Below are 72,089 nucleotides of genomic sequence, written 5' to 3'. Positions count from 1 at the left end.
AAGTGCACCCCCCACCTCGGGATCATTCTTGAGTCCAAAATCTAATCGTTTCTTCTGCTGGTGGTTTCCCACTTCCCTTAATAAACACAAACACTAGGAACTGTTTCCAGATTCCTTCAAACTCATTTATTTTAGTTATGCCTTTTCTCCACTTAATATTACATGTCAATTTATCATTAATGGCTATGTCCCATACTTCTTTATACCATTCTCCAATAGAATATTCCCCTTGGATCTTCCAGTTCCTAGCTACCATCAATCGTGCTGCAACCAACAAACTCGATATCAACTCTATAGTTCCTTTTCCACACTTTATATCTTCAAATAGTGACAGCAATGCTATTTTTGGTGTTTGTTCTATTTTCATTCCCACTATTTCTTCAATTTCTGAAAACACCATCTTCCATAATCTTTGTACATATTTGCATTGCCACCACATATGTAAATACGTTCCTTTTTCCCCACAACCTCTCCAACAATTCGCTGAATGTTGATCATTTATCTTATTCAATCTAACCGGGGTTAGGTACCACCTCCATAAAATTTTGAAATAATTCTCCTTTATTCTTACTGATAAACTTCTCAACACTCTTTGTTTCCATAGTCCCTCCCAGCTCTGTCGCCCTATTTGTATCTTCAAATCTGATTCCCAAACCATTTTCTCTGTATTCTCTCTAAACTCCTTCTCTAACAATATTTTATATATTTCACTCATTAATCCTTTTGAGACTATACTACTTCCTTTTCCTTTCTCCTTACTTACTACTAATTCTTCAAACCTCGTCATCTTTCTACACTTTCTATTATCTTTAATCCACTTTTTATTCCATTGTTCTAATTGGCCGTATTCTAGCCATGATAACTTCTTCTCCTTTAACAAATTTTCCATATCCTCTCTTGTTTTAATATCTCTTAGCCAATCCTTTAATTTAATTTTGTTTTTTTCTTTTAATATTTTACACAACCTACCCTTTAGATCCTCTGGGAAATTCTTTAACATTATTATCGGTGCTAAGGGAGAGTTGCTCGGAAGCAGCTTCCCTTTAAATTTACTCCAGATTTCCCACTGAGTCCTCAGGAGTGGATTGTCTATACTTCCAACCCACTTTCTTCCTCCATCTTTAAAAAAAACATTCTCCAAATTCATCTCTACCTTACTTATGTTTTTTTCTTCCATCCAATATAAATCTCCTACTCCCATAATTGCTTCTACAACATGTCTTAATCTATTTGCTACGTAGTATAATTTTATGTTTGGGAGACCCATTCCCCCCTTTTTTTGGCTTAGGTACCAATTATTTTTATTCACTCTTGCTCTCTTTTCTCCATTACAATATTTATTGATAATATTTTGCCAACTTTTTATCTCGGTTTCTGATATTTTTATAGGTAACATCCTAAATACAAAATTAATTTTAGCTAATATCTTCATTTTTATCAAAGCTATTCTACCAAACCAAGATAAATTTAATCTTTTATATTTCTCCAATTTCTCTAATACCTCCTTCTTTAACCTTGTTAAATTTTCCCTTTCTAAATTCTCTAAATTTTTTGTAATTTTAATTCCCAAATATTTAATCTCGTCCTTAACTTTCACTTCCATTCCCTTAATTACCAAATCCTTTTCTTCCTTCTTAGTATAGTTAAACAGCATCATCTCTGATTTAGACCAATTTATTTTTAACCCTGTAATTTCCTCAAATTCCCTCAGCTGATATTTAATTCTTTCTAATTTTCTTAATGGGTTCTTAATGGTCAATAAAGTATCATCCGCAAACATGTTTAACTTTATTTCCCTTACCTCTCCAATTCCTTCTAGCTCTTCATCCTCCCTTAGTGCCTTCGCCAAAACTTCCATAACCATTACAAACAGGACCGGCGAGAGCGGACATCCTTGTCTTGTTCCTCTGGCTAGTCGTATCTTTTCAGTAAGACCGTCATTCACCACCACTACCGCCGTATTTTTGGAATATAGCTGCTCTATTACATTCTTAAATTTAATTCCAAATCCCAATTTGTCTATAATACTCTTTAGTGCTTGCCAGCTCACACAATCAAAAGCTTTAAAAATATCCAATGCCATAATACCTGCCTTAATATTTGCTTTTTTAATCACATTCATTACATTCAAAACTCTACCCACTAAATTGTGCATATGCCTTCCTACCACAAAACCACATTGATCTGCTCCTATATATTCTGCCAAAAATTTATTTAGCCGTTTGGCCATAATAGATGTAAAAATTTTGGCATCCTGATTTATTAAAGAAATAGGTCTATACGAGTCGGGATTAGTCAAATCTTTATCTGGTTTTGGGATCAGAATTATCACTGAATGTTCCCATGATTCAGGTATCTTCTCTCCTGATAATATCCTATTATAAAGTTCCATTAATTTTGGAACCAAATAATCTTTGAATACCTTATAATATTCTGGACCCAGACCATCTGCTCCCGGTGATTTACCAGTTTTTAATTTATCAATAACCTCTTCAACTTCTCTTTGAGTTATTGCTGACTCCATTAACTCCTTATATTCTAATTTTATTCCCTCCTTTATAAACCTTCCAATATACTCCTCCACCTTTTCTTGTTGAATTTCTTTACCCTTATACAATTCCTGATAAAATTCCTGGAAAATTTTTATTTTGGCTTTCATTGCATGACAATAATTCCCTCGACTATCTTTCAACGTTTCTATCCCATTCCTCCCTTTTTCTTTTTGTGTGAGCTTGGCAAGCAACCTCGAATTCTTATTACTGTTGTCAAAATATTCCCTCTTCATATACATTAAATTCTTTTGTACCTCCTCTATGTTTAAGTTTTCTAATTGTTTCTTCTTAGCTTGTATTTCCACTAATTTATATTTATCTTTAACCCGCCAATATCTTTCCTCCAAATTTTTAATTTCTATCTCTAACTTTTCCTGTTCCGCACATTGTTGTCTTTTTAATGTACAAGTTTCTCTAATACAAATTCCTCTTACTACGGCCTTCATGGTGTCCCAAATGACTGACCCAGCTGTTCCTCCTTTTTCGTTTATTTCCCATGACTCCGACAATTCTTTCTGAATTTTCTCTACTACTTTATTATATTTCAATATCTTTGTATTCAGCTTCCATCTATATGCCTCTTTATAATTTTTCTTAACTGTAAATTCTAAACTTAGCAAGGCATGATCAGTTACTTTTATTACCCCCATTTCCATCTTACAAATCTTCGTTGCAAGATCTTTTGAAACAAATATATAATCTATCCTGGAGTATGTATGATGAACTGGGGAAAAATATGAGAATCCAGGCCTATTCCCATTAAGTAAACGCCATGAATCTAGGTAATCATTTTCTTTTACTAATTTATTCAATATAGTCATATTATTCCTCGTTTCAGCCTTAGTGGGATTTGACCTGTCCCATTTATTATCCATAACCATGTTAAAATCCCCCGCTAATATAACATACCCCTCCTTGAATTCTTCTATTTCTTTAAACAGCTTTATAAAAAACTCTCTATGCCTCTCATTTGGGGCATAAACATTGATCAAGGTATAAACCTTTCCCTCAATTTTACCTTTTAACATAAGGTATCTGCCTTTATCATCTTTTTTCACTTCTTCTAATATAAACCCACTTTTTTTTGAAATCAGAGTAGCCACTCCATTTTTTTTTGATGTCCCTAATGACTTCTCATAATAGGCTACCCACCTTAATTTTATCATATTCGAATTCTCGGAGCCCTGGTGTGTTTCTTGGACCATTACAATATCTGATCCCTCTTTATTAAACAATTGTTCTATTCTCTTCCTTTTCACGACTGCCCCCAAACCTTTAACATTGAGTGTTGATACCTTTATCTTTTTATCCATACTCAGCCTTTTGAAATCTCTTCCGATCCCTCGTGCTCTGTAATTCAAATTTACTTACATAAAAACACAACCTCCATACATAATACCCCCACCCTCCTACCCCATAAACAAATACAACAACAATTATAACAATAAACCCTGACCTCCCCATCCACCCCCTCCCACCCCCCCTAATATCCCCCCCACCCCCTCTCCCCCCCCTACTTTCCCCCTCCCCGTATCCCCGCGAGTCTATTACTCCGGCCTCCCAATTAGGGGAGAGGGGGGAGGCGGTGCCCCGCCATGGCGACCCAATCTCTGTATTTAACTAATTATAATATCAATTATCTCATAACAAACATTTCTCTTTACCCCCTCTCAGATGCTCCTGCTACTGCTCCATTCTCTTCCCCAGCTCCAACACTTCCATTCTTCATTAACCCCAATCTCTTCAGCAGCTCCCTTCCTTGCTCCAAAGAGGTTACTCTATGATCACTCCCAGCATAGGAAAACCTTAAAAAAACCGGGTAACCCCAAGCATATTTCACTCCATTTTTTATTAATGTTTCAGTTATTTGCTTGATGCTGCGCCTCCATTGGAGTGTTTGCTGACAAAGATCGTTGAAAACTTGCACTGCTTTGCCTTTATATTTGATCATGGCCATGGCCCTCAGCTTCTTCATTACTAACTCCTTCTTATAATAACTGCCAAATTTCACAAGCACATCTCTAGATGATCCCTTATAATTTGCCCCTCCCATCCTGTGAATTCTTTCCACATCACTGTCATTTATATCTGCGCCGGGCAGCATATCGTTGAGCCACTTCACAACTATTTTCCTCAAATCTTCTCCTGGTTGTTCAGCAAACTGCTTGATGCGTATATTACAACGTCGAAGCTCATCCTGAAGCTGAATCAGCTGTGAGTCTTGAACTTTTGACTTTGCCTCAGCACATTTTTCAAATACATCCTGTTTTTTTGCAAGAGCTTTAACTTCAACTCCAACCTCCTTTATTTCTTTCTCATTCTCTGCCAGCCTGTTTGCTAACATCCCCATCCGTGCTTCTGCCTTGTTTTCATTATCAGCGATCTGCTTACTGAGTGCAGCCTTAGTTTCCAGAATCAGCTTTTTAAGTTCATCCATTGTTACAGAAGAAGCTGGCGCCTTGCCAGAACCTTCCGCCATTTTCACCGACTCCTCAGAGCCTGACGCCGAATCGCTTCCCGAAGATTGTAACTCTTTTCTGGCAGGCACTTTCTCCAAACGAGCCAAATTATGATTAGAGGGATGTGCTCTTTGCCAAGCAGCCTTCCCCGGGGTTTTTTTCTTTCTAATATACGGCATGGATTATGTTTACGTTCCGTCAAAGTCCCGTTTCGCTTCCCCCCTTCTTATCCAAACAAGTTCTATTTTCAATACTTTTTTCTTTTTTTAAGAAGGGTGGATTTACTACCAAAAGTTCTCTCTCAGATTAGGGGTATATAAATCAGCATCCATCAGACTGGAAACAGGAGAGCACCAACATTCCAAACATTCCAAACTTCAACTTGTTTGCTTGCTCCCCCCGCAGCTACTTATTTCAATGGGTCTGCTCTAGGTAGGACTTCTGTTGAATTTTACCCTTTCTTTTGAAGCGGTTTCCTTTGACGATGTTTTGGGACTGTAGGAGAGCCCATGCTTTGCATGCAAAGGGTCCTATGTTCACTCCCTGACATCTCCAGGTGAAGGGGTTGGGTAGCAGGTGATGGGATGACCCTGGGGATGTGCTGCCAGTCCGCATAAGCAATACTGGGCCAGGCGAACAAATTGTCTGATGCAGCATGAAGCCATTTCCTGTGTTTCTATGGTGGTGTTGCCTTTTTTCTAGAGAGAGAAGAAACAAAAGAAGCAAGTTTGGAAAACTCAGAGGAGATCATATTATTAGCAAAAAGGTAAATTTTTGATCATTCTGTGATTGTCATCTTGCTGGCAGGCATCAATCCATCAACCTCCAGGTTGTGTTGTATAAATGGAGATCTAAAACATTTTTATAACTAAAGTTTACATCAGCCTCTCATGGATGTACCAAATGAGTCTGCATTACTGGGTTTAGTTTGATACCTGGGCCTGATTTGCACAGAACGCTAAACTACAGTTTAGCGTTATGTGCACAAACTTTTGGCTCCTGTATTCCCCTCTCACTCTCCAGCACATCCACAAAGAGGAGTTAGGAAATGTTTGCTTCCATTTTTAAATAACTGCAGTTGGTTATTATATCTGAATCCAAAGAAAACATGGTTTATGTTAACTATGGTTTCTCCAAACAAGCCAGGATGATTAACCATGATTCAAAGTTGACTTCTTCGGACAGAGCGTAGTTATAACTAACCAGTTTGTCCGAGTTTGAATATAACGACACACTTTTGATCTCCTCGTGGGTGCGCTAGAGGAGGAGAGTAGGGATTTAAGCCTTATCTGGGCTATAGGGTTGTTGCACTCTGACTAAAGGAAGAGGAGCAATCGCAGGACAAACGTTTCCTCTTCAAACAATGTGGCACATGATCAGCCTGTGCCAGGTCCTTCTGCATTAATGCTGTTCTCAGTTCCGATTGCAGTGCCCATTTGTGTGCGTTAAGCGGACAGAACAGTGCAATGGTGGGCAGACTTGAGTACACGCCATAAACTGCACTGGACTGCAGAAACTCATCAACGTAAACATGGCCTCCTTTGCAGTCCTGTGTTGCGGCAGACACTGATGCTTCTGAAACACCCCTGTCCCGTTTAGGTTACCCACAGATTTACACCACAGTTTCCGACTGTCTTCGGCCTACTCGCACTATTTGCCCGATAGCGGCGTTCCGGAAGTAACAACTTGCCACTCCAGAAGTGCCGTCACAGTGGATTACATCTTCTATTCCGCAGCAGAGGACAACAGAGCTGAGGAGCCAGGTGATGAAATCTATAGCAAATATCTGCCCGGTTTGCAACGTTCTCACTCCCACGTAATGCATGTGGCTGCTTGTAGCTTCCAGATTTTTTAAAAAAAAACTAGCTGTACCCGGCGTAACATATGCCATTGTAGCTTATCTTAAAGTTTATTAATTAAATATCATCACGGGGGCACAGGCTGCTTGGAGGCCACCGATACAGCGTCGTCTGGCAGACCTGGGGGGCAGGGAGGTCAGGGGGAGGGGGAGCAGCTGTCCCCCTCTCCCCGGGGTTCCTGTCAGCCTTGGGCGGCCCGCCCAGCTCGCATGACATTAGGCCGAGGCCTGGGCTCGCAGCAGGCGAGCAGCCTCCCACCCGGCCACCAAGGGCCCCGGCCATACCTCATTCATGCTCTGGACCGTGGTGCTGCCCCCTTCGTGGGTGGGGGGAGCGAAGAGGCAGAAAGGGGGATAGGATTACCTTGGAAAGCCCGGAGGACTCGGGCAATGGACTTAGCAACCTGTATCAACTGACATTACACGTTGTTACTGTTGCTTAGCAACCTGTATCAGCTGAAGCCTGTATGGAAACATACCTAAGCGTTTTAAATAGAGAGATTCTATGCCCTTAGGGTACAAAAAGAAAAGAAGGGATTTGATTTGGACACCAGCCCTTCCTTGATTTTCTAATAGTGACCAAGCAAACAGTTCTGTCCATGGTTTAGCATCTTAGCTGCCATGCTAACTCTTAACAGGGCTGCATTCCCTATCACCCAGCTAACAAATGATCGGCAGTAACTCCATGCATTTGCCGCCTGCACCGAGAAATGTCCTTTGCATCCTTGTCTGTTACACCGACTCCTCTCCCTGCACTATTCCATTCTAGGGTTGGCCAACAAATCTAACTCAGATCACCCTAGCCTGTTCGTATATTCATTTCACATCAGCTTGATCTGTGAGATGAGCAGGTGGCACTTTTCACTGCACCGAGGTCACACCCATTAACTTCTCCAGGTCCAGCTGCTGTTACAGGCACGGGAGCCAGGACCTGTCCTTTTCTTTTAAGTTTGCGAATGAACCGTGTTTGCCCTGTTTTTGTGTGGAACAAAGTACTGCAAAGCCTAACTGCACAGTGTGTGACATCCGTATTTGCTGGTAACATTCCAAACAGAAGATGGCCCAGTTGAGCACAAGATTTCAAACTAGCCATAGCAGTTCCAGCCAAAGGGCGCCAGGGGGCGCCAGGGAGTTACCGTGTGCCTTCAGGCTGATCTTCTTGCCATGCTTGCTTGCCTGTACTCCCAATGCTCTATGCTTGGGGCATTGTAGAACTTGCCATGTAGCATATTGAGCTGGTGACCATTTAAACTGGAGTGATCAGGAGGGCTGGTGGGAGCATGTCAGCGAAGGGACTGTGCTGTAGACAGGGATGGCTTTGCCTCGTATCCTAGCTCAGTAGTGAAACTCACATGGTGGCCTTAGGCAAGCAACCTTCTCTCTGCTTCAGGGAAGGATCTCTCTCTCTCTCTCTCTCTCTCTCTCTCACTCACTCACTCACACACACACACACACACACACACACACACACACACACACCAACACCAACCAAGGAAGCTAGAGTGGCCTGTTCCATGAACTCACATGGTGGCCTTAGCCAGCCACACTCTCTGCCTCAGTGTTGGTCCTCCCTATTTGCAATGGCTTGGGGGGCGGAAATAATAACTCTTCCCTTGCGGCAGGGCTGGGGAACCTGGGTCCCTCCAGTTGGTGATGAGATACATTTATATCCCAGCTTTTCTCCTCGGAACCCAAGGCAGCTTATGTGGTCCTCATCCTCCTCTCCATCTTATCCTCACAACAACCCTGTGAGGTAGGTTAGGCTGAGAGTCAGTGTCTGGCCCAAAGCCAGACCCTGAAAGCTTCATGACCCGAGTGGACCCGGATCTCCCCAGTCCCACTCTAGCACTCTAACCACTTTGCCACACCGACTGTCATAACGAGGGACTACAACTCTCATCATGCCACTGTTGAATGGGAATGATGGGACTTGCAACCCAGAAGGCAGCAGATTGGGGAAGGTTGAGAGAGGGCATGGGAAGCATTTTGAACCCTTGAAAGTACTTGGGTGAAGCGGAAAGGTCTTCCCCAGAGCGCAGTGCCTGAACGGAGCAGTCAAGGGGAATTGATGGGCTGCTCACTCATTTCAGAACACTGCTGCGATACGCCCAGTTCCTGGTGCCATCACTGTTGTGATGCAATTGCAATTGGCTATGTAGAGCAATGTGTCTGTTCACTGATTCCTGTGGATTCTCAGCACAAGCACAAACCTGAACACCTTCCCTTTTCCTTACAGGAGGTGGCCCCGTTTTTAACGGGGGGCTGAATCTTCTCGGTAGATTGGCGCTGGTGACAGAGCAAGATTTGTGGGCGGTCAAGGGGCTTCCCAACGAAACCAGCTCCTCTGACCATCTCCCTCTCCTAGCAAAGTTCAGGCTGGAAGAGTAACATCCAAAAAATTACGACTGGTCGCCTGCCCCGCCCCCTGCCGCCCCCATGGTCTTCATTCTACAACAGCAAAGAAATACCGTGGATTTTTATTTAAACAAAACCTTTTGTAAATTGTCAGAGCCACTCAGATATAGAAAAAGCAATCTGTAGTTTTACATTGGAATCCTTTTTTTAATAATGGAAAGTATTTGTGCTGTATTTTTTTAAGAAATGTATCTGGTTTTCACAGAGATGGTACAAAGTGCTTTTTAAAAAATAAATAGTGATCACATTTATGGTGGCTTTTTAGCATAATACAGTTTCTCAATCCTGTGTAGAGAGAATATTTTTGGCAAGGATTGTATTGGGCTCAGAATGGCTTGCTTGCTTTCCCTCGCCCTCACTCCCCCTCCCCCTCCCCATGCAAGTGAATGGTGTAATTTCTCCATTCATTTGCATTGGGTGAGTAAACCTCTCCCCCTCTCTGAAAAATGGCTGGGGTGTGTGGGTGAAATCCATCTCCCACCTAGGACCCTGTTGTCTTGAGGGTTTGGCTTTGCCTTCCTTTAGCCAATTTTCGGCAGGTTTACCTGAATGGGTCTAAATGGCTGTAATAATAAAAAAGTGAGATTCCCCACTTACAAAAGGGGAAAAAATCAGCAGGGAGAGACTTTTTCCCTATGGACTTACATAGGGAGGGAAAAAGCCCCCCCGACACACACACACAAATTTGGCTGAAGGGAAGTGAAACACATGTGCCAAAAACCCTTGTGGCAACAAGGTCCTTGGGAGATGGATTTGTGTCATCGCCCCCCCCCCCCTTTGCAGGCAGTTATCAACAAGGAGGACTATTTTCCCCTATAAAAGAATGGAAGAATTGCTCCGTTCACTTCCAGAGGAGAGAAAGATGGCATGATGGCGGCCTCAGCTTGGACTTGCGGGCACAGTGGCCCTCTCAGGCACTGCTTTGAAGACCCCTGAGCCATGTGGATCTACTCCTGTATTCTTCCAAGTGGATGGGTTGCAACATATCTTTACTTCATATCTTCTTCTCAGTGGGTAAAGCTAAGAGAAGACCTTTATTTCCCAGGAACAATTCTCTTGGCTTCAGGGCTGTGGAGGGATTTGAGCTTAGGTTTCTGACACATCTGAACCTATCATCGGCCCTGGTCCTGTTCTGATAAGAATTTCCATTCCAGTTTGCTTTCATTGTGTTCCCCCAAATGTCTGGCTACTTGAGCTAACCTTGTTGTTGAGCAGCCTTGTATGTAAGTGAGTCGCCATCAGTGATCAGGAATAGCATGCAGGTGAGTTTATGGAATTCCATGTAGGTGAGTGCAGTGGGCTGGAAAGATGGATTTCTCCGTCCCTCCTTCATGCCCTGTATAAAAACCAAGTGGGCTGCTCTAGGATGGAATCCCTGTAATCCATGCCTCCCTCCTCTGCCGTCCTCAACAGCTAGAAAATATTTTTTAAAAACCTACCAAGAAAGAAAAGAAAAAAAGGAAACCCCAACAGTGGTGTCATAGGCAAAGGGGTGGAACAAAGGAAGTTGCTTTTTTAAAAAATCTGACGCATTTCAGACCTTTGGGTCCTTCCTCAGGGTGATTAGACAAAATGCAAGATATCACTTCTATTTCATGACCCTCAGTCTCCTACGCAGGCATGCAATAGAAGTGACATCTGGCATTTTGTCTAACCACCCCAAGGAAGGACCGAAGGGTGTGAAACACATTGGATTTTATAATAAACAACATCCTTCATTCAACCCATTTGCCTTTGGCGTTTTAGTAACTTCTGTGGGCTTATTTACAAGGCACGCATAAGATTCTGTGACTGTTTCTTTCACACACATCCATGGAGCTAACATGAGCTGCGGGAATCAATTTTGCTAAGGAAAATGTCCAGGGCAAAAAGAGTCAAATACTTCATTCTTTCCTCACCACCGCCCAAACAAATTCACAGAGAGGGAGAACTGCATTCAAGTAAAAGAAAAAATGATGAGAATTATTGTCACAGATCTCTTGTGGAACGTATAGTTTGCCGTGGAGGAAAGTTCTACACCTTAGAGGCAGAAACTGAAACGGTGGAGCTTCGGGCTCCATCACACCTTTTTTTCCTCTGGTTTGCCTCTGCAATTTCTAGCTCCATTTCATTAGCGCACCAAGCTAATGGCCCCTTTCACATGGGTTTGTGATATCGCGCTATACCAATGAAACCTCCCTTTCGCTTGTTTGCTCATCCACTCCACCCCACCCTGCCCCCTTCTGCCTCCAGTTCATGGGTTGTAACATTGTGATGGGTGTGGGCTCCTCCCTGCCTTGCTCTGGCTTTGTTGTTTAGCGATTTAATGTTTCATCGGCTGGGCTTCATTTCTGCGGGCAATGAGAGTGGGGTTGGAGCAGTAAAAGTCTGTTCAACCAACTCAGCAGAAATCCATTGGTTCGACACAGTGCTGGAGGAAGAGAACCGCCCTGCCCTCTCCTTTCATCAGCAAGCTCTCCTTTTAAAGCACACGACCCCAACAACAGAAATAGCAAGAGGACAGCACTACCCAAGGACTGAAGAGTGCTTTAATTCTGTTTGGGGAAAATAACCCAGACTTTCCCTGCTCTAGGAAAACACAAAAAAGTGAGGGGAAGAGGTGGGGTGTCTGTAGGACAGGCATGTCATCTGAGTGCCGTGCTGCAAAACTGCAAACCAGGCATGACGAGAGTACGATAAAACTCACTCTGGCGTGATGGAGCCCTTCCCCTAGCAAAGAGCTGCCATGGTCCCGAAGGGCAAACCTAATGATTGTTTGTTTTGCAAATAGGTCTGAGTCCACTTCTACTGTTTCACCGCCAACTTATAACTTTTGTTAGCCATTTTATGGCCCATTGATAGCCTAGAAAAAGGGGTGAGGAAACCAAATGAAATATCTGTTTACAATACTTGCTCTGCCTGGCCTGGTGGCCTGGATGTGATTTTTGTTTGCCACAGGCGCGGGGCTGTGTCTTAGCCTGGCCTGATGCAGTCATTGAAGACACAGAGCTTCTGCCAGGGGGGTGAGGGGCACGGTCAAGTCCTTTAGTAAGAAGACGAACCCTGCAGTGTTCTCTAGTGACTCTGGCTCTTGGAAGGCATCGTTCAGTGCTAATGTTCTACAAGAGTCCTGCAGGCTTTGCTGACATTCAAAGATTTTCTTTTGGAAAGAGAGCTAATTAACTGTATTTGAGCACAAATGGAGAAGGAGACACCTGAAATAACCTTTGTACTTGCAGGTTGCTACTACAAAAAAAGGGAGAGCCAGACTGATTTTCCCCATAGGTTTGACTAAACAGATGGAAACACAGTTTGTTAGTTTAATCATCCAATAATTATATTTCAGCTCTCCGCAGCGCAGCTAAAAACAATCCTCCTGCTAATGGCTTGATATGAAACACATGATACATGCCAGACACTTGGGACTGTGTTGCTTACCGACAAAGGGCCTGCAGTTTTCCTGCGCAAACCCCATATGAGATGGACTAACGCTCTCCTTTGCCGTCCGTTTGTTTCAGTGTGAATTGTGGCCCAAACCCTCTCCTCATGCTGAACTTTAGAAGCCTGGCTTCCTATTTGAACTTTTGCATTTGCACCTCTGATTTCTAAAGTGATCATAGGAGCAGTCCATGCGGAAAGGCCTGCAGCACGGGCCAAGCGCATGCTTTGCCTGTGGAAAGAGGTGCCAGCTTCAAACCATTCCATCTCCAGGTAGGGCTCAAAGAGAGTCGTGTCTGAACCCAGTCAATGTAGACCAGGGGAGGGCAACCAAAAGGGAGTAAGGGGCCAGATGACTGCCCATCTCATCCTCTATGGGCTAAATGATATCAGGGGTCGTGGCCATACACACCGACGTCATTCAGTTCTGGGTGGGCACAACAGGAGGAGGATCCTCAAGACATACCCACCGCGAAACAGCTCTGCTGAGCATAGGCCTTCTAGCACTGGAACCCTGCTTCACGCCCTCTCCAATTGGCTAGAGGGAGCAGGGCACGTAAAGCCACCAAACTGAGCTGGCAGCCAGAAAAGCAGTCCTCCAGGTGCCAGCTTATTGAAGGCGTTTTGCCTGATGGCGCCTTTCCCCAATGCCTCTTGGCAGATGCCCAACCATGCCCAGACCCTGGGCGCCAGCCCTCTTACTGTGAAGGTGGGCTTGAAAATGCCTAGTGAAATCTCAGGAGAGGGGCTGACAGGAGTAGCAGTGTTCAGTAGATAGGGCTCGAATGTTCTGTGTAGCAGAAACAGAAGACGTTCTGCAAAATAAGCATATTTACATAATCTACGCAGTTTGCAGAATTCTGTTTTGATTGGTGCAGAATTTAGGTTACTTGGGCCTGGCACAGTAAAGGATTTTTTAATTTGTAAACAAAGCGTTGCTTGTAACAAGAAGCAACACGATCTTTACTTCCTTTCTCAGGAAAGCAGGACTTTAAAGGACAGAAGCATCCTGGAGTTGGGATGGGTGGGACGTACAATTTGCTGTTTTCAAGTTTAAGGTAACAGCTCTTACACACACTTACTGGGAGTTAGCCCCACTGAACTCAATGGGTCTGACTTCTGAGTAGACACATATAGGACTGAACTGTTTGAAACTTAGTCTGACACCTCCTGTTGATCCACTTTATCCAAAGTCCATGATGACTTTGGCATGAGGTGATGGGGGATTTTGTATATGACATCATTCCTCACAGCCATAGAAGAAGCACAAAATGTGGAATTAGATGCAGACATCCCCTAAGAATCTTTGCTTTGGAGCTTGTTTGTTTTCAAAATGAGTTTCCAGCACTTGCGATTGAGAAGAGATATTTCACAGCATGTGGGAACAAGACCATCGGAAATCTCAGAAGTAAAAAAGGTTCTGGAGAAGTGTGGTCTGTATAGTTCTTTGCCTTTTCCCTTGACTCAGTTATGCAAAGCAGCACAAAACCGCAACATTATGAAAAAAAGAAAGAAAAGTGATGTATGCACTGCTTTTGCAGGTCACAGAACCTGGAAGTTGAGTGTGTGCTTGGTAAAGAATATGGGTTACCTTGTTGCAGAATTTGGATTTTCATTCTTTTGCTCATGGAGAAACAGTCCTGTTGTTTGCAAAAAGGAGGAGGAGGAGGATTTTAGCATCTTTGAAAAATGGCTAGTGTCTATCCCAAGCCTATAAATTGAATTGGCTGAAAATCTGCTTAGCGTGACTTGTCTGCAAAAGGAAAATGAATTCCTATTGCACTGTTCTTGACCTGAGCTTGAAAGACAGTGGTGCCTTTTCAAATCAAATACTTCAGAAGGACAATTGGAATAGCTTCCTCTGCTTAATGCCTAGTTATTTGAGTCCTGGCAGAAGTGGACTGACAAATATAAGCAGAGAATACTATAAAGGAAAAGCATAGTTGTAGGCTCTGCACGTGCTGCACACGAACTAGTTGGATTAGGACCATTTAGCTTTCCACGGTTTAAACAAGGGCGGTTTTAGAAGAAAAAGAAAGCACACAAGTAGCTATTTTTTAAAAAAAAAAAGACTTCGAAGTCATTTTATTAAAGTTCCATGCTGCACTGAACATACAAATGAGAAAAGCAAAAATAAAAAAAGCAAAACACCATGCACGTTTCTTATCCAGAACAAAACAACATTTGACCAAGCGATGGCAATTGAAACCTAGTCATTAAGATCACAGTTTTTAAGATTTAAAAAATTGTAGGTAAACGTTGCAATCGAATAGGATTCACCTGTACGTACGGAGAACGACATAATGCCTGGCTATAAAAGAACGCGGGCCCATTTTAGAAAAGCTGTAGACTACGGAAGGGATTTAGAACGAAGGGCAAAATCCCGAGTTACATTTTTTCTGCACCACTCCAGCTAATCTCAAGACGATAAGGGCAAGCGAAGTTCATGATGGATTGTGCCCCAAATACTTCAAATATATTAAAGACATATGTTATATTATAATACTTTAGAAAAAGAATAGGGAAGTCAAATGCAGAGGTTTTGTGGCACAGAGCCCATTTGCCCATTTTGTAAAAAAATAACAATACAGTACAATCAATGCTGAGTAGTTGTTTTGAAATCAGTTATTTAGGTGTTTTCAGCAAAGAGGTGGCCTTACTGGGAACACAACCAGGCAGCCACAAGGGATGATCCTTCCCCTCTCTTCTGCTCTGCAGGAAGCGTACCGGAGCCTTTCCTTCCTCCTACCCGCCCTTAACATGGTACACACTGCACTAAGCACGCTGCACCACACCTGGCCATTATCATGAAAAGGAGGTCCTGCCATCATCACATAGATCTGGTGCAGATGTAATGCCGCCGATCACTTAACCATAGTTAAGAAGTTAGGAGAAGACTGCATGCTCCCCCACCCCACCCCAATTTGGTCGTCAGATCAGCTGTCCCACTTCCTTTCCATTCTCAGTGCTAACCTTGGTTTCACATTTCATGTACACTGACACGAACCATGGTTCACTTGTAAATCTGGAATTGAAACTATGGTCTGAAGTCAGTTGGATAGGGTGGCCATGTGGAAAGGAGGACAGGGCTCCTGTATCTTTAACAGTTGTGTTAAAAAGGGACTTTCAGCAGGCGTCATTTGTATGCATGCAGCACCTGGTGAAATCCCCTCTTTATCACAATAGTTAAGGCTGCAGGAGCCCTGCCCTCTTTTGTATCTGGTCAAGAGGGCAGGGCTCCTGCAGCTTTAAATGTTGTGATGAAGAGGGGATTTCACCAAGTGCTGTATGCAGACAAATGACACCTGTGGAAATTCCCTTTTCTATACAACTGTTAAAGATACAGGACCCCTGTCCTCCTTTCCATTTGGGAAGGGAGGACATGATTTTGAGAGAGCCTACAATTGGGAGACCACGATATTGCATTAGCCATAGGTGGCATCAAGACACATGTAACACAAAGCTGTGTCTTTTGCTGGAAAGGTGGAGGTGGAAATTGAGGGGTTCGACTGTGCCACAATCCGGCCTGCTCTTACGGTGTAATCCAAGAGTGGGGAACTTCCAGGGTGCTGGGGGTCAATTCCAACTCCCTCAACCTCCTGGGGGGTGCATCAAATTTCAGCGACAGCAGCATGCCACTGAATTTCAGCAACAAACCACAACGGTGGCCTAAAAAGGTCAACATTTGCTTTAAACCAAGTTTTTAAAGCAAACCCTTATGGTTTGCTGCCAAAACACTTATTATTTTGCTGTTGCTGTAACAGGAGTGGGGGGGCGGTGACTTAAGGCCAGAGGAATACATGTTCCCCTCAGGCCGTATGTTGCTTGTTCCTGTAATCCAATGCGCACTTGTATGTGGTTCCACAACCGTGCAATCTGAAACATGTCTGCTCAGGAGTCAGCCCCGTTGAGTTCAATAGGACTTACTCCTATCCAGGGAACTGGTGCATAGCAGGAGTTGTCAAGTTGCAGCCTGACAACCACACCCTACCCTAAACTTAATTTCATGCATCTCTTGGCTAATTTCAAAGACCCTCCGCAAGCAATCAGTTCAGACCTCTGGCAAAAGCCATCTGCAGCCTGCTGGACAGAGAGGAAGAGAGAGAAAAGAATGTCAAAGACAGAGAGGACAACAAAGAGTCCTGTGGCACCTTGAAGACAAACAAATATATTCTGGCATAAACTATTGTGGATTATAGCCCACTTCATCAAATGCACAAAGTATTATGGAGAATTTCAGGTTTTTATGCAGTACATATGATGCGGGATGGGAATATTGTAAACACTGAGGTCAGAAGGAAAACAAATGCAGAAATAAAAACCTGAAACTCTCCGTAATACTCCATGCATTTGATGAAGTGGGTTGTAGTCTGCAAAAGTTTACACCAGAATCAAGTGGTTTATTTTTAAGGTGCTACAGAACTTGTTCTTGCTGCAAACGATTATGGCTACTCTCTGGAAATTGTTACTGAGATAGAGAAAAGGGGGTGTTCCTGCCACCTTTGGGTTCATATCCACCGCTAGCCTGTGGATCCTGACAGATTATACTCAAGGGAATGCAGATCTTGGCAGAAAAAAGGCTCCCTACCTGATGTAAGGGATCCTTTAACCATCCCTTAACCATGTTTAAAAGATTAATAGTGACATATTCATGTCAGGCCATAGAGTTATCAAACAATCTAGTCTTCCTCAAATACCAATGAGCAAGCTCACAGGATTGTTGTTGTTTCAAACATTCCCCTTGTCCAAAAGCTAGATGCCATTTCCGCATACAAAAACACATTTCCTTGGCCATGGACTTATTCCTTCATTCATTTTTATTTGAACGTGATCCATACAGATGGTTGTTTTCTCCAAATGCATTGGCCGTTAACGTCAGGCAGGATGTCTGATCTTAACATAAGATGACAAGACATCAGCATGTTGGAGTGTCAACCTTTCTGAAGACGATAATTCAAAAAGAAAATTTACAGAGAAAGAAGAGTACATTCTCAAGGGAAGCCCATAGATTCTGGCATCATTTTTAAATGTTGAAAACATACAATTAGGACTCTTACGACAAAGCTCGTCTGTACAAAACAATGATCTCTAGTTCTTCAGCATGATCCAAAATTCCGCTGGGCTCTGGGTGCACCGGGAGTGCAGAGTCCTGTTCTTTTCTACTCTGGGGAAAGCTCCACCAGTGTAACGGAGAACTCCCATGGCACGCCCAGAGCACTCTCCAATGCACAGAAGAGAATGGGGTAGCATTTGAATGTTCAAAGCTCCAGAAGAGCTCACGGATCTACACCGGAAGCGCTGGATCATTCCACTTGTGCTTAAAAACTGTATCCTGTGAAGGCTAAAAGCCTGTGACAAAATGTTTTAAAAACTGGCCTGTTCGGGTTTTGTTTTTTGTTTTTAGATCATCATTTTAGATCCTATTTTCAGTGAACAATTAACCTCAACAGTCTGCTGTATCCCTAATGGAATAAGACATCAGCGCTTTTAAGAAGACACTTGCATACCATGATCCTTTTAATTCTTTCGTCATATACATGCACATAGGAGGAATAAGGCGCAACGGGTGGGATCAGGAAGGGTGCAGTAAATACTCAGCTACCAGAAAAGCTGGGAACACAGTACAAATCCATTACAAAATTAAAACACAGTCAGTTTTTGCATATGTATTGAAAAGATTCTTGAGGTAATATTGATATTCTGAAGGGGGGAAACCCCACTCACGTAACTTCTGGGCTGCTGTTTTTATTGCTGAATGTCATGTATTAAACACTGGACCTGAGACACGATTGGCTGGCAATTTCTCTTACATCGAGCTCCACTGAAATGAACCAGGTTTGCATCCATTTGATTCTTTTCAATGGGGCCCGAGCAAGGGAATTCCCTGCCGGATTGTGCCCTTCCATGACTTGCAACCTACCGCACCTCAGCACTTTTGAACACCACGGAGGAATACGCTTCCATCATTGCCACTCCTAAACCCTACAGACGTCACACAATGCTCCAAGCCAATGCAAAATAGCCACGACAGCAACAATGATTCCAATTCAAATGAAAACCAAGTCACACACCAACATCACCTCCCCTTTCAAACTGGACGGAGAGTAACACCATTACCATAAGCAAAGACGGCTTTTTAATTTCCCTTTTCCTTGATTCCACTTCATGAATTGAAAAATAAAAAATAAAAATACCACCACTGTCACTTCTAGGATTCCTAGGACCTAGGCAAAACCTTAAATAAAATCCTTATGTCCATAATAAATAATCGCAGCCCCCTTCTTCGCCCCCCTCCCCGCCCGCCCTTCGTCCACAGATCACAGGGTAAAGTGCGGTAAGAAGCACCCCAGAAACCATCTTGCTTAGCTTCTGTTTTTCTCAGATGCGCAGCTGGTAACCCACTTCGTTCAGTGTCGAGAGGTCGGCCACTTTCTTGTCCAGCACAGCCGGCCTAGAACCAAGAAGGAGAGAGGAAAGAAAAGGTTAAAGTTCAAAATCAAAGCACAAGCATCCTCAGAAGCAAGCCTCGACCAACAACATGCTCAAGTTTAATCTGCCCTCTTGCTTCTGCTCTGTTTGGTGAATGATGCATTGCCGTTACTAATGCGTCACTGCCCTCCAGGCATTAGCTGTATGATCTAAATCAGGGCAGTCCTTAGAATGGCAAACGCTCCTGAGGTCTGCATGTCTCTAGCAGCAGTGGTGGGCTATGCTGGACTATATAACTTTCCATTTAAATGATAAATGAAGTCAGTGTACATAAGGTGCACAAAAGCAGCTCCAGGAATAGTCTGCAGCTGAGGACCAGACTAGATGTTCCCTTCTTTGCATGATTAGCAACCATACCTGGGGTTTCTAAGGGTAGAATCCGACTAAAGTCCTACTTAAAGTAAACTCATTGAAATGAATACTTAAATTAGTTATGACTTACTTAAGTCCCAATTCATTTCAATGGGTATACTCTAAGTAGGTATTGCTTTTATTGGGTCTGTGACCGCATAATAAAAATCTAAAGTGATCTAAGTAGGACTTTAATCAGATTCTACCCTAAAGAAATGGTACTAAATTCTAGAGAGGGCAATTTTCATTTGGATGCCGCATGCAGAGAGGGGAAGTCTAACCCTGTCCCCCATCTACAGTGTAGTGTTTCATCTACACTCCAGATGAAATTGCTTTTCCACTCACATAACAATTAGTATTGGGGGGGGGGGTTTCTCCTATTGGCACCAAAAATATAAGTGCTTTACCTGAAGACCCAGAGGTGGAGAATGCTAAACCCCTAATTTGAGAGCATCTACCAGGAGTCACTAGCTGAAGCGATTCCGTTTAAATCCAGATTTTCATGAAATCAGGTTTGCTCCTCCGAGGACAACTGGTAGCCAGTAAAGCACTTTCATGGGGCAAACGGCACCTATGTTATGATTCCAAGTCCTCCCACAGAGAGGCGAGATAATATAGAGGTCCGCCGTGTAATCCACAAAGCTTGATTCAACAAATAAACATCTCTCCACAACTGATGGGAGCGTTAATCCTAGGAGCTATCCTCTAAGCTTAATTAGCCTAACAAAGCTAGGCAGTTGTCTTTCAACTGGACAGTTTCCCACAGTCCAACAGGCACTTTACCTCAAGAAGGGTCTTTTTGGAGAAGCCTCTGGCAAGTGGTTACCATAAGGGACCACCTCCCACCTCCTCTTAACCCCGCCCACTTGATGCTGCAGTGGAATCTGAGTTCTGTCAACTCCGATGTCCCCTCCCCCTCTATCAGAGGCTGAGTTCTCGGGGTGGAGAGAGAATGGTCTCTGAGCCTTCGGCATTCTGTTCAATAAGCTCTTGAGAAGATTCATCTTTGACTCCTGAAGAGTCTTGGAGAATATCCTCCCCTGCTTCCTGTGCTGGCAGAAATACTTGTGGTCCTCGTCCTCGTCCTCGTCCTCCTCCTTCTTTTTCAGATTCTGAGATTGATTCAGCCCCCAAAAGCCTTCCCCTATACTAGGGAGAACAATCCTGATCCTGACAACTTGCAACCACATTAGTTGGGGGTGGAGTCCCGTGAGTAGAACTGAACATCATTAACTGCATAGGTGCTGGACAGTGAATGAGCAGAGGTTTCTGGAAGGAGAAACCCATCCTTTCCAGAAATTTGCATCTCCGGTCAATTGGGGGCTTGCCCCCAGAAGCACTACATCACTGCTGCCAGTGGTAGGTACTACACATGACCAAGAACCAGTGGTAGGGGCCGTGTGCATACCAGTCACTGTGATACTTGCCACCATTGGTAGGTCACTGTTGGATCCTATCCTAAGTGTGTGAGCATGCAGTAGAGCAGCCTTCTGCAACCAGATGCCCTCCAGATGTTTTGGGCCCATTCCCATCAGCCCTTGCCAGCATGACCAATAGTCAAGAATGTTGGGAGCATCTGGAGTGCACCAGATTGAGGAAGGCTGCTCTAGAATTCTATCCCTTCCCCATATTTCTCGATTCGTGCCCACAGAGATTAAATGCCAGCATACTGCTGCCCTCCTACCTCCCCACAAGTGCTTCTCTGGATACTAAATGTTGTTGGCAATGTTTAAGGGCACCAGAAGTTGTATTCAAAGTTAGTCTAACTTAAGTCCCATTCATTTCAATGGGTCTAACCTAAGTAGGACTAACATTGGAATCAACCCCGGTTACCCACTTCTTGGTTTCCACCACAAAGGTCAGTGTTGGGAGGTTTACAAGTGAGGATGAACTGTTGACCTTATTTGTTTCCGCCACTGAGGAGAGAGACCAGGAAAGGATTTCCCCAAACCAGAGCCTCCAGCAAACGCCTGGGCCACCAAATTGCCAGCCAAACAACCACGTTTTCCACGTTACTTCTGAACAAACCCAATCTAAGCAGAAATGCGCTTGGCTCATGCGCTCACCAAGCACAAGCATTTTTCAAAACTTCACTTAGTATCAGACGTGAAGAGAATCGATTTGGTGAAGTGACATTTCCCAAGCAGCAGCTGCGGCCGCAGGCTGTTTTTACTTCCAGTTCTCAAGTATAAAAACAGAAGAACACTGTCTCATTTCATAACTGTGAAATCAGGGAGTCAAACCAGAACAGGGGAGGGCCTGTAGCTCAGTGGAAGAGCACAGGATTTGAGTGCAGAAGGTCCCAGGTGCAATCCCTGGCATCTCCAGGTTGGGCTAGGAAAGAATCCTGCCTCGAACCAAGAGAGCCATTGACAATACTGCTGGGCTAGATGGATCCATCGTCTGGCTCGGTATAAGGCAGCTTCCAATGCTCCTATGCAACATGTACACAGAAGCCAACAACTCCCAGTCAATTCATCCACAAGAGACCTTCCAGGGAGAGCATCCAAAGTTCGTCCTATTTAGAGTAGACCGATTAAAATGAGCGGGATTGAAGTCAGTCCTGCCTAACTTTTGCCTCATTCATTTCAATGGGTCCATGCTACATAAGGCGAACATTGGGTACTACCCCACATTCCTATCTCCTGCCTTCCTTGATTCTAGGCTCCAAACCTCAAACAACTCTGGTTGCCATTCTGAAGAGCCTCCTTCCATCATGGACAAGCCCCAGAAATAGGGTGACCATATGGAAAGGAGGACAGCTCTGTCCTCTTTTGTATCTGGTCACTCTAGTACAGCTCCTGCAGCTTTAACTGTTGTGATACAACGGGAATTTCAGCAGGTGCTGCAGGCATACAAAGTACACCGGCTGAAATTCCCGTTCTCTGTAACATTTATTTATTTATTTATTTCTTGCATTTTTATACTGCCAAATAGCCGAAGCTCTCTGGGTGGTTTACAAAAAATAAAACCATGGAAACCATTCAAAATATAAAACAAACAGTATAAAAGCATAATATAAAATACAATATAAAAACATAACCAGGATAAAATCGAGCAGCAATGCAGAATCTAATGCAGATTTAAAATACAAATTTAAAACAGCAAAGTTAAAATTAAGTTAATAGACTGTCAAACTGCTGAGAAAATAAAAAGGTCTTCACCTGGTATCTAAAAGAGTATAGTGTAGGTGCCAGGCAAACCTCTCTAGGGAGCTCATTCCACAGCCAGGGTGCCACAGCAGAGAAGGCCCTCCTCCTGGTAGCCACCAGCCTCACTTCCTTTATTTATTTATTTTATTTTATTTTATTTATTTTCATTTCTATACCGCCCAATAGCCGGAACTCTCTGGGCAGTTCACAGAGAGCAGGGGCTCACGGAGAAGGACCCCTGAGGATGACCTTAGGGTCCGGGCAGGTAAATATGGGAGGAGGCGTTCTTTCAGATAGCCTGGCCCCAAGCCGTTTAGGGCTTTCAATGTTAAAGGTACAGGACCCCTGTCCTCCTTTTCATATAGTCACCCTACACAGAAAGATCAGCCTTGGTTTCAGCATAACTGTTGCCAACAGTTACAAGCTTGCATAACCTCACTTTCAGAACGAATCCTCTAAGTCAGCTACTGATGGCCAAGATGCTCAAGGGCTCTGCAGTCATTTTAATATCAAATGAAAAATGAAATGAATGAGCCCCAATTCATTCCTTTCATTTTAGCTATAAAAATGAATGGATATTCATTCAAACACACAGGAATTCTGATTTCTTTTTTAAAAAAATATCCATTCATTATTCAATTGTTCATATTTTTTCTATTAGTTTCCACTGGGGTGAAAAAATTCCATATACTACCGCAACCGGTATGTACAGGTTGCAGGAAGATTAGCAGGGAGGGAGCGAAAGCAGCGAACTTGACAGATACAAAATATGTCCATCACTGGGAATTCCATTTCTTTTTTGGCTCGATGGCGTGCAGAACTCGCCTTGTGTCTATGAGTCTTCAGGCTGTTCCCTAAACTCCGAGAACCTTTTTCAACCTTTGTGTGTGGGGGAGGGTGGGGGGATGTTCTGCAAATTGGGCTAATTTCAGAGAAATTTGTACAAATTATGGACCAAGTTGTGCAAATGCTCCTGTAATTTGCACAAATTGCTCAGAAATGTGCTCACGGGGTTGGTGCTCAGTCTTACCTCCCCAACCCCCAAATGCACAAAATTCCTGGTAAATCTGCAAACTGGCCCAACTCACTGCAGATCAAGTCAGGCACCATAGTGGGAATAAAAACTAAGTGGGAGCCAAGACAAGGGCCTCATCTACACCAAGCAGGATATAAAAGGCAGGAGCCACACTACTGCTTTATAGCAGTATTGAAGTGGACTAACAACTGTTGGGACCCATTGACATATACCATATATCACTTTCATACCATTTTCACAGTGCTATATCCTGCTTGGTGTGGCTCCTGCCTTTTATATACCACTTTCATACTGCAATATCCTGCTTGGTGTAGATTAGGCCAAGGAAAACCCGTCAAACTCTACACCCCAAAAGGATTTCTCCGACATCCATATCCATATTTCATTGAGACTCTCATCAAGCATGAAGGTGTGAAATTACACACATCTTCCCTTTAAAAAAACATGGAATCAGGGATCTGAATGAAAAGGACACCAGCCATATCTCTAGAACTGAGATCTACATGTTTGGCCTGCAAATGGTTCCAGGTTAAAACTCTGCCATTTTAAGTTAAAGCTTAAACCCTAACAGAGCTAAGAAAGACTTCTGCCTGAAGCCTTGGGGCAAAATCCATCATAAGTCCTACTTAGAGTAAAGCCATTGAAATAAATGGGGCTTAAATTAGTCCTGACTAACTAACTATAAGTTCCATTTATTTCTGTAGGTCTACTCTAAGTAAGATTTATGTTGCATTTTGCCCTTGGAGAATGATGCAAACAGTCCCACCTTCCATTGGCCCTGAGGGCTGGAGAGGATGGGACTTGCAGCACAACACACCCGGAAGGTGCCATTTTGGAGAAGGCTACAGACGGCCCATCAGGCTGACTTGATACAAGGTGGCTTCATATGTCTGTCACATGTATCCTACACCCCACCCAGCCATGTGATGAGCGACCTCTATATTTTAATCTTTGGGTAAAATAAAATAGAAAGTGGATTTTGGCCCCGAGAGAAGGTTACATAATGGTGGACGAAAAGGATTGACTAATCACAGCTTGCCACTATGAAGGTGAGAGCTCCCCGCAGAGAGCGCCAAGTCTCTTATTCAGCCTTCGCCAAATAAATTACGCAGCCCAGGGAAAATTGGGTTAAAATGCTGACTGAGGGCCGATTTCCTGCTCTGTCACTTGATCAGCTATAATTAGCTTGCCCAAATAAATAATATATAATTGGTAAGGCAAAGCACCCTTTCTAGATATTAATTTTTTTAGCTGGGGTGGGGGGAGAAACCCAAATGTTGAAACAGCAACTATCTAATTCATTTTGCTAGAGTAATCCCATTGAACTTAAAGGATTTTCTCGGAGTTAAGGGGCTTGATCATGACAGCCTGAAAAAGAGTACTGTTTGGTAAGTCAGATGTTCTCAAACTTTTTCTTCCCCCATAGGCCAGTCCAAAATTGCTGGAGGGGGGGGGGGGGTTCAGAGGACCACTTAATACACTTTTTGTTCTTGTTCTACAAATCAAAGCTGTAAGCCATGGCAGCTAAATAGGGCCCTCATGTTCAAAAGCAATACACCCCCTGAGTACAAGATGCTGGTTAAGACGATAGGGAAGGGCTGCTGCCTTCACATCCTGCTTGTGAAAAGACCCAGAGGCATAGGGGCTGAACACTGTCAGAAACAAAATGCTAGATAAGATGGGCCTTTGGTCCATCCATCCATTTATTCCATTTCTGTACCACCCAACAGCCAAAGCTAACTGGGTGCTTCACAAAATTAAAACCCTAAACTACAACTTAATAAAAATAATATAAAACCTTTAATTTACAAAAGTGTAAAAACAGTTTGAAAGAGTTTAAACTAATTCACAATGAACTACCAGGACCTGATAAAATAACTAACACGAAAAACCCCCACCGTATGCCATCAAATATCTGGGAATAGAGGGAAGTCTTAGAATTTCTCTACATGAAGCAAAAATCCTACAACCTTACCAGGTCTTTGTCTTCCAGAGCCTTTGCGGTTTTACGACTGATAGAATACACGCGCTTCCCCCCGCCCTTATTTTTGCCAGTTCCTTCCCATATATTTCATTTAGACCACCAACAGATGGTGATGCTTTATTGCGCAATTTAGATTCATTACCGCATTTTCTGTGACTTATAAAAAGAAGAATTCCCGCTTGAAAATGACTGGAGAGGCATCGGAGGTTAATGACGTTGTGAAAAGGACCCGTGAACTTCTGTGAGTGAACAATCACGAGTGCATGATAAATACCCCATGTAGATACAGCCTTAATCTGGTGCTGAAAAAATGATCATATTGGCACCATGCAGACCTCATTGGGGAGAGCTTTCCAGAATTGGGGGCGGGGGGCTACCATTGAGAAGCCCCTCTCCCTTGTTGCCATCCTCTCAATGACCTTAGAGGCGGCACTTCGAGGAAAGCCTCAGGTGTTGACTGTAATACCGGCAAGCCCATTCCTATGCTCCTTAAGCTCACGCCATTAAAAAATAAAACTCATTAAATCTTTAAAGGTGCCATAGGAGTGTGTCATTATATGCTAAAAAGAACTCATACATACTTCTCTGGTGGTATGGATCATGGCTGCCATTCTGCATACAGGTTAACAAAAAATGATCCTATTGACTTCAGCAGGAGTTAAGCTGTGGGCAAGATCGGTAGCCCATGAGGATTCCATGGGACCACCTTCAATTTGCTCGCCGCTGTCCGAGAAGAGCTCTAAAAGCAAGAGGACAGGAGCTGGCTGCTATGCAGCTGGTGTTTGCTTAGCAGTTGGCATCCAGAGGCCTGCTCAGTTGACATTTCTTAGTCAGACGGCTTCTTCCCCCTTGAACACTTGCGGCACCCTAGCAACTGTGGAAACAGCCCCCAAAACAGGAAGATTAAAATAAACCCCTAAAGAAGGCACGACGAGGCAGGAAGGAGTTTGCGCGGAGATGTCGCTACCTCTGACAACTATAATTATCCAGACACGAAGGGAGGACAGGAACTCCTACCAAGAGGCCCCAAAGAATGTTGTGATGCAGCGATAGTATGAATTCATGTGTAAAATAGAAACCTGTGGTTAATTCAGCAGCTGCTATGAAGACTGAAGTATATTTAGACAAGGAGCCTGGCAACAAGTGTAGCTGGGAAGCAACAGCCAAGAGACCTTTGTGGGGGTCCCTGTGAAGCAGGATTATAGAGCTAAAATCAATTCTGGAGTAGCTCTTTGGGGGCTGAATTCCAGTGGTGGGTGGGGCCAAAGGAGGTGTGGCAAAAGGGGAAAGGGGTGGGCCCACATTTTCAGCTAAACATTCTTACTGCCCGTAACTAAGCCTCAGCAGAAGTATTTCAACCTTTTGGAAAGAGGGAAAACACTGCAAAAGTGAGGATGCCACCAAACCATCAGCAGTTGGGGGAAAGAGGTGCAGCCATTTGAGAACTCTGGAAGGCCAGACTGTGATCCCAGGTGGGTTGCATTTGGTCCACAATCCTGAGGTTGGACACCCCTGCTCTGAAATGACCCCTCTGGGGACCTACTTGAAATGCAGTTATCATACATACTATGGACACATTGTAGCTGGTATATTATCATTGCAGCTTTATTATTTTAATTTAAGAATGGTTATGTGAACTTGCAGCTTATGGGGCTTTTTCGCTTAGGAAAAAGTGGCGAGTACAAAGGGACGTGATAGAGATGTATAAAATTATGCATAATACTAGAACCAACAGGGGCATTCTGATGGGAGCTTCAGGAGAAAAGGAGAAAACCTCTTCACATAGCACATAGTTAAACTATGGAATTCACTACTACAAGATGTAATGATGGCTGCCAATTTGGAAAAGGTTAAAAGGGGGATTAGACAAATTCATTATTATTATTATTATTATTATTATTATTATTATTATTTATTTATATAGCGCCATCAATGTACATGGTGCTGTACAGAGTAAAACAATAAAATAGCAAGACCCTGCCGCATAGGCTTACATTCTAATAAAATCATAATAAAACAATAAGGAGGGGAAGAGAATGCACCAAACAGGCACAGGGTAGAGTAAAACTAACAGTATAAAAGTCAGAACAAAATCAAGTTTTAAAAGCTTTAGGGAAAAGAAAAGTTTTTAGCTGAGCTTTAAAAGCTGCGATTGAACTTGTAGTTCTCAAATGTTCTGGAAGAGAGTTCCAGGCATAAGGGGCAGCCGAAGAAAATGGACGAAGCCGAGCAAGGGAAGGAGAGACCCTTGGGCAGGCGAGAAACATGGCATCAGAGGAGCGAAGAGCACGAGCGGGGCAATAGTGTGAGATGAGAGAGGAGAGATAGGAAGGAGCTAGACCGTGAAAAGCTTTGTAGGTCAACAGGAGAAGTTTATATTGGATTCTGAAGTGAATTGGAAGCCATTGAAGAGATTTCAGAAGTGGAGTAACATGGTCAGAGCGGCGAGCCAAGAAGATGATCTTAGCAGCAGAGTGGTGAACAGAAACCAACGAACTGATGTGAGAAGAAGGAAGGCCAGTGAGAAGAAGGTTGCAGTAGTCCAACCGAGAAATAACCAATGCATGAACAAGCGTCTTGGCAGAAGAGACAGACAAAAATGATCGAATCCTGGCAATATTATACAGGAAAAAACGACAGGATTTAGCTACTGTCTCAAAATAAGGCTATCAATGGCTACTAGTCATTATGGCTCCATATTGCCTCCAGTACACCTCTCAATATCAGCTGCTGGGGAACATGAGTGAGAGGGTGCCATTACCCTCATGTCCTGCTTGTGGGCTGCCTATAACCATCAAGGTGGTCATTGTGGAAACAAGACCGGGCTAGGTTTGGACTGATCTAGCATAGCTCTTCTTATGTTCTTATATAGATACCTTTATTTTATTAATTTTATCAATTTGTTCCTGGCTACTACGTGGAGCTTCTGGGATGGTGAGATCTTCTTTGGAGACCCTTCAAAATGAGGTGAAAGGTGACTACCAGAGAGAGACTCATCCAGCATCTATTTTGGTGTCATTTTGGCAGCATGTGAACACTTTTTCTATTTTGTCAGGATGTTTACTCTCTCTCAGCTTTTACAGTCACGACTTGCATTTTTATTCCGTGTTATTCTTTTATCATTGTTTTTATTGTTATTGAAATTTAAATTGTTTTATTTCTTTTTGTGAACTGCTACAAAGACTCTGTTACAGGGCAGCTTAAAAATATTGTAAAATAAATAAATAAAATGTATAAACTACTTTCAATACAAATATACAATACAAATATAAAAAACAAATACAATAACATCGTACAACGAAAAGCACAGAAACTGCAGCCTAAACTACTAAAATCCAACAAAGCTGAACACTATATGACTGAGCAAATAAAAAAAAAGCCTTTCCCTGGTGGCAAAGAAGTCCACCTAGCACCAATCAAAGTTGGTGCTAGGTGGACTTCTCTGAGGAAGGTATTCCATATTTGAGGCACTGGGGCTTGCAAGGCCTGCTTTCCGGTAACTACCCGCCAACTTTCAGATGGTGAAAAGACCCAGAGTAGGGTCTCAGATGAGGAAAGGTTTGGGCAGATGTGCATGAAGAAGATGTCTTTAGAGTGGCCAGGTGTCCTTAACAGAGGAGATCTCTATTTTGGAAAGCTGGAAGAGGACAGTCCTCTATAGAAGGGGTTCTCTATTTAATGGGCTGTCCAATCCAAGTCTGGTTTAAAGTCAAAGAACCTTAAAGAGGCAGTGCATGGACCTTAAAGTTGCACATCAACCATGAACATCTGGACAGCAGACTGAGGAGGCACACAGGTTACCTGGTTAGTGACCTGCTTGACTATGGGGAGACAGAATGGCTGGCTGGGGAATGTTGGGAATTGTAGGACTTTTTTCTGTCTAAACATGCATAAGATTGTGCCCTTATAGTATTAAAAGCAAAGTTCAATGAAGAGTCCACTCTAAAATTAATCCAAGCCCCAAGGTGCTGCCAACGCTGAAAAAACACCAAAATGAGTCAATGAAACAAACATTCGATGCCAACAGGGCATTGTTATCACAGGATAATTTAGCAGGGCACCAACATGCCTGTAACTGGGTGGATAAGGTGGAGACGTAAGAGAATTAATCTGATAAACCGAAGAACATTTTAACTGAGGCTTGGAGTCATTACTTTGAAATTCTGCTCGCAAATTCTAACATCCAAGTTAGGCTTTATTATTATTATTATTATTATTATTATTATTAATAATAATAATAATAATAATAATAATAATAATAATAATAATAATAGCATTTATATCCCACCTTTTTCCTCCAAGGAATACAAGGCAGTGTACATAATCCTCCTCCTCTCCATTTTATCCTCACAACAACAACCCTGTGAGGTAGGTTGAGCTGAGAGTATGTGACTGGCCCAAAGTCATCCAGTGAGCTTCCATGGCCAAGTGGGGACTAGAACCTGGATCTCCCGACTCCCAGTCCAACACTTTAGCCACTACACCACACTGTCCATATATCTGATATAACTCTGCCACCCACCAAGTCAATTGCAGCCCACTAGTCACGAATGATGGCTCACTAGAGCAGCCATCTCCAATCTGGTATCTTCTGGATGTGTAGTACTACATCCCCTATCATCCTTAGCCGGCATGGTTATAGTCCAACACATCTGGAGAGCATCAGGTTTGGGACAGCTGTTCTAGAGGCTCAATAAACCTCAATCGAATGTTATTCAGGCTTCCCAGACTGCAAACACTGCAGGATCAGTGTACGTGTGTGTCAAGGATCTGCTAGACTATGATACACAACCAGTGTACTGCATTCAACATGGGGGTTAAATTTTATGCAGGGTTGGCTTAATTTGAGACAGGGCTTGGGACCTTTCAAACTTATTCCAGTATAAACCAAGGTATAAACCATATGTTCCAAGCCCTGGAACATATAATTAAGAAAAGTGCTTTTGAACATGCCTCTTCCTCACCTCTGCACAGACACAACCAACACCCAAATATCTGGGGGAAATGTAATCTGGCAATCCTCCTCCTCTGTCAGTGGTCCCTGGTTGATTTACCGGGCTGTGGTGGCAGAGTTGGGTTTAGTCACCCTTTAAATTTGCAGCAATGCTCTATGTCAGGGGCATTGTGGGAAATCAAACGGTTTGCTAGGTCCAGCTGCTCTACACTTCTTGGAGAACTAGGCCAGAAAAAAAATTAAAAGGAGGCCTGGGACAGGTCTCAGCAGTGGGCCCACACGTGGTGCTCGGCCCCTGGCAGCTGCCCAAGGATGCCAGGTGCTGGTGTCAGCCCTGCTTCTGGGACTGCGGTGACAACGTCATGGGCTTTCCAGTTAAATGATACAACTGCAAAATGAGCAGCCTGGCATTTCTCATTTTAGAAACAGATGCTTTCTAATATACTCTTTTCCAAACCTCTGAATATTCTCCCTATGAAAACCTGTGAAGTCACTTGATACCTGAAGACGCCAGCCAGTCGGATAGGACTCAGTTTCTGCCTAAAAAGATCAAGAAAGCAAAGTCTGCTGTGGGATATATCTCCTTTGACTTTAAAGCCGTGTGTGCTACATTTAATCTTCCTTTCATATTCCTCTCTAAGTCATGTTCCATGTCAGTTAAAACTACTTTAGGTCTGTAGTGTAGATACAGTCAACTAACTTGAGCAGTTTTAACTCCAGGCAACTTCTTCACTTAACTGTGCTGAAAAATAAAATGAAGCTATGACCGAATCTGTTTTTCAACCTTTCCACCATCAGGGAAAGTTCCCCCTATTCATTTGTCTGCTGAGGAACCTCTTAAGTCAGCCTTCTGTAACCACAGAAGAGTTTTTAGCCCAGCTGTGTTGGTCTACAGCTCCCATCACCCCCAGCCACAGTGGCTGGGGAAGGTAGGGGTTGTCATTAAGGATATACAGATTTTGTTAAATCCGTTCCATCTATGTTTTGCAGATTGTCAGGCATCTTCCAGTCCATCATCCACTTATTGACAGAATCAGGATTTTTTTTAGGAATATTCAAAAAATTTGTTCCACTTGCGCAACTGAGCATTAGCCCAAGTGGACCTTAGCACGAATCCACCCAAAAAGTTTAAAAATAAGGGCTGTGCAAAATTCGACCTTGGCTTCAACGGCCATTTCACCGAGTCACTGCCAGGTCCTACACAGCCCTTGCATCCAGGAAAGAATAGCCTACAACTCCCAGCATGCCTCTGCCAGGGAGGGATGGACCTACCAAGGTCAGGGAGTGACAGGCTATCATTGACTCAACGCTGCTAATCCTGGTGGATCACCCACCCAACTGCGCGATCCATGAGAACCTGCACAGCTCACCGCAAGGTCCGCGAGTACCCTGCAGCTGCCCACGTCCCCTGAGAGCTGCCAGCTTCCCTCTGCTCCTCTCCAATACCGGGCCCTTTCTGTGCAGGGTTTTGCATGGCCGGATGGACAATCCACCGGGATCAGCAGTGGCAAGGCCATAAGCGCCTGTCGCTCCTCAACCTTGGTAGATCCGTCCCTCCCTGTCAAGGCATGCAGGGAGTTGTAGGCTTTTCTTCCCTGGATGCAAGGGTGGCGCAGGACCTGGTGGTTACTCTGACAAATGGCCACCGCAGCCTCAGACTTCCAAAGCTGAGGCCGAACCTTGCATAGCCCTATTAAAAAATACCCGGCAAATCCACAGAATCCACACAACTTGGAAAAAGCCAGTCCACTGCAGGTTGGATTCATAGAAATCCAGACTCATTTGAATCTGTTGTGGATTTCTCTAATATACCTAGTTGTAGTCCAACACAACTGGAGGTCACCAGGTTGAGGACAGCTGCCCTACCCAGTCCATGATGGAACCTCTCTGCATGGCTGCAGAAGGTCCTTGGACAATGTTCTAGGGACACATTCCATTAATGCTGGGCCTTGGCTTGGCCTCTTGGGCCTCAATACACCCTGCATCAATGCAGCACGTGACCTACAACAGGAGTAGCCAGACTGTAGGCTTGCGGGAACTACTTTGTTTGCTACCAGAACTGTGAGATCCATCATTAAGAGCTACTGGCAAAGTCATGGCTCCTAGGTATGGGTTGGTGGTGGACATAAAATTAAGGCACAGCATGCCTCTTAAGCACATGGTTTGTCTTCAAGACCATAACTTATTACAGTCTTCTCACACAAAAATCCACTCCTGGTTCCCCTAGGCTCTCTTTATTTCAGCACCCTATTTTAAAGGAAGGGAAGACTTTTAGGGTGACCATATGGAAAAGAGGACAGGGCTCCTGTATCTTTAACAGTTGTATGGAAAAGGGATTTTCCACAGGTGTCATTGTATGTATGCAACACCTGGTGAACACACCCTCTTCATCACAACAGTTAATGTTGCAGGAGCCCTGCCCTCTTGACCAGATACAAAAGAGGGCAGGGCTCCTGTAGCTTTAACTCTTGCGATGAAGAACTGATCTTCTCTTTGAGGACTCCTGAGAAGCTTCGAGAGAATTCTGAAAGGCACTAGAGCTCACCTCCGCTGCCAATATCTGACCCACTTAGTAGTGCACAGCTTTGCATGAGGATACTCACGATTTGTCGCGTCGGCAGGCCCGCCTCTGGGGGCTGACTTGTCTTCGTCGAGGGGATAGGGACTTCCCTCGGGATCTCTGCTTGACTGGAGAATGGGCAGGCTTCAAAATCTGAAAGGGAGACACGAGTTTGTTAAGAAAAACACTTTCCTTAAGATAAGGGACAAAATGCACCTTTTTCTAAGCTTGTAATAAGTCATGACCTGTTAAACGTAGTAGTGATTTAATGCAGCTGAAGATTTTCTTCTCAAATGACTAAGGGCTATTTGAGGGTCATAAGAACATGAGAAGACCCATACTGGATCAGGCCAAAGGCCTACCTAGTCCAACATTCCATTCACACAGTGGCCAAGCAGCTGCCTGTGGGAAACCCACACGCAGGACAACTGGTGGTAACTGGTATACATAGCAACTTGTCTCTGATACTGGAGGTAGCATATAGCCATCAGGACTAGTAGCCATTGATAGCCTTCTTCTCCATGAATTTGGTGGACGTCACTGCACCGTGTGGTCCTTTGAATAGATCTGCCACTGGCTGTTTTGAACTGGGATTGGTCTCCTTATCCTATAATGGACTGAATTTGTTTGTTACTCTAATTGCACTCATTTTGGTAGAACACACTTCCATTTCGAGACATAAAGGGGGCTCCAGTTCAAAGAGTTTACACACGCATCAGGAACAGTGTTTCCAAGGCACTTGGGCTGGGGTAACCCTACCAGATTGCAAGCACAGTGATTGTTGGGAAACATGAAGACTAATGGGGTGATCCCTGCCTAAAGGTCATCCTCAGGGGTCATTTTCCGTGAGCTCCTGCCAAAGGAAATGAGGCAAGTGGCTACCAGGAGGAGGGCCTTCTCTGCTGTGGCACCCTGGCTGTGGAATGAGCTCCCTAGAGAGGTTCGCCTGGCACCTACGTTACTGTATACTCTTTTAGACGCCAGATGAAGACCGCTTTATTCTCCCAGTATTTTAACTGTTTATCATTTTATCCTGGTTGTGCTGTTATTATTATTTTAAAAAATATTTTTTTCTTTGCAAATATAAAAACTTAAATATTAAGACAATTCAGAAACCATACAAGTAAGGAATAATAGATTACATATGCTTTTTTAAAAAAGAAGAAAGAAAATGCTACATAGTCCAACACTATAAGCACACAGTACAAATTATTTAGCCTTGTTTATTAGGCAGTTTTAAAGGATAATTAATTAATTAATGGGAGGATAGATTCCCAATCAAGGCTATTTATTTTAATTATTTTTATCCCCCACCCCCAGAGAAACACATCTCTTGAGGAGGTTTCCCCCTTACAAATCAGCATATCTGACAGTAGCAGGCTAAAAATTCACCTCCCTGAGCAGTCAGAAGAGGATAAGCTTTCAAAATTTAGGAAGAGCAATATTTAAAATCTACTGTCTGTACACTTGAGGCTTAGTAGAAGGATCAAACCAGGGAGGTACTTAATAAGGAAAAAGGTTTTATAACATTTGAACTGGAAGGCCACATATGCAGGGACTGAACTGTACCAGATTCTCTTACATCCTGTAGCCCTTCAGGTGTTTTTTAAAAAACTGACTTTTTTTAGATCTTTGCACTGCTGTTAACTTTTATCTTGGTTCCTACTTTTGTTTCATGCTGTTTAAAACTTAAGGTTTTACATTATGTAATTCTATTTTATGCTTTTAAACTTTGTCTTGTAAACCATGCAGAGAGCTTTAACTAATAGGCAGTATAGAAATGCAATCAATCAATCATGGACAAAATCAGCTGAACCACATGGGAAGGTGCTTTGCTCAAAACTTTTTCCAAGCAATGCAGCGCCGGCAGGGCCATAAGTTACTATGAACATTTCTAAACAAGTGATTTACTGCATGCTCACAGAAGTTTGAGGGTCCTTTACACATCATCGTCAACCTCCAGAACGTCTCCCATGCTTTTCCCCCTTTAACCCGCTTTCAAAAAGATTGGAGACAATCTGATAAACAAGGATCTTCTAAAATAAATGCAGTACCATCTAGTGACTGTATTATGAAGTATATAGAAAACATAGAATTTACCAAGAAGCGGGACCTCGTTTAAAAGCATGTGTCCACCTGGGTAAAGGAGCCGATCTTTATCTTGCAAAGAAGCCCTGGTAAGGATGCGGGATTTTAGCTTGGTGTGGTGGAGCTCTATATGTGTGAACAAGACCTCTGTCTCTCTCCCTTACACACACAGTTCCTCCCTCCTTCCCTCCCCAGACATCACAGAAATGGCACATACCTTCATTCTCATATCCCTGGCATATTTCTCCAACTCCTTCCTTATCTCCGACCGCATCATCTTCGATACGTTGAGCACCAACTGCTTCCACTCGATGGGTTGAAAGCTGTGTGGCTCATGGGGGACATACAATCCAATTTTCACTTTTTTAACTGAGTGCAAGTACTTTTTATAGGACTCTTCAAATTCGAAGATGAGGTCACTGAGAGTTCGAAAGACCAAAGGTTTGTCCATCAGCTCCGATCTTCGGCTCATGCCCAGTGATCCATATCGGCCATTGAAATAAATTCCCAGCACCACGTGATGAAAATTGTTCCCTGAGAAGTGGGATTTAAAGCTGATTGGGAATCGTTCCACCGAAGGCTGCCCATTGGTTAAGTATCTGGCAAGGCTGGTGTCAAGGCGGCAAACAAAGGCTTTTGACGGAGGGAAATGCTTTCTGTGTCACAGAGGATTCTCATATGATGATGCCTGATACTGTGTCGTACCACTGGTCCATCCAGTCTTATATTATCTAGCTTCAGTCCAGGGGTGGGCAACTGTGTTCTATCTGCGGCCTCATTCCTTTGGGTGTAATCTGTCAGGGAGCCTGGTGAGTGGGGCAAAAGCCAGCCATGGGCAGGGCCAGATCCAAAAGCGTGTGGGTCACTCCCCTTTTCTCTTTCCGCCTCCTCCCTCTCCCCCCCCCCACTACCCTACAGGTGATGGAGATGTTTAAATGCCTGGGGTCCTTTATTTCCCTACTGAGATTATACACTATATTTCATACTGACCCAGGCTCCCAGCCAGGATAATTGCCGGCAAAGTAACCTGGGTGGGAGGAGGATAAAGAATTCAATTCTAAACAAAAGGCTTTATATCACTGAAGTGGCACAGAATCCAACTGCGAAAAATATACCTTGCATGCCATTCGCACACAAATATGAGCTGTTCTTCCTTCCGCATTCCTCAGGTGCAAGAAAGCCGCTGAAACCTAAGAGCTGTCTGAACAGCCGCCAACTCGCAGTCACCACGGGACCTTCCCCCGAAGCTCCGCATTTAAAAAGTTGCGGACGTGCCCCGACTTTTCTCCCTTGAAGCAAGATCAGCACAGTCCTTCTACCACGTGATCTCGCTCCGTTGTTGAGCTGGGGGCGTTCCCGGGCAGATGGCAACCACTGATTGGTCGCCGGAAGCTGGGTAGAGGGCGGGCTCAAGTACTCGGATGGCCGCCAGAAAACCCATGCTCCCTCCCGCCAGGTGGATTATCCGCCCCATATTCCGCAGCAGCAAAACCATGGGGGTTTCTCTAAAGCGTCGCCAAAGCAGTGCCATGAAGGCAACCTCCTGGAGGCACTTCTCAGCAAACATTTACCCAAAACAATATCTGCATGACCACTGTTTGGTTTTAGAGATGTATTTACTTATTTATTGCATTTCTATACCACCCAATAGCCAAAGATCTCTGGGCAGTTCACAAAAAATCTGTCAGGGAGCCTGGTGTACAGATTTTGTTAAATCCATTCGCTCCCTATTTTGCAGATTGTCAGGTGTCTTTCGTTCCATGGGGTCCGTTCATTGATGGAATTGATTATTATTATTTTTAGAAATGTACAAGGATTCCGTTCCACTTGTACAAGCGCACATTTGCACAGATCCCCCCAAAAAGTTTTTTTTTTTAAAAAAAAAAAATAGTCCACAAGTCCACAGAATCCATGCAACTTGGAAAAAGCTGGTTTATTGCTGAATCCACAGAAATCTAAACTCATCTGAATCCACTGCAGATTTCTACAACATCCCTAATTGGTATGGACCGATGCCAAGTATGACGCCACAAAATATCATTTTAGGGTAAATTAGTGACAATTTATTTGCTGCAAGTGTCATGAGGCTTGACAGTGTTGGTAATCATCATCATCATTATTATTATTATTATTATATTTATTTATATAGCACCATCAATGTACATGGTGCTGTACAGATTACACAGTAAATAGCAAGACCCTGCCGCATAGGCTTACAATCTAATAAAGTTGTAGTAAACAATAAGGAAGGAAAGAGAATGCAAACAGGCACTGGGTAGGGTAAACAGGCACAGGGTAGGGTGAAGCTAACAGTATAGAGTCAGAACAAACTCATCCACCCACCCGCCTAGAGACACACGCACTGTGCCCTTACTGATCCTTTAAGCAGACTAGAGGACCACCTGCAATGAGGATCTCATGGGATAAGCCATGGCTCTACAAAACTGCACCTCTCTCCACCTGTCACTTAAAGACATTGTTAAACCTACAAGCCAGATCCTGGTCACAACTAGACATCAAATCTATCACATCAAAATGATGACATTACCTGGTACCAAATTCCCAAAACATCATTACTCATTACTTTTGTTATTTCTTATCAATTAACCATATGTAAACAGTGGTTCAGCCATCAAAGTGAGGCCAGATCTACACCAAGCAGGATATAACACTTTGAAACCAGTTTAAGAACAGTATATGGAATGTGTCATGGACCCCAACATGGTCAATACCATTATAAACTGTTATAAAGTACCGTATTTCTTCGATTCTAAGACGCACTTTTTCCCCATATAAATATCTCTAAAAACAGGGTGCGTCTTAGAATCGTGGGTGCGTTTATTATTTCTTAGAATCAAAGCTTTTTTTCTGTTGGTGGTACTGAAATTAGTGTGCGTCTTACAATCGATGGCATCTTAGAATCGAAGAAATACGGTAGTAGTGTACATCCTGCCTATAGATAGATAAATAGATAGATAGATAGATAGATAGATAGATAGATAGATAGATAGATAGATAGATAGATAGATATTAAAACATTTCTATACTGCCCTTCAATTCAACATTTCCAGGGCAGTACCACTATCAATACTGGTATGACTTCCTAGAGAAACATTTTAATTTTACACTCATTACATCACTTTACAAATTAACAGTTTGATTTGCTATGCTGCTTTGAGGTTACATTAAGATTAGTAAATGTCAAACTGAAATCACAGTATCCTTCTAAAGCCTCTTGTGTTTCTTCTTCTATGTAACTGACCCCTACAGCTGCTACGCATTTGTTAGCATCCATCAAAAATTTTCTTACACTGAACTGATCTATTGCACTTGTTCCTGGCAATACAAAAGAGTTTAACTTCACTTGATTCTTTGTTCCATCCCAACAGCTGTCCCCTACAGCCACCTACCCCCTCTGTCACATTCATCAAGCCATCAGGTCTCCAAGATGCTGCAATTTAATCTCATTACATTCTAGCCAGGAGATTTTTTAAAAAGTCTTTGGAGGAAGGCTATGCTTACTATCACATACCACAGAAACAACTGACAGGCAAAGTAACCTTCTGGCACAGGAAGCTTACATACCAAGTGCAAGTCAGTGACTAACGACAGCCTCTTTTTCTTTTTTCCTAGTCCTGTATCTTTAACGTTCACATAACAAACATAAATTCGGCAGGTAAAGCTTTTCTCTTCACTGCGCTGAAGGGTTGGAGCACTGAACCTATTTTTAAAGACATATATAATCAGCTGACAGTGCAATCCTAGCATGTTTACCCAGAATTAAGTCCTACTGAGTTCAATGGAGCTTACTCCCAGGTAAGTGTGTGTAGGATTGCAGCCTTATAAGGTGCTCCTGATTAACTGGATGGCAGGTTCTAAAGATATAGATATATTAATACAAGTGCAGCAAGCACCAGTTTAGAGGTATTCTCCCTTCTGTGATGCACAGGAAGAAAGACTCTTCAGATGTGTTACTACAATACATCTGTGCATCTTTATAAAACAAAGACATATAGTTCTTGCTCCAGAAATATTGTTTTTCCCCATTTGCAAATTTAATCAATACATTAAATCAGCTTTCCTCAACTTGGTATTTCCAGATGTGTTGGACTACAGCTCCCATCATCCTTAATGCCTTCAGTAAGAGAAGTGTATGATGAAGGCACAGTGGAGAGGACCTTTTTAGTGGTGGGGCCTGACTCTGAAATGCTCTCCAGAGGGATATTCTCCTGGCATCAATGTTGCGTATTAGGCGTCAAGCTGAAATAGTTTTATTTGCCCAGATATTTTAGCTGATTTTTAACACTGTGTTATGGTGTTAAAAGGCTGATGAGTTGTTCCTTTCTCCCTCTAATTTTTATAGTTTGTTTGATCGTGTTTTAATGTTGTTGTTTTGTTTTGTCTTTGCGCACTACCCTGGAACCCACTTTTACAGGTGAAGGGTGGCACAGAATTTAAAAAAATAAAATATTGCTTCACTTAGTTCAAAATGTGTTGAGCCCACCTTGCTGTGTTTGGCGGCTCACCCGTTCATTCTGCTGAGCGGAGCCCTGACTTCTGCCCCAAAGTCCTTCCCTGACAGCATGACTAACCTCTACAAGGGCTGGGGGATTGAAACATGGTCATGTGGATTCGCCCACAGTCCACAAATATCAAGAGAACCCTGGAAGACTCAATGTGCCAAAATTGGATGGGCAAGGCTGGGGGCTTCTGGTCTCTGAAGTCCAACACATCTGAAGAACTCAGGATTAGGAGGGATGGCACAGACATGTGTTCTTTTCTGCCTGTTGATTCTACCCATCCACTGGTCCATTTTCTTATTGAGTCTCCTTTGGATTATTATAATGTTCCTTTGGATTATTATAATGCCCTATTGCCATCTTAGCGTTTCTGTCTGGCATTCAACCACCCATACTATTCTTTTTCTACAGAAACAGATGGCCTCAGCTATTTATTTCTTTGCATCGGTTACTGTGGCGTTACACCCCACAAGTCAATTCCAAATGTATGTCTGCAGTTCGTAAGTCTGGTTTTTAGAATGTTGGCCTGAGTGGGCGGAGTTAGAATGTCTTGGGAGGGGGGAGGAGTGATATATAAGGGCATGACTGAGGGGGTTGAGAGTTCTTGTTCTTGTTCTTTTCAGGGAAACTTTTCAGGGAGACTTGTTAGGGACTCTTAGAGTCTGTAGTGCTCTCTGTGTTTATGGTACTTAAATTCTGGGAAATTTGAGAGTCAGTGTAGTGAGTGGTGTCTTTAGAGTGTGGTGTGCACGTAGTGGAAGTATATTAATCAATACTGATAATAAAGAAAGTTCAAGAGTGATTGTGTGAGAAAAAGGAAAGCGTGAATGTGAATGAGTGACCAGATTGTATGAAAGGTTTCAAAAAGGTTTTTAAATGTTGTTATTTGAAACAAAGCTTATGAACTTTTAAAAATAAATTTTGATTGTTTTGTTTTTAAACTACCACAAAAGTCCCACGTGTCTGTTTGGCATTTATCATCTTAAGTTTACACATTTAACACCCACTCTGACAATCATTCACCTAAGCAGATATAACTCACAGCGCATTATATTATATATATTAAAATCCTTCTCCATTTTAAACCCCTTTCTCCACATAGTTTGGAGGAAGGTGGGCTTTATCCCTTGCCTCAGGCGTATCAAGCGGTGGTGCTTGGCTTGAGCAGGGAGTAGCCTCGGCCGGGTCTGTTGTTCAAAGCCTGTGTCGCCCCATAATAAGTGGTGGCAGACGTGAGGTCTGGTGTTCAGAGCCTGTGTCGTGGCAGGCACCTTTTCCATTTGACATTCAATTGTTTATTTTCCCAGTGTCCTCCTTCTCCAGCACCTGCTTCTTTTCCCATCTTTAATTTTGGTATATTCAGCGCAGTCTTTGCATTTTCTGTTAACTTCTGTAAACCACCCAGAGAGCTTTGGCTATGGGGTGGTATATAAATGCAATCAATCAATCAATAAGAGGGTTGTGATTAAGGGAGAGTTTCTTTGGGCAAAGGCAGCAGACAGAATGTGCCAGGAAGCTATCTGGATCCCTTTGGAAAACTCCACTGAAGCTGGATATATATATCCAGCAGCTCTCTTTGCTGAGAGTCTAACATCCCACACAGCAGTGGGAGCGATTCTCCTAAGCATTTAAGAGCTGCTCCCTCAGCCAACACTTGTAATGAATTGCTTCTCCACCTACCACGTAGCAGCATTTCAAGAGGCATCAAGCAGGACGGGAGTACTCTGAAACCTAATTCGACAAACCAAGAGAGATTACCGAAGTGATTTTTCACTTGTAAAAGCTGACAGTGCAAGCTGTCAAGCGGCCTGATTAAAAGGACATCTCGCTAATCTGCTTGGTGCTTGGGATGTTCCAGTTAAAATAATAATAATAATAATAATACATAAACGGAGTACTGCTGTTCGGCTTGAGATTAACCCAAATACAAGCAGTGGTGAGGCTTGTCACGGTGCACAGAAGTAAATATGGGATGTATCTTATTTGTGCCGAAGGAAAGGAACTCAGGAAGCTCAGTCATGATCTTGACATCGAGGAAGGAAGGAAAATGCTAATACTGTGCTGATTCTGAATCAGGCTTGTACATTGCCACTGGCTTGGTTGCCTGTAGTAAATAACAATCCTCTTTAGGTGATCAGATGAGGGAAGGTTTTGTAAATTGTAAGAGAAATTGATTTTTCAAAAACTAAGCATGGACAGGAAAGTTGTTGTTGGGATGATTAAACACTTATATGCTGCTCTTCTTCCATGGAGTTCAAGGCAAGGTATGTGGTTCTATCTCCACCCATTTTATCCTACATCAACCCTGTAAAGTAGATTATACTGAGAGACAGTAACTGAACCAATGCCACCCTGGATGTTTTGGGGCTGAAACCTTTACTTTTCTACCCTGAATAATTTGATGTTACTTAGAATAATATGCATGATGGAAGTGTGTGTGTGTGTGTGTAAGCCCTTCACATCTAGGTAAAACACGCAGCTTCCGTCCCTTCTCTGAATTAGCCCCATTCAGTTCGGTAGGAGAGAGCAACAACTGGACTTTCTCTGGGGGGCTGGGTGTTGCAGCACAACGAAAGCCAGAAGGGGTGGAAGACGGGCGAGAGGCAAACAACGTCATGTGAGTAATCCGTGAGTGCCCAGTAACGAGCATGCAGTAAAACGCTTGTCGGATGGACCTTTGTGTGCGTGTGCGTGCATTTGTCTTTGCTGCTGCTTTTAGCTTATTGTACATGTGTTTTAAGGATCTGATTTTTATGCTTCTGTGTTTTGTAAGCTGCTTTGAACAATTCTTTTTGGCAGAGGAAAAGTGGGGTAAAAATTGTTCAATAATAAATATGAAATTGTGAATTTTCCCTTGCATTCCCCACTTTACTTTGATAAGAACCCCTTTATACCTACAAAAACTCAATTGACAGGGCAATCCTATGGGCAAGGAGCCCAAACAATGGAAAGCTCTGATCTCAGAGGCTCTGTCCACCCAAAGCCTTGCTGGGCTCTTGCTGACAGGGCAGGAGGACTGACAATGGCTTTATTAGTATTAGTTTTATTTATTTATTGAATTAATTTCAATAAATAAATAAATACTGATTGATTGATTTCGGGAACCAGAAGGTTTGACCATATAACACCTGCTCTGGTCTGCTTGCACTGGTTGCCTGTATGTTTCCGAGCCCAATTCAAGGTGCTGGTTTTGACCTATAAAGCCTTACACAGCTTGGGACCACAATACCTGACGGAACGCCTCCCCTGACGTGAATATACCCGTTCACTACGTTCAACAGCTAAGGTCCTCCTCCGGGTGCCTACTCCAAGAGAGGCTCGGAGTGTGGCAACAAGGGATAGGGCCTTTTCAGTGGTGGCCCCCAGACTATGGAATGATCTCCCTGACGAGGCTCGCCTGGCACCAACGCTGCTATCTTTCTGGCACCAGGTTAAGACTTTCCTCTTTGCCCAGGCATATGGCGGCACATCTTAATCATCCACATGTTTAGTTTTTTAAACTGTTTTTAATGCTTTATGTGTGTATGTTTTGTGTTTTAGAATTTTAAATTTTGTATACTCGTTTTTATCTTAATTTTAGAATTTCTGTAAACCGCCCAGAGAGCCCCAGCTATGGGAGCGGTATATAAGTGCAATAAATAAATAAACAAATAAAATTTGCTGGGAATTTCTGCTAGATGGGCCTCAGAATCCGTCTAACTTCCCCTTTGTGCCAGGGGCATGATTGGGGGCTGAGATGGCTTAGGACCTCTTGGATCCTTGGCCACTCCCTCCCCACCCACTGGCCTCCCCCACCCACCAAACACCCATTTTCAACCTCATAAACCTCCACAGTGGTGGGACAGAGCCAGGAGGTGTACTCTGGCATCAGAAAAACCCTCTGAGGTCGGAGCTCTGACTAGGGGGGTGTCTTTACGGTGGCACATTCCTTAAAGCCCCCACAACATCACAGCTGCAGGATGGGAGGAGTTAATCCCCATGGCAGGAGGGAGTGAAGGCTTTCCAGCGGCCACTGGGCTCATGGAGCACACCCTCAGCCCTGCCTTCCCACGCTCCAGGCAGGCCTCGGTCTTCCCCCAGAACACCCCCGGCATGCGAGGTCATCACTGGGTGACGGTGGAAACACAGTTGTGACCTCGGAGCGAAGGAAAAAGTTCCAGTAAGTCTGTGACTGACTTCAGGGGCAGTTTTGGGGAAAGCCCCTGTGGTGGCTATGAGTTACCTGCTCCATCGTATAACCGACACACTGCTACTGGGCAGCCATCTTGGGGGTAAATAGGGTGTACCGACAGCCTTTGGGTTCTTGGAGGGGTTTTTCTAGACAATCCTATAGTCCTTGAGATGCTGTCTAGGGACATATGATTGCTCTGTGACATCTATAAAGTTCCAACAGATGTGTTTCAAACTTTATGGAAAAGGAATCTTAGCTTTCATCCAGCAATCAACTGCTCTATTTTAACTTACCTTTGGCTGGTGTTATTACACAGCATCCCAAAAGCATAGGCAATTCGAGTACCACTTTCATTTTAAAAGGAAGTCTGAACATGTGGTCAAAAAGGATACATCCCCAGGATAACTGCTTCAAGGCATTTGATAGGTAAAGACTCCCTGGTCATTTCTCTTGCTGATTCCATGAGCCTAAGAAAGCATAGGAAGAAAAGGGAAGTGGAACAAATAATTTATAAAGCATTTAGGCCAAGAATGATTGTGTCTGAAAGTTGCTGTCGTATCCTGTCATTGAGAGAAGTGAATCCATCTTGCCTAATTACACGTGGATATTTATTTAGGAAGTAAACAAAGGGAAAAAACGTCCTCATTTCTGTGCGCTGGTCTTTACCCACCATTGGGCGATTTTGGATGCAATCCTCTGAATGTTTTGATGGAAAAAATGTTCCACAACTCCCACCACAACATTTATAGTAAAGATGTGCTGAGCTACAATAGGTTTGCCCACCTGATACATCACATCACAGCCCATATCGAAACCACACCTTTTTTAAGGCATCTGGAGGGCACCAGGTTGTCTGGCCCTGCGGTAAAGGAACCTACAGATGTACAAAGATGGTGCCTTACGTTAGGTTTCCCACTAGCCCAGACTAGACAACAACCCACGTTCTGCTCAGAATTCTTTTCCTCTTAAATGTTCTCTTTCCTGATGTAGCCCCGCATAGATTTAAATCGGTAACTGCTTCTGCAGCGCAGCTTTAGATGGGACAAAGATGCAGGAAGCAAGAAGCACAAACACTCTGTGGGTACTTTTCAGGCGCTTCTCCATCTCCTCTGAAAAAATAATGTTTGCGTCTCCCCTGCAGGGAGACAGAGAAGCAACTTCCTGCTTCCCGCTCACCCCCCATCTCCCGCACCGCCCCCATCTGTCATCGCTGCCAAAGCTGCTCCAGTCACACCTCCGAAGGGTTGCAAGGAGCCATTCTGAGCACTGCTGCAGGCATTTGTTTGCCATGTTCACAACAATTCCTATTCATAGATCAGGGTTCACACTAAGGAAATGCAACAGCTAAAACACAGACACACACTCTGCTGGGCTCAGCGGAGCTGGCACCAACACACCCACGCACCCCTGCAGCACTGAATATGCTTCCTACAAAAGTCTTTCTTTTGGCCTTCTGCCTGAAGATTGGCCGAGGAAGAATTCAAAATAAAGAATGGACACTCGGCTGCGGAACGGTGACATCTGGGCTGTTGTGTGTGATGGAATTTTCTAAAATACGAGCACCAACCCCACAGAGAGGTCTGGTCTACTCGTGTACAAAACAAAAAGAGGAAGACCCTCAACTGAAAGCGCTACCCAGATCAAGGGGGCCATAAAATGTATGATAATAAAATTAAATATAATGCTGCCAGTGATTGTAAGGTTCACAAATAATAATATCAATATACATAGAAATCACTCTGAATGATAATAACAATGGTACAAATGCTCATAAATTACTAAATTCAGTAGATATGTATCCCTTTTCAATAGATCATAATATTGATGAACCAAACAAGGTTCTCATAGCATGCTAACTCACACTCAATGGTTGGGTGTGGGTTGTTTTGAACCGTGGGTTGTTTGTTAAACTGTGGGTTAGCATGTTGTCTAAATGCAGCCAGGATGGTTTGTTAACCATGTAGTGTGGCTTATTTTTCTCCAACAAGCCACCTGGAGAACCCATGATTTGTTGTTGGGTTGTTCAGGGTGGTTAACAAGCCACACTGCATGGTTCACTAGCCACCCTGGCTGCATTCAGACATTATAACCCACCCTATGGAAAACGTGCTGCATTCAGACAACACACTAACCCACAGTTCCACAAACAACCCATAGTTCAAAACAACCCACGCTTTTGTATACTTTTTAATGTTTACTGTTTTTAACTTTTTTAAACCGCCCAGAGAGCATCAGCTATGGGGCGGTATATAAATGTAATAGATAAATAAATAAACCCCTGAGTGTGCTTAGCATGTGGTGTGAACAACAGCCCCACTATATACAGCACCATACAGGGCTGGCCCAAGACATTTTGCTGCTTGTGGCCAAGCATCAAGTGCCCCACCTCCAAGCCAAAGCCAGCCAAGTTATTTTGGCAGAAAATCCCACCAGCACCTCTCCCAAATCCTGGCAACAAACACACAGTAACAACAAATAGAAGAGCTGCACATTTGCTGCCCTTTCATGACACCCAAAATCTGCTGCCCATGGCAGCTATCTCATTCTGCCCAATGGTAGAGCCAGCCCTGGCACCATGCACATTGATAGGGATATATAGATTAAGTCTGGGTGAAGAAATTCTTAAATTTTTGCAGTCTCATCTGCAGGCTGGGAGAGTGGAGGCAGCAATTTGGGTGATTTCTCTTGGGAGGAGGGATTATCAGAAACCGCTGGGAGGCAGATTACCAAGAGTGGCTTTTTAAAACAAATAAACAAAAAACATCACCCATTGTCTTCCTGCTGTTGAATGCATCAGTTCTCCTATGCACCATCTTCCCTCCCTCTCCACTAATAATGTCATGATGAAGCATCATTCCAGGAGCAATGTAGAGCAAGGTGCAGGAGAGATGATACATAACCCTCTGTATGTTATTATTTACGTGAGAGGCAGAAGATCAAATCTCTTGTATTACCCCAGTTGGAAGAAGGAGAGGCTACTTGTCCATCAGCCTCCCATCCCGGTCCAGACGTAACACTGGGAAAGATAAGTAGTTAGCGGCCTTTTGACTCTCCGCAGGGCAGTCTCAGGTCTTAAGAACTTCTGACAGCAGGCTCACAAGCAGCCCACAATGCCCACTCAAGACAGTGTGCACAACAACTGTCTCCTCGCTAACTGCAAGGAAGGAACTTGCCTTGGCAACGTTTCAAGACTGGGTTTTGTAAGGTAATAATTATTATCCCAGATTCCAAAATCCATACGGGTGAGTAGAATATTAATGGTTCCATTGCCTGACAGTCATCGCAAGCTGAATGGTGCAAATGAGCAACCACTTATGGGCAGAGTACTCATTTTGTATTGTTGAAACACCCAAGTCATGTTTAATGTATGCTCTAGTTCCAGGGCCTGAGCTCGCTTGTCTTGATCCTTCTCTCTCCAACATATTGAAGGGCTATTAAGGCAGGTTTAAATTCAATGAGCAAGGTGTTTTGTCATCTTAATGAAAGCAGACACATCCATGCCATGAACTCCATCAGCTGGCTCTCATGATCGAAGTCTGTGGCAAAAATCCTTCCCATTATTTGAAGTTGCATACTAAGGCCAAAAATCCGCGACTCTGGATTTGTTCTTTGGAGCAGCGATGTAGTGGAGTCATAGCACCATGACTTTTTAGCGATGAAGACATCATCTGCCACCCTAGTCAGACTTCCCTGTTCCCTCTAAGCTTTTGCTGCAATCCGCACAGCAGTGGGGAAGGGAGGATGGAGGGATTTCCCCAGAAATAATGTATTTTGGGGAGCTATTTCTCCCCTTCTCTGTGTGCACACTTTTGCGCTCAGGGCTTTTCTACATGGGGCTTTAAGACCGGACCTTTACTGAGGCTTCTGCTTCCAGATTCTTTGCGGGATTAAGATTGTCTCCTTTACATGTGTTTCTTTATCTGGGGTTTTTCTTTCTGTGCCTTTCTATATATTTCAATATACAACCACTAGGTGGCACTGCGGTATAGAGAATTTGCACAATTACACGAGAGTCTCATTCCACCATTTCTAAATAATACCACACTTTTCTCATTCTAAAAAAAGCCAAGGTAATATTTGCAAAGAATGGGAGAGGCCCTGGAGGATGACTATGTCATATAAAGGACCAACAAACTACAGTGAGTAAGCAATAACAAGCACACAATAAAAGCCTCATATAGAAAGGCTCTCAGGCTCTTTCTCTTCCCCTCCCCATCCCACCCAACCCCCACCCCAGCTTCTCTGGCCCTTTGCAGAATTGTTTTTGTAGTGCTTGTGAGGTTCTTTTATATTGTTTTATTTATGTTATGTACCCTGCCCTAGGACCATAATAATCCTTCACAATTTCCATAAAGCTCAGGCATAATTTAATTAGGCTTTTATCATTTGTGGGACAGAGGTGATGGGCATGCACTTCTTTCTGAAACAAAACTAGAATCTAAGTGCCACTACCATTACACCGCTAAAAAGATGCTAAATAAGCTCTTCCAGGAGAAAACTGCAAGACCAAAGAAAGTTCATTATGTAATGTAGCTGGATTTATTAAAAATTTAGGGGAGGGGCATGTGTACATACTGTAGAAAGCTTTTTTTATATAAGCCTTGCCAGCAAGTTACTAAATAAATTAGCACAGGCTGACTGACTTGCACCAGTTCCACATTCAGCTTCAACAGGGAAAAAAACAAACTTGCAAAAGCTAATATGTGTGTCAGCACAGATGGCTAATGAAGCATTCAGCAACAAATGGATACAATTTCACTGAAGATGCAAATATCATTTGTTTTGTTTAGTTTTAAATTAAAAAACAGAATCATTGTTTTCCCCTCTGCTGGGTTAACAATGTAATCCTATGCATATTTATTGCATGAGCAAGGTCTCGGGATCAATCCCCAACATTTCCAGCCAGGTTGGGAAAGACACCTGTCTATGGACAATTCTACATGAGGCATTTATCCCGCACCTTTACCAAAGCTTATGCTTCCAGGCTCTTTACGGGTTTAAAGTCGGCTTCTTTACACATGCTTCTTCTGGGGGCACACTTTTTCTGCCTTTCTATTTCATTAAAAAACCACTAGGTGTCACTGTGTATAGTAAAACTGCATGATTACAAGGGACTCTCATGCCACCATTTCTAAATAATACCAGACTTTCCTCATTAGCAAAAAAAAAACATTGTAAGAGTTGCAAAGGAAAAGCCATGGAGGAGGATGGTGTCATGTAAAGGACCCACAAACTACCATAAGCACCCATGAAAGCCCAGGGCCAGGCAAAGCTGGTAATAGGCCTGGGCCAGATAGGAAATGTAGGCCCCATTTCAAACTGCTCATTAAGTATTTTTAATCAGTTCTAAATACATATGAACTAGAACAATTTATTAAAAAGGTAATGGCAAGCACTTTTATTCAAGATATATATAAGACATCACTTCTTCACATTAAGGAATGCTTTACATGCTTTTCTTTGGGCAAATTCATTAACAACAACAGAAAAATCAAGCAACTTTGCCCAGTGGGACTCAGAGTAGGCCCTATCAAAATCAAAGGCCCATGCCAACTGGCCCCGCTGACCACCCCTCTGCCCAGCCCTGTGAAAGCCTCGTACAGTAAGGCTCTATTACTATAGAGCCTCTCATTACTAGAGAGGCATCACCAGACCGTTTCAGCAATACTGCGCTTGATGGACCAATGGTTGGACTTCGTCTGAGGCAGCTTCTGGTGTTCCTAGATCAGCCTTCCCCAAGCTTTTGCCCCCCAGATGTTTTGGATTACAACTCCCAACATTCCTGACCACTGGCCACGTTGGCTGGAGCTGAATGGAATTGTAGTTCAAAACTTCTGAAGTGCAACAGATTGGGAAAGGCTGGTCTAAAGCATGAACTAAAACGTTCACCTAACGGAGAGAGCATAAGGGGTTGGAATTTTGCCACGTTATGCCAGGAGAAGCAGCTTGATTTTGCAATGGACAATATGAGGCGCGAAGGAAAGGAAGGAAGTTGAGCGTGAAGCCAAGACTTCATGCCTGATCAGCAGGGTAGATGGCAACATTGTCAGAGGATACAGAGAAGTCTTGGATGTGTTGTTTGAGACAGTGATGAGCTATCCAAACAGATCCTCAGCTGGAGATGTCAATCAACTCTGTGCCGTTTTATCCATGCAGCTAATTTGTCTAACCCATTTAAGCTTACTGGACCACCAGGGATTCCCAAGGAGTCCAAGCAACTGAAAAGAGATTGTGTCACTTACCCACTTAGAGGTCTTGATTTCCTAATTTCGAAGAATTGAGTTCCTGTGTGATTGTATCTGGGGTATATTAGTTAAGGCAAAGTGACTGCAAAACGGAGATGGGGGTACAGATAAAATTCAAAAAAGAGCTTTGGCTATTGAGTGGTATAGAAATGAAATAATAATAATAATAATAATAATAATAATAATAATAAGGGTGACCATATGACCGGATTTGCCCGGATTTGTCTGGGTTTTTGATGACAAATCCGGGAGGGGGAGGGGAAATCTGGATTTTCCCAAAGAGCAGCTCTAGTGGGAATTAACAAAAATGCTTATAACTCTGTCATTTTTTAAGATAAAGACATGAAACTTGGCATGATGGTAGCTCTTAGGAAGGGCTTTAGTCATACCAAATTTGAAACAGATCCGTTCATTCATTGATTTTTTAGGATTTTTTTAAAAATTGAGGTTTTAAAATTATTATTTTTTAAATCGTCATTTTTAAAGATAAAGAGATGAAACTTGGCACCATGATTGCTCTTAACAAGGACTTTAGCTATGCCAACTTTGAAACAGATCTTTCCATCCATTGAGTTTTAGGATTTTTTTTAAAGTTTGAGGTTTTAAACATATTTTTAAAAAATGACATTTTTAAAATATAAAGGGCTGAAAGTTGGCACCATGATAGCTCTTAAGGAGAGATTTAGCCATGCCAGGTTTGAATCAGATCTGTTCATCCATTTTTTTAAGGATTTTTCTAAAAGTTCAAAGTTTTAAAATTATTGTGTTTTAAAACTGCTGGAGCCATATCCTTCAAACTCAGGTTGTCAAATGTCCTCTTTGGGGTTTTGCATATTGAGAAGTTTCAGCCCTTGGCATCAAGGGGATCTCCAGTCTTTAGGTAAACTGCCACAACACCCACCCTAATGTTAGAGTAGAGAAACTTGTGACAATTATACACAAGCTTTTTTAAAAAACTGAAATTAAAAAAAGCCAGCCATCCGGCCGGCCAGTAGCAAACCCTGTTAACAACAACAGCAGCTTGCAATGAGTGAAGATACAGTCAGAAAAGATATTTGAGAGAAGGGGAGACTGTATCACACAAAGCATAGCAAAAGCTTCAAAGTACAGCAAAACCTACAAAAGTAGGAGTGAGTGAAGTTAATTTCAGATAATTGAATCTCTCACTTGTTCTTTATTTCAGTGATTTTAACATTAAGATGCTATGTAGAACAGATTTGTCTTAAATGTGTGCTATAAAATCAGACATGTGACCAAGGCTATGTTCGGGTGGGCACGCCCCTTTGGTGCTGGACACGCCCCCTTGGGGGCCGACCATGTTGTCCTCCTTTTTGGTTTCCAAAATATGGTCACCCTAATAATAATAATAACAATAACAATAATAACAACAACAACAACTTCTAGAAATATACAGCAGATTCAAAAATAGAGTAAGGGTACAATCCTATGAATGTTTAGACAGAAAAAAAGTCCCAGCATTCTCCAGCCAGCAATGCCCTAAGTCAAGTCACAAAGACGAAGTCCTATGTGTGAAAAAAAATCTACTTAATTTTACTTCACAACTGCCCAGTCGTCACATTCTTCAAACCCTCCTATCTTTCGGGAAAGCACTTAATTACTCAAATATTGGATGATTGCCATGGCAAACTATAGTTAATACAAACCAGGAAGTAAACAAGAGAACTGGAGTCCATGAGGGGAAGTGAAAGTAGAAGGGGTGTGCATAAGCCTGAGGTATTCCCACCCACTCAACCCTGACAGTCAAACAATGGTTTAGCCATGACTTCTGAACTCTGTCAAATTGCTAAATTAGTTTCTCCACCCTCACCAATGTTAGTGTTATTCAACCCTAAGAAACTTGAACTTAGAGAATTTTATTTTCTCCCATTGACTTTATTTGGGATTTAACTGAACCCAGTGCCATTTTAATGAAACCCTCAAATTAAAAACAAACATACACATATTGGGAGGTGAGGGGAGATTGAGCAAGGACCCTTTGCTGTAGGAGAATATGTGGAGTGTGAAGTGACACAGGTTATGGGGAAGCATTTTAGATATTTTTAATACCCCTTTGGGGTCAGTTATATTCCCAGTGGTTAAGTTCAGGGTGGGCTCAAGTAGGGTGCGTACACACCCCTCCCACTGAAAAACGGAAAGATATAACTAGTTTCAAGCTAAGAAACCACAATTTGTCTCCTTTTCCTCCATCTGTGCTTTTTATTTTTTCTCGTGCTGTTCTTCCTGACTTCTTCAGACTTCTACCCAGACTCCACCATCTTGCAGGGCTCTCTCTTTCTCTCTTTCTTTCTCTCTTTCCTTTCTTTCTTTCATGTTTTGTGCTCTTCCATCCCAATTTTTTCCACCCTCACCCCACTTCAAGAAACCTTTTATGCGCCACTCATCGGTTGAGCACCTATCCAAGAAATCAATGTGCTTTTGAATTTGCCTCAAAATGTAAGAGGGTCAAACTGGCCTTTTGTGAAGACTCAGATATATCAGGCTGGGGATATATCGTTTATACTGAGCATCATCAGATGGGAGGAAAATCGTGCTTCCCTACCATCGCTTTGCCTCCTGCTTCTGTTCCACAATAGGGACGAACAGCTTCCTTTTTCTTCACACAGGGAAGAAAGAGGAAGGAAGCAATGACCGCATGGCCCATTCAGAAGCATTTTTATCATGCTGCTTCTCCTGCACACAGCAGGAAATGGCGGCAAGTTTCATTGAAGTCAAAAAGAATCGGATTTTCTGGATTTTTTTTGTGATGGAAAAATGAGCAGAAGGAGCAGGAGACGTGCAGGAGGCAGAGGGCGTCATGAAAACAACCCGCAAAAATCCATGAGAGGCCAGTAACGAGTGTGCTATAAAATACTTGTCTGATGACGCTCACTGACTGGGAAATATTCCAGACTGTTCATAGTGGTTGCATTATTAATGCCTACAGGGTGAAAATTAATCTACTGGCCATTGGAGTTCCCTCATCCACTTTTATATTCTGCCAAGAGGCAGGGGGGAGTTTATGAATCTGTCAGAAGCCACTTCTGTGATTCATTGTTCGTGACAATGTCTAACAGACTTCTCCTATAGCATAAAGAAAGACTTCATCCATGCTGGGGGCTTTGGATTCTACATGTGGCCAACTCAGTGGTTTATACTTGGTATGGTTTTCAATCACACTTTGATGTAGGAAGGCAGCTTAATACCCAGACTGGAGCAAAATGAGAACATCTGTTTCCCTTGTGGAGATGTGACATGTAAGGGAGTCAGACATCTCACCCTCCCTCCTTCCCTCCCTCCCTCCCTCCCTCCCAAAAAGAGGCAACACATCAAGTTAATTTGTCGTCGTACAACTGAGGGAATTGTCAGGAGGGTGGCGACTGCGCTCCGGATTTCAGTCAGAACCACATGGAACTCTAAAGAGCTTCACACCTTGGGTAGCTCCTTTAAAGTTCTGACTGGTCTTGTCTAAAATCAGAGTGGAGCCACCAGCCCCTACTGCCTGGTACACAGACCTCCCATCGGCACATTTCTAGTGATCTGGGGAGGGGGGGTAGTTTAAAATTGCCAATTTTAAAAAAGCTGGTCAGCTTCTTTGTTTTTCCAGATTCACTATTGCAATAGGCCTGTGGGACCCTGAACTGCACCAATTAGGTGTTGCCTGAGTTTCCATATTGAGGGGATTTGTGTTCTCACAAAAGCTGCTTATGTGTTCCTCAAGAAGCCTGCTAGACACATACTCTGCCCACTGATGCGTGTGCTGGCCACACTTCCTGGTGGCTGCATGTGAAGGAGGCTTGTGTATGTATGCACACAGGGCTCCTCCAAGAGAGCGGGGATCCTGATTGACCCAGCATTCATGCCCATGTGGAGGAACCACACATCTGTCCCCAAGGCTGCCTGGGGGTGTGCCCAGTGCACATGCTGCTATGCAGGGGAGTGGCTAGTGGGTACGACATCTCTCCTCTCGCACATGTCTACATATGTGCATATGTATAAGGGCATTTGTGTGAACAGACCCAAACTAGTCAGCCAAAACTAGGCTGACCACCATTATCCAGAGGACCTTCTCTTCTGCCACTCCCAGACTGGAATGGCCTGCCGGGAGAGATCCGCCTGCTTAATGGCCTTTCTGAATTTAAAAAAGCTATAAGGACGGATCTCTTCTAGGAGGCCTACCCAGTCGAATTTTAAAATGTCTTAAAAGATTTTAGGATTTTAATAATGTATTGGTTTTATGTTTTTAATCAGTTTTATGTATTTTATATCTTTGTATTCAATGTTGTTGCTGCCTTGATCCAGAGGGAGAGGCGGGTAAGAAATAAATATATATATTTTATATTATTATTATTATTATTATTATTATTATTATTATTATTACTATTATTGGACAGGAATAGCCCTGCAGATGGCTGGTACTAGACTAGACCAGCTAGAACAACACAGAGAGAACACTAGAGAGACAGTGTGGTATAATGGCTGGAATGTTGGACCGGGAGTCGGGAGTTCTGGGTTCTAGTCCTTGCTCGGCTATGGAAGCTCACTGGGTGACTGGGCCAGTCACTCAGCCCAGACTACCACACAGGGTTGTTGGTGTGAGGATAAAGTGGAGAGGAGGAAGATGATTCTGTATGCCGCCTTGAGTTCCTTGGAGGAAAAAAGGTGGGATATAAATGTAATAAATAAATAAACAAACAAACATGGGGGAAGATCTCCGGTATGGAGGCAGCTCCTGTGAAAGAAATATTCCATGTTAGCATGTTCAGTAATACAGGCCTGGTCAAAACAGCCTCCATCTCTGTCATCAAGTGCAGGCCCAAATTCAGATATTCTCAACTGTTTCGCAACCTTTGTGTGGACCACTGGAATAGACCTCATGAACCACCAGTGGTCTGCGGACCACAGTATGAGAACCCCTGCATAGCATATTTTACTAATGATCTATCCTGCTGTGCTATTCCATCCCATGCCATTGGGCTTTAGCCTTCTTCAGCTCAATACAGGCCACTGTGGGTTTTCAAGGATACATGCAAAAAGTTCATACAGGCCAAGGGAGCATCATCATCGTTGGAACAAGTATCTTCTGATGTGCAAATTAACACTGCAGAAGCCGGCAAATTCCCATCCCAGTGACCTTTCAAGTCAAGTTCACAGAGAACCTTTCTATCGATAGATGTTCAATCTCTCTCTCCAATTACATCCTCTTCAGTGTCAGCTAAAGCTAATTATGGGGTTCCAAAGTGCAAGTGAAGCACTCCACGCTTACAAATCTTCCCCAAGTGCTACAAATGACAGCTAGGGCACTTTTCTCCTCGTTCATTTTCTACCCTCATGTCTGTAAATTATCCCCTTCCCATCCTCCCTCCCTCATTTCCTTCCTTCCTCCATTAACAGCTCAATGGGTAGGCTTAACATAGCAGCTTTCTGTCTTTTCGGCCACCTACAATAAAATGAAAGAAAGGATACTGCAGCATCTTCATGTAATTCTGTATTGCCTGAAGCCATTCTGGGATGGTCATGGAAGTCTTGTAGTTTGGCACAGATGGCACTGAAGGCTGTGCATATGAGAAAGAGAGAGAGAGAGAGAGAGAGAGAGAGAGAGAGAGAGAGAGAGAGAGAGAGAAATGCTGAGAGAGAGAGGCCATTGCTTTGAGGTAAGGCAACCCAGAAGATTTTATTCCGGCAGAGGAAAAGAGCTGAACTCATCTCAGCAATGCCACGATGGCTGTCTTCTGCTCACACAAAGCCCCATCCTATGCTTACTCAGAAGGGATTCTCGAGGCACGTACAGAAGGTAGCAGCCATAGCAATATACACCGCCAATGCCTGAAAAGAAGAACCGACTTCTTGAAGGTCAGCTTTGTCTTCATTGATTCTGGCCTCAAGCCAGCACTGCTGAATCAAGTCAGGGTTTTATAGTCAGGCATCGCAACCCACAGAAGACAGTTTTCCATCGCTCAGCACCACTATTCCTAGCCCTGGTCCTTCCCCTGGAACATTTTCCACAGCTGTTTCTGCAATGGTAGAAGGGAGCTCATTATAGTATCACATGTCACTCACTACTCCATGCTGGCAATTTGACAAATGGACATGGACACATGCAATGGGCGCATTAAACAACTGAACCTTTGGCATATGTGGCAGGAGACAGTAGCCAGATGCTAGGTGTCTGAAGTAAAAAAAAAAAAAAAAGCAAGCTTCCTAGACAACTTTGGTATGAAGATCTTGGGAAAGGGAGAAGGGAAGCTTGTTTAAGAACAATGTTTGGTTGTTGTTTATTTATTTATTACATTTATATACTGCCCATAGCCGAAGCTTTCTGGGCGGTTTACAAAAGTTAAAAACAGTAAACATTTAAAAAAATATACAAAATTTAAAACCATCAAAAACATAAAAATAACAGTATCCATTTAAAAACAAAAGTTCTGGGGTCCGTTAAAAAATTATTAAGCGTTGTTAAATGCTGTTAAATGCCTGGGAGAAGAGAAAAGTTGTGACCTGGTGCCTGAAAGATAACAGTGTTGATTGTCATTTTACAAATGATCAGAGCTAGAAAAAATATCTAGGCACCTGTTAGTACAGATTCTTAACAATTTGATGGTGGCACACAAGAACTGAGCATCTCCGCAGCTCTAGAAACAACTTATTCCTAAAAAATGTGGTACTAGCTTCCAAAAAAAATAATTATGTGCCCAGCGATTTTGATGCACTACTAATGTATTCAGAATGGTCACATGGACCTCAAGTATGTCACTGTGGGATACAAGTGTGATAAATAATAAAATCAATACTACCGCTCTCCAAAAATCTTTCATGCAACATCTTGAATCAACATTTACACAACATGTGTTAAGATATAAACCAGCCCTCCCCAACCCGGTACCCCTCTAGATGTGTTAGATCACAACTTCTATCATTCCCAAACAGCATGGCCATTAGCTACACTGCCGCGGGGATTATGGGAGTTGTAGTCTAACACATCTGGAAGATACCAGGTAGCGGAAGACTGCTCATTAATAGCCTCCTCCAACCTGGTGCCCTCCAGGTGTTTTGGACGTTCAGAAATGCTAGTTCTTGTAGCCCAAAACACCTGGAGGGCACAAGGCTGAGGGAGGCCACTCTACAACAACACAAGGCTTCAGAAGTTTTGTCAGGTCAGAGCAAAGCGACCGCAGCAGTAGAACTCAGACATGGAGGCATACAGGGATCTAATGCAGGTGACACCTCCCCCCCCCCTTTACCCCTCACCAAGGTCACCTTTGCGACCTCAGAGGGAGGCAGCCAGTGTGGTTCTCTCCATGACAGTTGCAGGGTGAAAGGGAGTGTGGATTCTTGGGTCTGAGGTTGGGGCGTTATCTCCAAAAAAATCCTATCGAATCAAAAAAATCCTAGGCCCCCCTCCACAGATTCTGTTTAGGGGGCAAAGGATTGCTCCCTTATTTTATTTATTTAAATAAAATAAATAAAAGCCTTCCCAAGGTGGCTTACACAATCAATTTACATACATTAAAAAAATCCATAAAATAGAAAACAAACACACAAACAAATTTAAGAAAATCAGCAAACACCAGCAATAAAACATATTTATTTATTTAGTTAGTTATTACATTTCTATACCGCCCAATAGCTGGAGCTCTCTGGGCGGCTCACAAAAATTAAAAACATTTTAGATACTAGATAGGACTAAAATCTGAAAATCCAGAAAAGTCCAAGAAAACGTAATCTGGGAAAAGCCAGAGAAAACTAATAAATCTTCAGGGCCTTCCTAAACACTTGCAATGTTGGGGCCTGACCCCTAATAACAACCCATTCCATAGGTGCAGAATAGCATATTTTGTTGATATTTTTTTTTTTTTTTGTTATTTTATCGTTTTAAGCTGTGGAGGATGGTGTCTCCACTGTCAGTGAGGTAGCGAATCCGCTCTGGGTTTCAGTCAGAACTCTAAAGGAGCTCTCCAAGATGTGACTGAAACCTGGAGCAAGTTCACCACCCCATTGACATCGCAGCCATCAGCCTTCACTGCTAAGGCAGGTCACGAAAACTGCTGCCTGCTTAGACAGATGACATTCTTGTCTACAACTGCTAAAATCCAGGGGTACTTAAAGAAGAAATCCTTCTCAAGTCTCCCCAGGATTTAGACTTGCAAACATAACAGGTGGTATCTCTGGACGGCTTCCATCATCGCAAGGGGTTCCATCGCTCCCTTGCCAGCTGTTTCATGCATCAGCCTAGACGGTCCAGCCACAAGTCATACGGTGCCAAATTAGAATTCAGTGTGGAAAGCAGGGGGAGGGCACAATGGGGGCAGCATCTGCTCTGACAGCTTGCAACACCACTGAGGTGTACGGATGCACATTGAAACCCAAATCCTTATTCCTTGCTGGCCAAGAGGAAACCTAATCTAATGTGTGCTTCGCCTCTGACACTCTAATAAGAAAACTGGTGCTAATTACAGACTTCATTCAGTTGGCATCGGCCAAATTTCCACACGTTGCAATTTAGCATTTATTTCAAATAAGGCCATTCGTAAGGATTCAGTTCAGCAGCTGATCAATTAAAATGGATGGACTGGAAAGAGGGTTGCCAACAGGCCGTGCTCCTGCACCTCATAGAATGACAGGATGATGGAGATCTCAAAGATCATCTAGTCCTTCTGCCACCCTCCTCCCAATGTAAGAAACGCACTATTACAGCATCTTTGATAGGTGGTTCTTCAGCCTCCTCTAATGAAGAGAGTTCACCACTTTTCAAAGCAGTCTATGCCCTTGGTGATCAGGTCATACCATCAGAAGGTTGGTCCTAATGTTTAATTCAAATCTCCTTTCCTGTAATTTTTTGAGCCCACTGATTCAGGTCCAATTCTGTGGGCCAACAGAAAACGAAGTTGCTCTGCCCTCTACGTATCAGCCCATCAAATATTGCCTGTTAATCATCTCTTCTTCAGCGCATACTCACGATCTTATGCCCACCTCCTTCAACCGTTTTTTCCCCTCACCATCTTTTCGCATCCTTCAGACACATTCTAATTTGCCAATATCCATCTTTAAACTGTGATGTGTGATGCCCAGAACTGGATATGGTACTCCAAGTGAACTTGATCTGCATACATGCAGAGCTGTTCATACTTATGTCCATGGTACTAAAAGCTTCACTCACTTATGTCTGCTGGCACAGGCACAAGAGCAAGCCAGGCCATTTTCCCTGCCAAACCGCTGCTACTGTACCGCTTGCCATTTCATCACAGCGCAAGAACTGTTAGCAGATAACTGCAAACTTTCACAACTGTTCCTGGAAGCAAACAGCAAGACTCGACATTTTCAAATGGGTGGAAAGCAATTCGCTGCTCAAAATAAGCGCTTTGTATGGAAATACCCAGATGAGTGCGGACCTGTTACCACCTTGGGTCTCAACTCTTAATACGCAACTAAAAGTATTTCCCCCAAGGAAAAACATGAGCAGCTGTTGGGCTACATTTAGAGAGGTCTCAAGGGCCTGCTAAAGCAAGGATAATGAGAGCTGGGAGTATTCTAGCACCCCAGACGTGCACAGAATTTGGTATCCAGAGATATTTGGTTTCAACTCTGTCTTTTTTTTTCTTTTTAAGTGTAACTTTCTAGTCCTCATGACTGTACAGAAAAAGCCTAGAAACATGTGGGCAGCTTACAAAATCTCAGAAGGCATCAGATCAAGTTCTCAGTGGGTACTGGACAAAATGTTTGGCTTTTACCTTCACCCCATTCCTATGCCTGTCCTTCATTCCAGTTATTCTTTTTCCTACAAAAGAGAACAATCCCCAATTCTTTGAAACCGTCAATCCGGAAAGCAGAAATGATCACGCAGCAAGCAAATAATGGCAAGGAGCTCGATTCACCCATTCTGGCTAGAAACTGGTGTCCTCCAGAAGTTTTGGATCACAACTCCCATAATCCCTGGCCACAGATTTATGCAAGTTGTAGCCAAAATATCTTCCCTGGGTTAGGGAAGTCCGGCTAGAGTATTAGTGGGGGGAGGGGCTTAGGCACAGAATAAGGACTTGGAGGCAGAAAGCGGTGGACACAACTTACTTTTGCAAGGAGGGTCGCATTCCTGATGGTCTGTACCATCTCTCTGCCAGAAGGATGCACCTTCGCCACATGCCCCCACATCCTTTCCCAGGTCTGCCCATCGATGGGAAAGCCACTCTTGTTGACGAAGAACGCCACCCCTCCGTCTTTGTCCTCCTCTTCCGAGCCCCCGTTGTTGGCGATATGGACCGGCCGAGCATGGGAGCTCCTGGAACGCCCCCCTTTGTCTCCTTTGGGGTGGGGGTTGCGGGAAGCATTGGAGCCGGATCCCGTCATCGTGAGCTCCAAAAAGGAACCAGCGGTCCGGAGCAGAGCGGGAAAGGCAGACAGTTCAACACCCCAGCAGGGTCACCCTCTCCATCACCCGCCTCCCTCCCTCCCTCCCTCCCTCCTGCCAAAAGAATCAGGCCAACATGAAGTTGCTTGCTAGCAGTAGACAAGGAGGAGGTCACTGGCGGGGCTCCCCTCGTACAGGCAGAATCTAAAAAGACAGCCGAGAATGGAAGGCAACACGTGTGTCAGCCGGAGAAGGTTCGCATCACAGAGAAGCTAGACAAAACATTCGGTTTCCCACCTGCTCTCTCCGGGGCCCTTGTAGAGCTAAGGGAGCTGACTCAAGCAGACACGCGTCAGACGCCCCACCGCCCCCAACACACACACACACACACACACATGCACACGCTTCTGTTGTCAGCGGGAACCAGCGAACAATAGAAGGGCAATGCTCAAAGCCGGCGCTTCTCCCATTCACCTGCCAGACAAAAAGAATGGGGGGGAGGGCCAGGAATCCCCCTCTCTTCTTCAGGATCCCCCGGGGCTCTCTTTCGCCAGCGGGTGACAGCAGCCAAGAGAGATAGATCCTTTCTCGGGGTCTAAGCAAGAATTAATACCCCCTCTGAGAAGTGTCGCCGAAAAGAGATCGAGAGCCCGCTGTCGGATCCCTCGCTTCCCGTGCCATCGTCCCGGGTTCACATCAATCTGCCTGCCGCGCTGCCGGATTCCGCTAGATCTCTGTGCCTAGGACCCGGTTCGGCTTTTGGAATTTGGGTGGGGGTGGGGGTCGGACCGAGAGGCAAAAACGCAGGAGCACATACACAAAGAGCTCCGGTCTTGAGCGGGGAGGGGGTCCTGCCTCGGCTCGCTACGCGCACCCCGCCTCCATTGGTCCCGATCCTCGCTCTTCTGGGGCTGACAGCACGACGCAGCTCGGCAACGGGCTGGCATGCGGCAAACGGGCTGGGGCGAGTGGGAACCATGCGGTCTCCCACGCCGAGGGCCCGATCCCAGGAGACGAGAGGCCGGGGCGAGTGGGGATTTGGAAGGCGCGCGTGTGGCGGGGAGGAAGGGGGGGTCCGCCTGTTCCCCCTCCCGCAAGCCTTCCTTCCACGGAGACGGCTTCTCCCCCACCGACCCACCCCCCGGGACCCCACCCATCCGCTGCTCCTTGCGCCGCCGCCGCCGCCAGCCTCACCTGGTCGCGTCGAGATTCATTGCACCGGAGTCTCTCCGGGCGGCTGCGGCTGATGCTGCCGCTGCGGCTGCCTCGCTCGCCTTCCTCGCCTTAGTCCATGTTCCATGATCAAGCGTTACTCTCTGACATGTAACCATGTTACCCGGCAGCCGCCGACGTTCCGAGCGTCCCCATTGGGCGCCGCAACAAAGAAGGGCGGTCCTAAGGGGGCGGCGGAGGGGCTCGCGGAGGCGTTGCGGGCCTATGATTGGCCGCCGGTTCGCCAGTCGCGCAAGGCCAGCCCGGGAAATCTGATCGCTGGGCTGCAGAAAAGCTCCTCAATCATTTTTACGGGAGCGTCGGGCTTGAGGCTTGTCGGGTGTCCAACGCGAATCTCACCAAAGTCCCATTCATTTCAGTGGGTCTACTCGTGAGTAGGACTAACGTGGGATGCGCTTGGGCAGCGGGGTTCGTCTTCTCCCCATGCCAATGGTGGGTGGTGGCTCCGATTTCGGTGGGGCGGTGAATCCACACTGGGTTTCAGTCAGAACCAGCCAGAACTCTGGTGGCGCTATGGAGGTGCTGGGCCTATTTTGGGGATACGGTTAAGCAGCTTAGATAGCTCCTTTAGAGTTTTGGCTGTTTCTGACTGAAACCCAGAGTAGATTCATAGACCCACCAAAATCAGAGCCATCAGCTCCGACCAGTTGACTGTCGATAAAAGATGTGGCGAAATGGATAGATGATGCACGGTATATTAATAATAATACAAACCATCCCAGTTTCTCACTGGCATTCTACTTACTGCTTGCTCAGATTACGGCCTGATCTCATGGCCTGGTGATGATGAAAGGAGGGTGTGCGGCTCAGGAGAGGGCGCCTGCTTTGCGCGCAGAAGGCCCCAGGTTCGATCCCCGGCATCTCCAGGTTGGGCTAGGAAACAAACTTGCCTGAAACCTTGGAGAGCCGCTGCCAGTCAGTGTCAACAATACTGGGCTAGATGGTCTGACTCAGTATACGGCAGCTTCCTATGCTCCTTATGACATGGCATGTCCATGTCATTGTGAAATAAATAATTACAGTTAATTATACATAAATAACAAGCACTAAAATTGACTTTTTATGTTTTGACAACAGCTATGGCATATGCTGGTAGTTTATATTATTATTATTATTATTATTATTATTATTATTATTATTATTATTATTATTATCAAACTGATTTAGACTGCAGTCACTCACTACCTGGGAATAAGACCCACTGAACTCCATAGAGCTTACTTCTGAGTAGACATTGTGAAGGAGAACAGATAGCCAGAGGGTAGTTTTAGTTTGGTATTATTATGCACAAATTCTAAATGACAGAGCCTGTTTGGTATTATTATGCACACATTCTAAATGACAAACAGCCTTGGCACCAAGAAGACATCTACTTCATGGCATTATCTACTTCAATGCCATGAGTCATCTCAGAGGCCGAGGAAGGAGGGGGGGAGGGCAAGGCGAAACAGGAGGAAAAGTATATAGTTGGGGCCCCTCCCAAACTCCTGGCCTTGTCTTTGCCAAAGGATGTGGAGAGAACCATGGGAGGGGGGGGGCAAGGCCCTGCTGATGAGTGAGTAGTCACAGTTAAGATGTTATTGTTTTATCCATTACTGGGTTTTTATGCTATGCATGTTTCAAGTCACTTTTAGTTATTCTTCCCATGTATCTACCCTACCTTTAATCTTACTAAAGTCTTCTACCTCACAGTTCGGGAGCCCTTTTTGTCTTGGCTTGGGTCACGGAAAGACTTTTACAGACATGACTAGGATAGCACTGTAATGCTGCAATCCTTTGAACACTTACCTGGGAGAAAGCCCCATGGTTCACAGTTCAGCACAGTAAACGTGCATAGGTTCACACTCTTAAGTGTACAAAGCACACTCACAACAGACCTGTGAGAGATAGTTGAGATATGAGCAGAATACCTTTTTAATATTATAGTCCAGCCCTGGAATATTTATAATAGTAATAAAGAGAAAGTGCCTGTGTGTGGGAGTAACATTGAGTAGTAACAAAAGCCTACCCCACACATCTGTAATAGGGATGGGGCGCTAGATGTCTAGGCAAACATGAGTCTCCATGTGATAAATTACATGTATTTTCCTCTGTACTGTATAGACTTGACCTATATATAATAAAAAGCCTTGACTAAGCATAGCTTCCCAATGTACTTATTTGCAGCATAATCTATGCAGGTATGTCAAACACCTGACAATCTACATGTGTCTATTTCATACTACTTCCTGCATACATTGTGAATTCAGGCTACACCCTTGGCAGGGGGTGGGGTGGGGTGGGGGGACAGCCAAAGGTGTTTCTGGAAGGTATATCAGCAGATCTGAATGGATGTTGAATTCTTACAATGTACAGCAAGAATGAAAGATGGAAACATTACAAAAAATAAGATAACAGCATATATCTTCTCTCTCATATGCTAGTCTTTGAGGTCCTAATCTAACTCCAGTGCTTCATTTCTAAAATGAAACACACCAGGACTTAATAGTGTCTTGCAACTACACCTTCTGCCTTTGAATCCTACCCCCAACCCCATCTGAGATATGTGGGAGCAGTTTTATTTGAAAGCCTCAGTGAAAAATGGTTGCTTTAGCATCTGACTATAATCTTAAAATGTGCATGCTAAGATGTAAAATTCCTGTAAAGTAGCCCAGTTGTATTTGCTTTTGCTTCTAGCTGATGGACAGTGGCATAATCTAGGGTTTAGGGAAGTCCCATTATAGGGATCAGTGGATTTGATCTGTTAGACCTCAGATTCCCTTTTCATCTAGGCCAGATGGCAGATGGGAATGATGTAAAAAAATGAACCATAAATGGTAAAATGTATGAGCATGTCAAGAATGAAGGCGATTATTTTTACCCTAACATTTCACGGCTTCAAAGTTCTTTTTACATACTACCTAATAGCCTTATTCAAGGCTGTTCATTTAGGCATTTCTGTGGTCCTCAAGTTACCAACTGCATTCCAGGGGATTACAAATCTTACAAACGACAGATATGCCCATCTGTCGAAGACATCACATCTAGGAAAACCTTTAAAAAAGAGAGATGATGATGATGATGATGATGATGATGATGAGAGAATGTGAGCAGTTGAAATCTTGATGTAAGATTTTGAAACCACTTTTGGTTCATCACACCAAAATCCCCCCCCCCCAAATAGAGTCAATTTTGGTGACATCACCACATATGGTGGTAACGGCAGTTTCTCAGCTCCAGCTATTTCTGGATGAAATGGATTATCTAGATCTATTTCAATCTGGCTTTAGGGCTGGTTTTGGGACTGAGAAGGCCTTGGTCACCTTGGAGGATGGCCTACACCAGGAACTGGATAAAGGGGAGTGTGACTCTGTTGGTTCTGCTGGATCTTTCAGCGGCTTTTGATACCATTGACCATGGTATCCTACTGGGCCAGCGTACGGAGCTGCAGCTTGTGGGCATAGTGTTATAAGGCATTGGTCCTTGCTGGGAGGCCGATTTCAGAAATTTTTAATGGGAGACTCCTGTTTGACCCTTGGTGTTCTCTTTTGTCCCCCATGCTGTTTCACATCTACATTAGCCTTTATAAATGTATACGTATACGTGCAAATTTAGAAATAATAACTGTAATTTAAATAGAAATGCAATACATCTTCACATAGTCCAGAAGATTCACCAGAACCAGATCTACACCTTGTGTCAGATTGATATGATGGTAACATTATATCCCTCTTACACATTTATACCTCATAGAGGACACAATGATATCTGTTGCAGTATGTTGGATAATACAGAATAAAAAGCAAGAAATAACACTGGAAAAGCACTATACAGAATGCATAGTGTACCCCAACGGTTATCAGTGCACTTCAATACCAATACAAAGGACTAGTATAGAACTAGTCCAGGTGTGCCTGCCTGTTCAGTCTGTTGCCTAGTGCTAATTGTCGATGGGCAACTGCAAGGCCTCCACTTTCTCTCCTTATGCGTCTTTTACTTTAAACCAGATAGCCCATCAAATAGAGGGCACCTTCAAACAGTCCTCTGCCAGCTCTCCAAAACCGAGGACTGACCTTTGTAAAGTAGGACACCTAGCCACAGCAATCCCTGGAGGAGCCAAGCAGTTCTCCCACTCTCATCTGCAAAGACCTCGCTTACAATTCCTCTTGGTATGGAATTGCTTATCCAATTCTGTCATTCGCACAAGCACCACAGAGACCATGGAGGTATTGTTTGAGCAGCTCAAGGAAGCCGGCCGTGTGGGTTTGCGATGGCCGTTCCGTCTTCGGTTCCAGCAGAAAGAGGCATTCAGGAAGGGGGATGGCTGTGAACAAAGGTCCTTCTCTTTGCTGTGAATTTGCTACCCTGTGAAGGATTGTCAGCCCTGTTCACTCTTGGCTTCTGGATGTGCTGACAACGAATGAAAACGCAGATATTTTGTCACTGAATTTCCTGACACCATGTGTCAGCATCCCTGGTTCCCTGAACTGAAAATGTCTCTCCTAAGGGGTGCTGGAACCTCTTTCAGCTTGAAGGGCTGGATTCAATTTCAGAGAAGCACCCCGGGGACGCATTTCAGTGGTGTCTGGGGCCAAACGCAAGAGACCAAAAATACAACAAACAAACAAAAACAACCAACATGCTTAAAGCTCTTATTGCTGGTAACTAAGAGTTTTTTCATACAAGTGATTTATAGTACGCTCTTGACTGGCCACTTACGGATGTCCGTGGGTCATTTTGATGATGATGAGTTCCTTCTGCACGTCTCCCACTCCTTCCACCATTTCTTTCATCATAAAATAATCCTCAGTAAACGTGACTTTTCTAGGCTGTAGTGATATTTGCAGCTATTTCCTGCCATGTGCAGGAGACGTTTCGCTATAAAACGGCCACTAGAGGATGCTGTCCCACTATACTGAATGGGCCACGTGGTTGCTGCTTTCTTCCCCAAGGGATTTCACTCAAAGCAAGAGCGCCGGTAAGGAAACGTGATTTTCCCCCGTCTGAAAACCCTCTAAGCCTTAGAAGAGGGATCTTGGCATTTTACAATCCAGGAAAAAACTGCCCCCAAAGCAGGAAATCACCTAATGATCAGTAGGTAGTCAGCAAAAGGGGTGTGGCCATTTGGGAACCAGAGAGGGCCACATTAGGATCCCAGGCGGGCTGGACAGAGAACCAACCTGAAAATGTTTTCATGGGAACTCCAAGTCCCATCAATCTGCTGCTACAGTTCTTCTCCTCCCACCGGCTCTTTCCCACTAATGCTCTGCTCAAACTCCTCATTAAGGAGAACTTACTGAAGAAGTGAAAGTGTCGAAGCAGCAGCAAGCATTTCATTAGCAACTCCCATCCAAGCACTTTGTAAACATTCATTAAACTTCACCCTGGTTATTAGTGTTTATGCACTGGGTGAGTCAAAGATGCAAAGCTCCGTGTAATATCATTAGAGCCGCTGAAACTCTTAATGTGCGAGCTAATAGGTGTCTTGTGGTTTATGCGTGTACACCCGGTTTATTAAATGCTTGCTCTCGGCCTCAGCCTCAAAACTAATCTGAGGGTGTGCTCATGTCTCGGAGTGCACTGTAGGAACCAAAGAGAATAAAGGGGTGCAACATGAGTGTATCGTGAGTAATGAAATTAGGTGAAGTGCTTCAAGGTTTAGTAAGGGAACAGGAAGTGCTGGGACAGGAAGCCAGTGGGAGGAGCTTGCAGATTCTGTAGCAGGCCTACACAGACTGATTGGGCATGCCTATAACTGAATAAAGGCCTTTCCTCTAATCTAAAGCCTGCCAGGGATTTATGCGAATGAAACATAGCGGTTGTGGTGGGGTTACTTAGTGTCAGGTTGCATTTCCCTGCTGTGTGCATGATGTTCTTTTTGCACATTATCAGGGAGCAGCTGCTCTGGCTAATTGTTATGCTGCAATCTAATTTATGCTGGGGGAATCACATTGCATGATGCTTCGCTGTCCCCAGTTGAAATCTCACAGGTTGCTTTTGGGATTGGCAGGCAGTTTGAACCTTCTGGATTGGTCAGGTGTGGTATAAGTAGTGTTTGGTCAACAGAACAGTTGCAGCACAACTAGGTACCAACCTCAGGACCTGTGGGCAGCAGAGGGACATGCACTTATGTTATAATAATATCCACATACGATGCATTCCACACTGAAAGGCATTTGAAGCATCATCCGTGACTGCCCCCACAAAGACATGAAATGGTAGCACAACCTGATTTTCTGTTTGGCGTCAGTCTGGTCCAGGGAATATAGTTCTGTTTTCCATCTAGAAAGTGGGTATAATTATGACCTGCTTTGTAGGGTTGTTGTAAATGCAAGATAAAGTCTGTAAAGAACATAGCACATCGTATAATGTATAATGGAATTATATTTTTCATCTTAAATGGCTTGAGAGTGGGATTTTGTTTTTTAAAGTGCATGTTTTGCTGTCCCTGTGTGGCCAACATTCTGAGACGTATTGATTTTTATTTATTTAATTAATTAATTCAGATACTGCCTAACTGGCAAATGCCCTCCGGGTGGTTTACAATCCTAAAAATGAAAAATGCCAAAACAGCAACCAAACCAATAAAGACAGTAATGAAAATATCAAAATAATAAAATACTTTTAACATTAAAAAATATTAAAGAGCCAGCCGTAAAGTTAGTAATCGAAGCAACAGATTAAAGATTAAATGGCCTGCTGTCACAGGAAGGTCGTAACCTGGCATCTAAAATTATACAGTGATGCACTTTAGTTGCTGGATGCAGAGGGGTTTGCGCTATACAACACAACAGCCTCATAGCTCTCTCAAGTAGATCTAATCCACATGTGGAAAACTCTTTCCACATGCAAATAGCTGTGGGTCTGGGGGACAAAAAGGGTCTGCTGCCACCTGCTGTATAAATCTCCATCATTCCCATTCCGTTGCCTCAATTTGCTCCATCTGGGGAAAGCCGCAACATGTGGAATGGCTACTGAGGCCAGACCTATCACCTGTATGATCAGCCATGGCATGAGCCTCCCAGGTGATGCCCAAGATGAATGTTTCTCGCCCTGCTCCCCTACAAATAGACCAGCCCTGACTGGCAGATAAGGCTGAGGGGCTGAGTTTTGCTCTGCACTAATGAGCTACCTACGAAAACCTGCTGTTCCCAGGAGTTAAACTTTCTAGTATGGGTATGCACGGACCCCCCGCTCTGCCCCGCGGGCCGATCCAAAAATTTTGGATTGGCCTGCTCCGCTCCACGCCGTTCCGCCCATACTCCGCTCCTCTTTGCTGCGGAGCTCCGGCTCCGAATTGGAGCTCCACAGTGGAGGGGAGTGGTGCCAGGTAAGGCCGGGAGAGGAGGGCGGGGGGGTTACCGGGCCCTGCAGCCGTCGCCGCCCAAGGGGGAGGGGGGCCTTACCTGCCTCCGTCCATGGTCCGTCGGCTTCTTCAATTGAGCCCGCGGTTCAGCCAGGAAGTCTGGGCCACAAGTGCAGCCTAGACTTCCTGGTTGAACCGCGGGCTCAATTGAAGAAGCCGAGGGACCGCGGGCGGAGGCAGGCAAGGGAGAGGAGGGGGGGTTACCAGGCCCTGCCGCTGTCGCCGCATGGGCGACAGCGGCAGGGCCCGGTAAACCCCACTTACCTTTCCAGCGGAGCTCCGGATCGAGGCGAAGGATCCGCCTTCACCCCGATCCTCTTCGCCACGCTCTGCCGGCGAAGCACCCCGCTCCACTTCTAATTCGCCGGTCTGATTAGAAGCGGAGCACATCCCTACTTTCTAGTCCTCATGATTAAGGCGGAAATCATGAAACCATATAGACATGAAGACCAAGTCTACATGACAGCCAAAATTGGCAGCCACCTGGAGTGACACAACTGAAGACATCCCATGCCAGGGGGCATGCATTAGTCTGGATTTTTTATATCACTCCTGGCATTGGATTGAATCCTACAATCGTCCATAACATAATGTGGGGGTCTGGGGCACTCTTGTTTTGTGTAGGGACACCTTTCCTTTGTCCCTTGCTCCCAGTCCTTCCTTTTATCTTTCCTGAATCTCCCATTAATCAGCTCTATGGGATGACCCTGGGTTCTAGTATTATGGGAAATGTCTCCGTATCCACGTTCCTTTGGTTGTAGATTGTGCTGTTGGGAATTCTGGAAAGAGGCTCTATAACACAAGCAAAAGAGAAGTTAGTAATGTACTTGCATTCCTAATACGATTTTTGTGAGTGTGGAAAACTATTATTTATAAATTACCTGGAATATTGAATGTTATAGGTTAGCCTTCCCTAACCTGGCACCTACAGTTATCCATGCTCTGATAACCTCTCGTTTGGATTACTGCAATGCGTTATACGTGGGGCTGCCTTTGAAAACGGTCTGGAAACTTCAGCTGGTACAAAACAGGGCAGCACAGTTACTAACAGGGACTGGCCAATGAGACCACATCACACCAGTCCTTTTACAACTTCATTGGCTGCCAGTCCAGGTCCGGGCCCGATTCAAAGTACTGCTACTAACATACAAAGCCCTAAGCGGCTTGGGGCCAGGTTATTTGAAGGAATGCCTCCTCCTATATGTACCTGCCCGGACATTGAGATCATCCACAGGGGTCCTTCTCCAAGAGCCCCTGCCAAAGGAAGTGAGGCAGGTGGCTACTAGGAGGAGGGCTTTCTTTGCTGTGGCACCCCGGCTGTGGAACAAGCACCCCAGAGAGGTCTGCCTGGCACCTACACTGTATTCTTTTTGTTGCCAACTAAAGACCTTTTTATTTTCTCAGTATTTTAACACCTAATTTAAATTAAATTTAAATTTTTCTGTTTTAATACTGTATTTTAATCCTATATCAATTTCTGCTGGTTTTATCCTGGTTGTGCTTTTTATATTGTATTTTGTATTTGGGGTTTTAGATTGTTGGTTGTTTTATGTTCCTCATGGTTTTAATTTTTGTGAACTGCCCAGAGAGCTTCGGCTATTGGGCAGTATAGAAATGTAATAAATAAATAAAATAAAAATATTGGACTACAAGTGTTATCATCCCCAGCCATCATGTGCTGCAGCTGTGCTGGCTGTGGGTGATGGGATTTGTAGTCCAACACATCTGAAGGGCACCAGGTTGGGATAGGCCATTATGCTCATAATATTCATAGTCACATTGGTTTCCCTTTCCCTTTTGTTATAAGTCCATTTACCTAAATATGTATAGTTGCATATATTATCTGTGTCTAATTTTTTTCATTTTTGTACTTTACTTTACCCTAATAGTAATAATAAAATTCAAGAACTGTATGTTGATCCTTGATAGAAGCCAGAGTTCTCCCAGCAAGTGGAGGCTGGTGGCTCCGATATCAGTGGGATGGTGAATCCACCTCAGGTTTCAGTCAAAACCAGTCAGAACTTTAAAGGAGCTATCTAAGGTATGAAGCACCTTGGATAGCCACTTTAGAGTTCTGACTGAACCCCGGAGCATTGTTTACCACCCCGCTGACATCAGAGCTACCAGCCTCCATGGCTACCAACTTGAGTCAGGCAAGGAAATACTGAGGAGTGTGGACATAGAATTAAGGGAGAGGATGCTTCTGAGACCATGCCCTGCACTTGACCCTTTTCACATCCACTTCCAGTTTTCCCCAAGCTGTTCCAGCCACCTAATTCAGAAAAATAATAGAAGGGAGAGAAAAGGCCTTTTGTTGTTACTGTTGTTAAACAATTAGGAGTCAGAAACCTTTGTGGATCTAATGCAAATAAGGTGGCCACTTAGGCCTCATCAAAATGGAGGACAAAATGTATCACCAAAGAAGATGACAAGAGGACACAGATTCACATAAAAGCTGCATGTGCTGGTATACATGTCAAAATGCAAATTTTATTGATTCATTTATAGTATTTTTATCCCACTCCTCAGTAAAAAAAAGGCTCCCAGAGCTGCTTACATATAATCAGTAAAACAAAACAGTAACCATCCACAGCCTTCAAATAATAATAATAATGATGATGATGATGATGATGACACAACACACAAGTAAAAAGGAATGGGAAGGATGGAGGAGGAATTATGTCTTTCACAGCAGGGCTGGAGGAATGACCCAGCTTTCCCTTCTCATCTCCCTCAATACAGCCTGCTAGAATGACTGCGGGAACTCATTCAATAATTTAGAAATAATTCCTGTCATTTAAATATAAAGACAATACACCTCACCATAGTGGGAAGACTGGAACAAGGTCATCCATGTACCTGCACAGCCTGCTATCCCGGTGCTAACTGCCGATGGGCAACTTCAAGGCCCGTGTTCTCCC

At 43.9% G+C, this 72,089-nt stretch overlaps 2 protein-coding genes across 2 annotated transcripts in view; one reads left to right on the top strand and one right to left on the bottom strand.

Moving 5' to 3' along the window:
* Nucleotides 1-9,529, top strand: part of ANGEL2 (angel homolog 2) — a 21,526-nt gene extending 11,997 nt beyond the window's left edge. Inside the window, exons 8-10 of the mRNA XM_063125385.1 lie at nucleotides 5,714-5,777; nucleotides 6,611-6,774; nucleotides 9,106-9,529. Of these exons, the coding sequence (XP_062981455.1) occupies nucleotides 5,714-5,777; nucleotides 6,611-6,774; nucleotides 9,106-9,257 (380 nt within the window). The 3' untranslated portion in view covers nucleotides 9,258-9,529. The remainder of the gene's footprint in view (nucleotides 1-5,713; nucleotides 5,778-6,610; nucleotides 6,775-9,105) is intronic.
* Nucleotides 9,530-17,837: 8,308 nt separating this feature from the next.
* Nucleotides 17,838-60,690, bottom strand: VASH2 (vasohibin 2). The gene is made up of 7 exons (XM_063125574.1): nucleotides 60,314-60,690; nucleotides 55,715-55,803; nucleotides 50,249-50,305; nucleotides 44,399-44,473; nucleotides 35,533-35,914; nucleotides 33,271-33,380; nucleotides 17,838-19,152 (listed from the first exon to the last, which is right to left on the bottom strand). Exons 1-7 carry the CDS (start codon nucleotides 60,587-60,589, stop codon nucleotides 19,080-19,082), a joined length of 1,062 nt encoding a protein of 353 aa, XP_062981644.1. The 5' UTR covers nucleotides 60,590-60,690; the 3' UTR covers nucleotides 17,838-19,079.
* Nucleotides 60,691-72,089: the final 11,399 nt, after the last annotated feature.

Source organism: Elgaria multicarinata, chromosome 4, assembly GCF_023053635.1.
Source record: "Elgaria multicarinata webbii isolate HBS135686 ecotype San Diego chromosome 4, rElgMul1.1.pri, whole genome shotgun sequence".
Taxonomy (NCBI): domain Eukaryota; kingdom Metazoa; phylum Chordata; class Lepidosauria; order Squamata; family Anguidae; genus Elgaria; species Elgaria multicarinata.
The sequence above is the reverse complement of the archived record's forward strand: the minus strand, read 5'-3'. Positions and strand labels throughout refer to the sequence as shown.

Excerpts from the sequence above, each read along its gene's own strand:
- VASH2 (XM_063125574.1), bottom strand. The coding sequence starts at position 60,589 with ATGACGGGATCCGGCTCCAATGCTTCCCGCAACCCCCACCCCAAAGGA. Across the intron at positions 55,804-60,313 it reads ATGCGACCCTCCTTGCAAAA|CCTTCAGTGCCATCTGTGCC; the intron begins GTAAGTTGTGTC and ends TCATATGCACAG. Across the intron at positions 19,153-33,270 it reads GCCTGCCGACGCGACAAATC|GCCGGCTGTGCTGGACAAGA; the intron begins GTGAGTATCCTC and ends TCTTGGTTCTAG.